The sequence below is a fragment of the Haliotis rubra genome, unplaced genomic scaffold (assembly GCF_003918875.1).
Source record: "Haliotis rubra isolate DU_JTF1 unplaced genomic scaffold, ASM391887v1 Scf20, whole genome shotgun sequence".
Taxonomy (NCBI): Eukaryota; Metazoa; Mollusca; class Gastropoda; order Lepetellida; family Haliotidae; genus Haliotis; species Haliotis rubra.
This window is the reverse complement of record NW_025766003.1, coordinates 799205-871293: the sequence shown is the minus strand read 5'-3', so window position 1 is coordinate 871293 and position 72089 is coordinate 799205. Positions and strand designations below refer to the sequence as shown.

The 72089-nt window shown below is 40.0% G+C and overlaps 2 protein-coding genes across 2 annotated transcripts; both read left to right on the top strand.

Moving 5' to 3' along the window:
* Positions 1-27834: 27834 nt before the first annotated feature.
* Positions 27835-53472, top strand: LOC124275517. The gene is made up of 5 exons (XM_046711096.1): positions 27835-27933; positions 29648-29861; positions 47148-47221; positions 52696-52875; positions 53293-53472. The coding sequence occupies exons 1-5, from the start codon at positions 27877-27879 to the stop codon at positions 53470-53472; spliced, it is 705 nt and encodes a 234-aa protein (XP_046567052.1). The 5' UTR covers positions 27835-27876.
* Positions 53473-54888: 1416 nt separating this feature from the next.
* On the top strand, positions 54889-69026 carry LOC124275516 (neurogenic locus notch homolog protein 1-like). The gene is made up of 14 exons (XM_046711095.1): positions 54889-54913; positions 55417-55533; positions 56043-56153; positions 56987-57205; positions 58130-59000; positions 59417-59853; positions 60314-60430; positions 61086-61202; positions 61342-61385; positions 61984-62152; positions 63035-63169; positions 64062-64172; positions 64842-64976; positions 66258-69026. The coding sequence occupies exons 1-14, from the start codon at positions 54889-54891 to the stop codon at positions 66515-66517; spliced, it is 2868 nt and encodes a 955-aa protein (XP_046567051.1). The 3' UTR covers positions 66518-69026.
* The last annotated feature ends 3063 nt before the right edge of the window (positions 69027-72089 follow it).

Sequence of the window (72089 nt, the reverse complement as noted above, 5' to 3'; positions counted from 1 at the left end):
ATTTGCTGTTTCCAAATGGGACAGTCTTTTGAGAAAGAGGAGTGATTTCCTTGGCAGTTGGTGCATTTTTTTAAATTGCTGTTACAGTCATCCGTCGTGTGAGTTTTCTCACCACAGTGAGCACACGTAACAGATAATTTACATGTATTAAAACCATGGCCGTATCTTTGGCATTTAAAGAATCTTAAAGGATTTGGATGTAAGTATCCACACTGATGTTACAGTAGCCAGCCTTTATTGATTTTGGAGCAGTAGGACGTGAAAAGGAAAACAGGTACGTGTTTGTTTGAAGGGTTTCATTGTTTCTACGAGTTGTGAATCGCTTAACATAAGTGACACCTTGATCCTTCATCTCTGACACAATATCGAATTCTGTCATGTCAGCAAACAGGTGATCACGGTCTCGCACTATTCCTTTACTGGTGTTAAGGGTTCTGTGTGCTGAGACCGACACAGGAATGTTAACAAACGTTCAGTCGCCATCAGGTTCGTGGCTTGTTGTCTTTTACTACATTCAACAAGTAGAGCACCCGAACGCAAGCGTTTGATGTTTTAACTTCGCCCGCAATTCCTTGTATTCCCTTAGATACCGCAAAAGGGTTTAATTTCAATGGCGTCTTATCCAGAGTCTCGATTACGATAAAGCGTGGCCAGTAATCAATTGATTTGGTGGATCTGTGTTCAGTTTCATCAGGATCAATGTCAAGTGGACGTTTTGTTTTTTTTGTTAGGGGTTTGGTAATCCATGGTTATTGTTTATATGGTTCATCATCCGAGCTCCCCACCCACCACGGAGTATCATAAAGACAGTGCTAATAGCAAGTGGATCTCCGACTTGCAGCACCAGGGATACCCGGATGATATACTCCAGCAGAAAAATTAAAAATTAATAATTCTACCAGATTGGCCCATGAGCCACCGCCTTCTGGGCATAGGACTCTAGGCAAATGACAAAATATAAAGAGTATATTTCTAAATTCAAGTGAAATATTATTTGGCCAAGACCATTGACAAAATATTTAGAGCAACAAAATAATGCTCAGGGCTTGGCGTGACCAGCGGATTGATAGAACCGGGCCAGTTCTACCACTCGTCTAGGTGAAGTAAGGTGCGAAGTGGTGTGTTGGGCAAAGGCATCAAGCATCTATATGTTTTAACATGTGCGGGATGTGGTGAGCATTATATTGGAGAAACTGGAATGAAATTAAAGGACCGAGTCACTGTACACAGACAACAAATTCGAGATCCTAATGTGCGATGTATAAATGTAAGCAAGCACATTGATGAATGCGGGAATGGCCAGATTACTATCTTTCTGTTTTATCAATTGTTTAACAATGATAAACAATTACGGATGGAAGAAGAACAAATGTTCATAAGGCTGTTTAAACCTAAGCTTAATTCCAAAGTATAATTTTGTAACTTTCTCAATGTAACTTAGTAATGAATTTGTGCGCTGAAACCATAATGCATACACGTCCACCACTATTGTTTCTAACTATGACGTCAAAATCACGATGACGTGACAAACGTAACCTGACTGTCACCCATGACTTCTTCTTATATATATATATGGATGGCAAAAGCTTTCGAGTTTGTCATATTTTCAAACTCGCATGGGTCTTTGCCAAATTATTCAGTCACAGGAATGTTTGGTCCACACATGAAAACCTACTGCTGCCAGGATGACTGCAGCCATAAGAAACATACTTTATAACTCGATCAATTTCCAGAGCCATCAGTGTAACGTTTCGTGGCCCTTTTTAAATAGAAACCTGTATAGCTGTCTGCCCAGGACACTCAAAGGTAGCATATAGACATATTGTGGTTCCGAAAAGATCCACGCTGTTGCCTGTGGTGTCCCGGGAGCTTATACATCAAAGGTGAAGTTTAGAAACTTCTTAGTCCAAATAACAGGGATTGAGAAAGGTCAAGAGGAAATACCAGACCATACGCTGAAATTGTCCAAATCGTATTTTTCATTTATTATCAAAGGGCTGTCTGTCTGGCATAAGTTGATGAGAGACGCAGGAATCTAATAAGACGGTCTGTGTCACTTCAGTAATACAGTTTGGATGAGATGAGACCAGGTAATGGTCTGTAACGTCCACAGGCCGGCTCGTTTGGAATATAAGGTCAGCTGACAGTCATACATATGTAGGTTGGTTATTTCAGGAACGTATGTTGTTATACTCATTGAAGGACAAATATGTATGGAACAGAGCGCATGCATGCTTAGTGTATCATCTGGTTCACTTGTTTAGTTTAAAGAGCGCTCTTTGATGTTTGAAGAAGAAATTTTTACACATGTACTGTGAACCTGATGTATTTTTTATAACTCAATTAGGTTAATTTTATCTCTTTCGAAATAAAATTGATAAAGGACAAATGCGCACCGCTATAGTTTAAAAGCAGTTTACTAGATCACCCGTGTTGAAGCGCGAACGTATTAGTATAGGTGGTTTCTCTGTAAGTATTTGAAAACATGCCTCTTAATCATCCGTGATTTAGAAAAACTGATACATATAGTCACTGACTGTGAATCCTTGATTTGTCCACAACATCTACTCATGGGAAAAGTCTACCACCTGCATCTTCCTGCTTTTCGTCCAAGCCCAAGCAGACGCCGTGATATACTGATATACTGTACACATCGTGATGTACTGATATACCGTGAAATGCCTGATGTACTGATATACTGAGATGTGAAACACAAGGTAATGTGATGGTTATCACACTTAATTTCGCTAAACCATGAGTTTGTCCGATACGGTCTAGTTACTCATCTGACATTGTCTGTGCTTTATATCATTATTCTAATTGTTTGCATTTTTTATCAGTATATTTGACAGAATTTAGAAGACGCAGTAAATTTAATCAGACGGGTATATGTGAAAAGAAACCAATCCCTAGTCGTCATTTCTGGTCGGTCTCCAGTTCTATGTCAGGTGTCCGTGAAGGTCCGGCTTAGAATATTGGCCTTCAGTAACCCATGCTTGTCGTAAGAGGCGACTAACGGGATCGGGTGGTCAGGCTCGCTGACTTGAGTGACACATGTCATCGGTTCCCAGTTGCGCATATCGATGCTCATGTTGTTGATCACTGTATTGTCTGGTCCAGATTCGATTATTTGCAGACCGCCGCCATATAGCTGGCATATTGCTGAGTGCGGAGTAAAACTAAACTCACTCTTGAATTCGCTAAATAGGATTTGGATCCCAAGTACAGGTGAGTGAGTGAGTTTAGTTTTACGCCGCTTTTAGCAATATTCCAGCAATATCACGGCAGGGGACACCAGAAATGGGCTTAACATGTACCCATGTGGGGAATGGAACCCGGGTCTTTGACGTGACGAGCGAACGCTTTAACCACTAGGCTACCCAACCGCTCCAGTACAGGTGAGAGTCATTGAGTGAGTTAGCGTGATGCCTTTATGAATCATGGAGTTTCAGTTCAGAGCTGGGGTAAGATACAAATAAGTCACAGGACCACTTATATGTTCTCGTCACGATATGGCTGAGATATTGCCGATGTGACGTTAAATATTAACTCACTCACTCACTCACTCACAGGACCACTTTGATTAAGACCACCTTGGACATTGAGCAACTGCCTGGAGAGCATAAAGTCCGTGGTTGGAACCCAGAGAAACGTGATGCTAAACCGAAGTATAATTACTCCCTCACACATGCATAATGTAACGTTGATAAACACGTTTATTTAATGCAAAAGCTTCTAATGGTCCATAAACATAAACCAAACTATCATTGTTTGGCCAAATCATGTCAACACGAATTACATAAAAAGGGACATTGTATATGTTTACTGTAGGGTCGTGATGCTCAGACACTGTGTAGTCGGAACAACATAAAGCTTTCAATGGGATGTTTACGTCTGTCATAACTTTGTGTTGCGTGATGTGTATTCAGACAAACACTTGGTGGATAAAACGTTAAAAGTCGTAAACACTGGCCATTAGCTTATCAGTACATACACTTTGTGCTCATCCAAATGTAAGTATATGTTTCCTATTCAGCATTCTTATGTAAGCAAGGAGAAAGAACGGATGGAAAGGAATTGAGATATGAAACACATCGATCACATGTGTTGCATGGGTGCGGATGCTTAGACTTGAGATTAAAACATTCCATCCCATGTCCAAGAAAGAAGAACTGAGTTCGATTTCCTAAGTGTTATTTTAATTTATGATTTTAATACAATCATAAATTCATTGTTTCACGTCCTTAACATATTTTCACGTTTCTTGCAGCCGAAGAGGTCTCCAACGCAGTTTGTCAAAATACAGTGAATGTCAGGCCTGGAATGAGATAATAAGATCAAACTCTGTTTACAAGATTTGTGCAGAAGCGTTTTAAACGTCCAAATGTATTGTAAACATCTGAATGGGTGGGAAGACATGTTTTCAAGTAATGCAAGACAACATCAAATGTCTTTTCACTGCTTTGTAATGGCAGTTTGCATTTCAATGCGACCAAAAAAAGATATTCCAGAAGAAAAATGTGCTTCATTCGCTCACCGTTTATTCGAAGGCATCAAATGATTTATATAGCATATACACATATATGTTTTTTAAATGCATATTGCAATATCAATAACAATGAAAGTTTCAAAATGTATTAAGAAATTTAGCGACATTCAAGAAATGGCATGGTGGTCTGCAAACCAACCAAGCCAATGCATGTAATCAATTGTTTGTTCTATATTGTGAAGACTTTCCAAAAAATACAATCCTCATTTCAAAAGCACATGCACATAAACACAAGCATTTTAAACTCAATTGTTTACACTGTAGACAGAGATAAGAAACATTGTCATGGAAAGATCCGCATAATTTAAATACTACAACGACTACCACGACTGTTTCTTCAGATAACAAAGCGTAGTTTTTCACAGGGACGCTATTTCCATACAAACAGAATTTTTGGCAGATCATTTTTCACGGACACCCCTGTTATCAACAGGAATGTCTAGACATGGGAAACGTGTATTTCAGATTCATCAAGACCGACATGCGTCAGATGAAACAGATCAGCTATCATCCAGCGATGCTCCTTCAGTACATATCACAACTAGCCCTGACAATGTTTCACGAGAGGCTGTACATAGAAGTGCAGATGAAAGCATGATAACCAGCATCAGGCGGAGGAAGAGGAAAGGAAGATAAGAGGAAATTACGTACTGTTTAGTTTGCCGTCATTTTTTGTTTATCATGCTTACAATTAGCTTCCTTTGTTTACTGCGATGTAAGATGACAATTCAAATAGTGTATTACACAATGGCGTCAGGCAGCTATTGTTGATATCACAGATATATCATCTTCCAATTTTCTGTGATAATGTTCTTTTCTGCGATTACATATGGCAAATGTGGAACTGTCATTTTTCTGTATTTATTATGAATTGTTCTACATCTCAAAGGTAATAGGGTTTCTACATAAACAGGGAAGTATCAGGTTGCCAACCACGCCAAACTGAGTGACCATGAGTATCTTTAGAGAAAACAAAAACGTGACAGATACCAGTGTCATAATCATATGAAATGTTTGCTAACAACTGTGTCCATTATACGATCCATCTATAGCATTTGACAAACTCAAGAAAGCTAATTAATCCTTGTCACTGATTTTGATGAATGTGAATACAGTATCATTCTGTCTTCAAAGGCTCAGGACAACTTAACTAAAAGCAAATAACATCGAGAAAACATTTTTAATACAGGAATTCGTCACTGATAACATTAATTTTGTTGCAAAATTGGGGATGTCACACTCAGACAAGTAGGCATCCCCATGGGTACTTAGATTGTTCTTTACTTCTTGCTGTTACGAAACGGAGATTCAGTAAGGAAGGTGAAGATCAAACAATTTGGCCGAACTGTTTTTCTTGAACACTGAAACTGCCCCAGAAGTGTCATATTTAGATCTATGAAAAAACATTCAGAGTGACAAACCACTCTCCATAAGACTCCTCTCTGTCAAGTCAGTTTTCCTTTTTAGCTGTGCCATATGAGAGTAGTTCCTTCCCAGGATGTCCACATGTCACGAATTTTAACGTACAATCGATCATGCTCTTCCTACGTATATTTGCTGTAGAATGTTGAAGAAATGTGAATCCAAAAACATATTTCGTATAGCAGTCATGAGACAGATTGTGCCTTTATCTGAGCAATGTGAACACGAAAACAACGTTGAATTCATTTATCAAAGTCTAATTGTCTTTCACTTTCATCAGAACACATCTCAGGACGTTGTATGGATTTATACAAGTTTTCGCCATGCCCATGTTATATTGTTCGGTGAAATGATAACAAAGCTTAAAGACAAAATCAGGAAAATCAAACAGGCAGTTTTGGACGGATACTATATATGTTTTATCATATTACTTTTCGTAGAAGATAAGATAATAACCAAACCGCTTGTTCAGGGCGATGTAACCCTCACATTGAAGCGCCACTTGCTTTGAAATGTGGAGATTACCGTAGAAGAATGCGCTAGTGTACGCTTTAACATTGAAGGTTCCATTGCCATTTAGTCTGTAGGAGAGGATATAAAAGTGAGAGGAGAGCCTAACCGTCACTTCCGACTATGTCCTGACTCCAGATTGTCGGCAGTGCCTTGTGGCAGTACCTGGTGGAGCTGGTTCTGAAATAGCACCATTCATGCACGCTATGAAACAAATATAAACACAATGTTTTTCACGATGTGTATAAATTAAGTGTCAGAATGTTTCAGGAATGTTGTTTCCATGTATCTATTGATGAATATGATCTGCACTCCACATGAGGTTATCTGTATATACTCCAAGAAGCAAGGTAGGAAACTGTAAACAAGATCTGTATCTCATGACATCAGGTGGTTCAGAAATTCCGGCCAACGGTAGCTGTTTGATAATGAGACAGGTGGTGCATGGATGCGCCGATGGAGAGGCGGTTGCACAGGTTCTGTTCATCGAAAACAGCTGTGGAGTGTTTATATTCATAACGTTGGCAGAAGAAACATGTAAATATTTGAGGAAATCTTAGTCGTGGATAGATAAGTGACTGTGTATTGAAGTCACCTTCATCCTCGACCGTTATCAAAGATCTGGTGAACACCTACATGTATATTCTGATGCCCCGTAATCCTAGCATTAGATCATAGTTTAGAAATTACAGGATTCTCATACTCTAATTGTAAGAATGGTGCAATTGTAAGAATGGAAACAACAAAAATCAAACTTTGATCTTTCCAATTGGCCAAAAGCTTCCCGTTAAGCATACATCTTCCTTACACAGGGGAGGGTACCCTTCGGAATAACGAAATGACAATGGGGAGAGATAGAACGTCAATGCAATCAGTGTCAGTGAAAGTAGGTATAGTCTGCTGTCATTGCCGCTCATGATTGCTGAATATACATCGTGAAAACATGTCAGATCCTGTGATGTATAAAATGAAACATCACATAGCCGTCACGAAACATGGAACGGCAAAGAAAGACACGTTAATGAATCTGATAGTTCAATGTCCCGTTTAATGACCAGTTTTGATTGCTCATATTCTGAGATTCTACAACACAAAATTTTCTTTCTTAACTCTGATTCACCCTAAAAAAGCAGCAAGTGCGCAAAGATGCCTACAGAAAATTAACACTCCCATGCCAACCTACGTCTTCTTTGATGGAACGGCCTGTGGAACACAACGTGAAACTTCTACTGATCTTTAGACGCCAGTCACCACAGGGTCGTCATAAGAGTACAGCCATATCATTAATCATCTGCTATTAACGTTCCCATCAGGGTATAATTTCTATATCTGGTCATCTTCGAAATGAGAACTTAGGAGCCTGTGGGGACAGGTACTAATCTTTTTTGACTACGTACCTATCAAATCGTTAAATCGCGTCTCTCTAATCGAAATGCCAGCCACATTAAGGAAATACTGTGTTTATCAAGCACCTCGTAAGGAATCGGTTCAGAGAAAATAAAACATTTGGCTGTCAGGTGTAACTGTCTGCGAACTACATCACTGCTCAGAATGTCTTTGAACAGTCAGAAACAACAGACCCGCTACTGCTAACCAGCTCAGATAGATAGGCCCGACCCGCAATCTAAGCCCTATTATGCATTTGCTGGAATTATGTCGATAACCTGGCTCAAGAAGGGGCTTATACCAATAAAAAGGTCTCCCCAATGACTAATCACAAATTAAAAGGTTAAACGACTTCCGAAGCCCAGAGAGAGTATTGTCTTTGCCTAGGTTATTGAATGACCCCCTTCGTGCCAGGTCCCAGATCAAAGACTATATCATTGTACATGTGACGCGAACCCTCTTGACAATAGCCGAACTAATGCTCATCTGTATATCAAAAGACGAGAGTTATCCGATGATTCTATGTGTTCTGGTATAATATTGACTTACCATTACCCCGAACAGCGGGGATAAACAGCATGGACCGGGCGGGCTGAGAGAGAAGGATTGATGACGCCCGATGGTCAACGAGGGACAAGAGAAACGCGCTGGACATGCTCGCGGAGAGCATGGATAAATAGTTCCATGATCAATGAGAACAGACTTAAAAGCAACTTGGAATCAGAAGGAAGTTGTCGCAGTGTCTGTTTTCAAAAAAAGGCAATACTACACAGGGAGATCTTGGAGACATGTAAATGTATAATATTTCCATCTAAGCTTGCTCTTGCTACCTTAAAGATACCCTATTCATGCATGTTAGGAACTCAAAACAATGTGGATTCTCTTAGTATGGTGTATTCCTGAAGACTTGGGTTTGGTTATTCTGGTCGGTGACGTTCTTGCATTCTTGTCTGGGAGACGCAGATTCGGGTTATATTTGGTATTTTACAGATGTCAGACTCGCTAATCAAGCGAACGCTGCCATGTTCGAAATCAACTTGGTTCTACCGTATTTCTTCCGGAAAAGGAATCTCGTGTCCGTGAGACTATGAAATCACTTCATTTAGAGCTTACTCTACGAGACAAAAAGACTTCAGTTAATAAATTGTCTATACAGGCACATTTTCTTTTCTTTTTGAATTGCATTGTAATGTCGGGTGCCCATGTTTTTAATTTATAAAATTCTAGTTCAACGCTGCAACCTGAAATAGAAAAGGTGCAGACCAGACCAAACGGTGGGTAACGACATGAACAACCATAAACGCAATCGTTACCAATGACACCTCAACGAGCCTGACCACACCATCCGCATGGTCACTTCTTAAGTCAAGACAGATCAAACACCGTGACCGACCGATCCACATTGTCTTCATACGTCAAGCCAGATCAATCACTGTGACCAACAGATCCACATTGTCTTCATACGTCAAGAGTGATCACACACTATGACCAACCGATCTACATTGTCTTCATATGTCAAGCCTGATCAAACACCGTGACCAACTGATCCTCGTTAAATGTCTCTCTTTACAACAACGACACAAAGGGGTTCAATTCTTATCAAATTGCCACTGGTGTATATATAGAAAGCACCATTAGCTCATTGACATTACAATTTCGGGTTCCTGGACAAGACAGTCTCATCCGCCGGAACTCCTGCACCACGGTATACAACAACACGACGTCACAAATGTTCAATTGTTTACAATGTTCTGACACAAAACATGCATAATGGGGACGAACGTCCATAGTAACAGCTGATATATTTTACTTCAAAAACAAAACATTATTTTGTCCAAGAGGATGCACATTGTTTTGTGACCGTCAGATGAATGAAAAAGTAATTCTAACATGGATCCCCACGGCTCTTGGTCGAGATTATGTCTACAAATAGCCTCTTCGAAAGGCCGCCCGGCTCGCACCGGACAGTAAATGAGATTTTCCAGTAAATAAAGCATGTCTTAGTGTCAGGATAAAACTCCGTTTCCAAGGAAACTGTCATTAAATAGATATTTGCAATCCATATTTGTAGAAGGACAAAGCAATTGTTGAAAAAAGGGTATCACAGTTTTTGTGCGTATGTACTGTTTTGAAGCAAGATGGTGTTTTGTTTTTTAAAAAAACGTTGATTGGTTTGGGGTTGAGTGACACCTTAGAATTGAGACAAAACACTTCAGTGAGACGCTTGGAGACGGGCGGCGTTGTGTGTGACGTTAGGGTTTGATGAAATAACACAGTTTTGTCTTTCTGTGAGATGCCTTGTGTTGTATATGAGTACCCACATATACGACATGATGAATAATTAATTTACCTCTCACCGTTTACCAAACCACAAATATATAATCAAATTACATTTTACGTAGTCTATGTTTGCGGAATGCATGTATATTCTTTGTACGCACTCTGAGTCACCCCCTCCTACAGTATTGACACACAGTCACACAACTAAAATACTGTTCAAATCAGTGAAAACACAAGCCAATCACCTTTTACAAAAATGGTAGACTGTGTGAATACAACTATACGTTTAGCATATCACGAAGTTGGTATGCTGGATGAAAGGTATATGACATATGCTTGTTTGTTGAATGTTACGCAGTTTCTTTGTCGATTAACACCGCACTCAGGAATATTCCAGCTGTATGGCGGCGGTCTGTAAATAATCAAGCCTGGACCAGACAATCCAGTGATCAACATCATAAGAATCGATCTACGCAATTGGGATACTATGTCATGTGTCAACCAAATCAGCGAGCTTGACCACCCGATCTCGATAATGGCCTCTTACCACGAGCATGGGTTGCTGAAGATCAATTCTGAGATGTAGTGAGTGAGTGAGTTTTGGTTTTACGCCGCTTTAAGCAATATTCCAGCAATATCACGGCGGGGGTCACCAGAAATGGGCTTCCCACACTGTACCCATGTGGGGAATCGAACCCGGGTCTTCGGCGTGACGAGCGTGAGATGTAGTAGTTAAAGGATATTATTGTGTCAACTTTCTCAGACAACGCGTTAAACTACATTGCTGTTTAAGGCTCTAGTTATTTCATTTTGTGTCCCATGATATACTGGAGTGAGTGAGTTTAGTTTAACGCCACTTTGAACTGTTTTCGGTTACAGTATATAATGGTACATGTCTGTCAGTTTCATGTGGGAGGAATGCCCGAAATAATGTTGTTTTCACCATAGCAACTTAACTTCGTGGTAAGCATGGTAAGGAGCTGACAAAAAGCAGGGTAATTTGTGATTATTGAGACATAAATTAATCCTGTTATTTCAGGATTTCATATCATATACCAATACACTAGTGCGGCATAAGTCATTAAGAGTGCGTTCACTAGCTAGATATGATGGTTAATTGATTTAGCAAACATTCTTTCTCCCCTTCAGTTCATCACTATTTACTGTTTCGGATTACGTAAATGTGTTCACAAATAGTAACATATTAACTGTTATTGACTGCGTGAGTTTCTGAGCGTGTGACTTGACGTTGCAGGCACCACCAGGGGCGATAATTCTGTATATCAGCCTGGAATAAACTCCCCGTCTAGGGAGCTTGTGCTATTTCCTTAAATCAACAACACTTTCGCTTCGTCAAACGGATTCGGCAAATATCCGACCACCGTAAGCCATGGTACCAGTATAATCCAAACAGCCATGTTTTCCCAAACTCTCCAAGACTCTGATAATTTTAGGCAATCGGAAGCAGCTATATGAAGAGACATCATGTGGAAAATAGCTTGTCTGGGAAGGGACGGCACCGAGATGACCTGTCCATTCCCTAATCACCTTTTTTATTTACAAACCAAAGATTCAGCCTCAAAGAAGACAGGCGGTCTTCTACTCGAGTCGATATACAAAATTGGGTTTTGTTGGTGTGTTTGTGTAGCAGATTTGGAGTGATTGAAAGAAGCACGATGGCATATTGGTACAGTTTTCGGATGGTCTGAATCTTTGAAATTGACACATCTATTAGTTTCTGTCAAAGATGGATTCCTCTTCTGAGGAAATGAGCTTAGGGTTTGTTCTGTGTGTCAATGCATTTGACCCACGGGGATATCAGCCTTGTCAAGACGAAGTATTTTCTATCACTACACTGAAGCATATGGAAGCGCATTACTGCAACAGTCTAAAAAATCATCATCTGTGTATGTAAAACTTACATCTACGTAGGACAAACTATCATTAGCGTAGATGACACTTCAACGTTGAAGTTACTAACATTTACATAGATGGTATATTACTTCAACGTACACAATGCTTCTATCACCATGTGTGCTAGCCAAATCGTGCGTATTGTAACTCAGACCGTGGTGTTGTCTTGTTTAGTGGGATCCTGGTTGGAAATAGTTTATACAAACATATATGTGATATATTTAAATGTTTAGTGCATGATGGTTGATTGTTTTCGTTGGTCCTTTCCGTATTTACATAACAAAGGAAATCGCTTAAAAATTGTCAAACTATCAGCGTTACGATGAAAACAAACTACAAATAGACTTCTTGAACAAAACTTAATTATCTATTACTCAATTGCTATTACATTATTGTGATTACGTTATCGTCTACATAGAAATAAAGTATCATCAACGTGGAAGTAAAGTATCATCAACGTACAAGTAAAGTATCATCAACGTAGAAGTAAAGTATCATCTACGTAGAAGTAAAGTATCATCAACGTGGAGGTAAAGTATCATCTACATACAAGTAAAGTATCATCAACGTAGAAGTAAAGCATCATCTACATACAAGTAAAGTAGCATCTACATACAAGTAAAGTATCATCATACAAGTAAAGTATCATCTACGTACAAGTAAAGTATCATCTACGTAGAAGTAAAGTATCATCTACATACAAGTAAAGTATCATCAACGTAGAAGTAAAGTATCATCTAGTAAAGTACAAGTAAGTATCATCTACAAGTAAGTATCATTAACGTCGTGGAAGTAAAAGTATCATCAACGTAGAACGTAAAGTAAAGTATCATCTACATACAAGTAAAGTAAAAGTATCATCAACGTAGAAGTAAAGTATCATCTACGTAGAAGTAAAGTATCATCTACGTACAAGTAAAGTATCATCTACGTACAAGTAAAGTATCATCTACGTAGAGTATAATCTGTCACAAGTACAGTATCATCTATGTAGAAGTAAAGTATCATCTACATACAAGTAAAGTATCATCAACGTAGAAGTAAAGTATCATCTACATACAAGTAAAATATCATTAACGTGGAGGTAAAGTATCATCAACGTAGAAGTAAAGTTTCATCTACATACAAGTAAAGTATCATCAACGTAGAAGTAAAGTATCATCTACATACAAGTAAAGTATCATCAACGTAGAAGTAAAGTATCATCTACATACAAGTAAAGTATCATCTACATACAAGTAAAGTATCATCTACATACAAGTAAAGTATCATCTACATACAAGTAAAGTATCATCTACGTAGAAGTAAAGTATCATCTACATACAAGTATCATCTACGTACAAGTAAAGTATCATCTACATACAAGTAAAGTATCATCATAAAGTACATACAAGTAAAGTATCATCTACGTATCTAAGTACAAGTGTATCATCTACGTAGAAGTAAAGTATCATCTACATACAAGTAAAAGTATCATCTACATACAAGTAAAGTATCATCAACGTAGAAGTAAAGTATCATCTACATACAAGTAAAGTATCATCTACATACAAGTAAAGTATCATCTACATACAAGTAAAGTATCATCTACGTAGAAGTAAAGTATCATCTACGTACAAGTAAAGTATCATCTACATACAAGTAAAGTATCATCTACATACAAGTAAAGTATCATCTACATACAAGTAAAGTATCATCTACGTAGAAGTAAAGTATCATCTACATACAAGTAAAGTATCATCTACATACAAGTAAAGTATCATCTACATACAAGTAAAGTATCATCTACGTAGAAGTAAAGTATCATCTACATACAAGTAAAGTATCATCTACATACAAGTAAAGTATCATCTACATACAAGTAAAGTATCATCTACATACAAGTAAAGTATCATCTACGTACAAGTAAAGTATCATCTACATACAAGTAAAGTATCATCTACATACAAGTAAAGTATCATCTAAATACAAGTAAAGTATCATCTACGTACAAGTAAAGTATCATCTACATACAAGTAAAGTATCATCTACATACAAGTAAAGTATCATCTACATACAAGTAAAGTATCATCTACATACAAGTAAAGTATCATCTACATACAAGTAAAGTATCATCTACATACAAGTAAAGTATCATCTACGTAGAAGTAAAGTATCATCTACATACAAGTAAAGTATCATCTACATACAAGTAAAGTATCATCTACATACAAGTAAAGTATCATCTACATACAAGTAAAGTATCATCTACATACAAGTAAAGTATCATCAACGTGGAGGTAAAGTATCATTTACATACAAGTAAAGTATCATCTACATACAAGTAAAGTATCATCAACGTAGAAGTAAAGTATCATCTACATACAAGTACAAGTATCATCAAAATACATAAGTAAAGTAAGTATCATCTACATACATGTAAAGTATCATCTACGTAGAAGTAAAGTATCATCTACGTAGAAGTAAAGTATCATCTACATACAAGTAAAGTATCATCTACATACAAGTAAAGTATCATCTACATACAAGTAAAGTATCATCTACGTAGAAGTAAAGTATCATCTACATACAAGTAAAGTATCATCTACATACAAGTAAAGTATCATCTACATACAAGTAAAGTATCATTAACGTAGAAGTAAAGTATCTTCACGTAGATCAAAGTATTTTCACATACATGACAGTATCTTCTACGAAAATGAAATTATCATCTCCAGAAAGTGGTACTAATACGCTTCCATAGAAGCTTTGACGTTTTGAAAGATTACAGAAGCCCTAACTATTGGTAGTAGTTTACTATTGAATGAGTAAATATCGGTAGTATTCTGAATGAGTCACGTCACTGAAGAGTCCATGCTATTTTATAACGTTTGAGTATGTGATTGTTTTCTTTGTAGACAGATGTATTCGTTTTATGTCTCGATGGGCTGTGACGTGATCGAACCAAGTCATCGATACTGTCACATATGCAAATCTGTCATACCACAGCGCAAGTTGTTGAGATTTTGCTGCGTATTTACTGACTCTAAACTTTCAATCTAAATTTCGTGAATGCTTTTCTTCGTTGACAATACAATTTGGCAACATCCGCATTCAACCACGTAATATACATAATATTGCGCATAAGTTTTAATCTTGAAAAGTTGCTTTTCGATATGATAATCACAGACAGTAATAATCGTCCAACATTCTATTCATGCAATACACGGGGGTCGTCTGAGGCACCGCAATTTGCAGAGAAGAGTTGCGTCCCCTAGGCACGCCGAAAACACCTGGCCTCGATTTCTCGAAAGAAACTTAAGTCTGAGTTTTGACTTAAGTTAGAGTTATTACTCAAATTTGAGAAAACGCATTTCCCAGAATGAACTGAAATCGATGTTAAACTCAAACATAGTAGACAATTTGAGTTTGGTGGAAAGATTACTTAAGTTGTTTGGGCAACTATTTTAAAAATGCAGTTGAGTTAAATATTCAGCTGTTTCAAATTGTCAAACTCAGTTTGAAATTTGAGTAAAAACTTAAGTTTGTTTCTAGGAATCGGGGTCTGGTGGAGTTCTGACCCAGGTTCCTCACGAATATCTTCTAAGGTTTTCGCCTGAGATCTGCATCACTTCGGGCCTTCCTATTACATGAAGCTGACGTGCCGTGATGTAGGTGGAATACTGTTCAGTGCGGCGTTAAACTATATTCACTCAGTCATGTAATATACACCATGCAGTTATATATGCATGACCATATATTTCACATTATGGAATCTTGATTTCAATTTGCTTTCCTATGATAAACCTTAACCTACCATTTAACTACCACCCATTTACTTCACCAAGATCTTGTCATCAGCGTGTTGACCCACCTTCCAGAGAACAGATCGATGACAGGGGTCGATGTGGATCCAGTCTAGGTGCAGACTGTCTATATAATGGGTGTACTGTAGCGTAATGTGTGAAATTAGAAGCCTGTCTCCTCGCGGTGACAGTAACCAGTATCGCCAAATTGAGTCGGATTAGCAAACATGACGCTACAGACAAGTGTACCATTGCCTTGATAACTGCAGTCAATCAGATTGTACCTAGATACTGAAGATGGGACACATCACTAAAACCTGTATTTCACCCGTTCGTTTATATATGACAGTATTTGCGTATAACCTCTTTGAGTGGCATTTAGAATGAGTGAGTGAGTGAGTTAAGATTTAAAGTCACATCGGCAATATTTCAGCCATATCGTGACTAAAACTAGTTCTAAATTCACAATACATAATATAATATATACAACCCTGTCAACGAAGGACAGTAAAACCGCTAGATTATCACAGATTGAGTTAAAACTAGCTAGCATATATCTTTAAAAGTAGAAAATTATTTCTGGACAATACAATGTAAAAATGGGCTATAGATCGCCAACAACTGAAGGTAGATCAACATACAATGCCTTTGCTACCTGCATGGACCCTAGCTGGATTTACACCAACCCCTCAGCCACTGGTGATTGTAGGCATTTAGAAGCTGGTGTGAATGCAATGAATGCTTGATAACGGCATTAGCATCGACACCGAAACCATTGCAATAGAGAGGTGGTCTATCCATAACAAATCGTTTCTGTTCAGTATTTGCGTTAATCAATTTATATCAATGTATTTCCTGTCCTCCGACGTGTTAGTGATATGTTGGATAGGTCTAGTTGTGAGTAGGTTGACGTATGCCATCGTATCCCACCTGTGCAGACAGATGCTCATCATGTCAATCACTAGACTGTTTTGTCCAGACTCGAATATCTACAGACCGCCTGCCTATAGCAGGAATAGTTTTTAAACAATAAACACAATTTGTTTCATAATGAACTAATAGTTTAATATGATATAACTTTAAGCAATCAAACAAATTCCAACATTTAAAAGTAATTTGAAACATTGTTCCACAGACGTTTTGAATGAATTCAGAGCACATCAATAATGAACGATAGAAATATTTTTGCAGATTTGCCCACGGACAAAGGCCAGTACGTAAATAGAGGAAGAAATCTGCCCAAATCAGCAGGAGTATCAATTTTCAACTTGACAAACTGAACACATGTCGATTCCTTGTTTCATTGGATTTCAAAGATCCAGATCCCTAAACATCCGTACATGGGAAGATGTGTTGCCGGAGCCAGAAAATGTGAAACCAAGAAGGACTTAAATTCACAAAATAGTTGAGGCAAGTGAAACTGATATCTTTTGGATTCCCTCTAAAGATTTCCCTGATAGCAATCTGAGAAAAGAACTTAATCTGTTATGAATGATATTTGATTTTTCAACATAGTACACCATTCTCCCAAAAGAACTTGAAGTATAACGGCATTCCTTTTATTCCTGTTATTAAATGTCGTGACCATAAATATAGAAACATTTCTCCTTTAGAAGGCAATTTGTGAAAAATATAAGCATTTAACAAACACGCTCATAACGAACTGATATAACGAACTGTTTTAGTCGCAGCCACTTTCTGTGTAGTAATTTAGTCGAAATGCGTTTAACCAACCTTACTAAGAAAATGTTTCCTCGATGATAATGTATCTCTAAGGGAAACCAGTATATGTAATACAAGTTCCATATGTTAATTGTATTCCCCATTTTTCTTATAATAGGCGAGTCAGAAAGCCTACTTGGTTATGTATGTCATTTATTAGATATCATTCAGTGATGGACAAATAACCAAATCCCTTCTATTGATTTACTCCCTGAAGTAGAAATAAAAAGAGCACTGAAACAGGCTCATCTGTGTCATTTCTAGATGTATGCATAAAATTACAGTAACAACACAATACCAGCAAGATTGTATGGCAAAAAGGATGACTTTTAAGTAGTCAACATTCCTTTTATGCCCGGCTCCTGGGTGACTTTATTTTATAGCTCTTAAACTATGGTAAGCATTTGAAGAACAACTCCAAGTTCATTTTCCTATCTTGACTTTGTTCCAATTGATCATGTACGTGTGTTCCCGTGTTGTTTTTCAATTGAACGTTGACTTACAATGTACCTTTGAATGTGTTTGTGATGAAACCCGCCGCTTGTTCACCTTTCCGTGAATACCTCATGTAAAACAAGCTTATAATGTAGGAGGTGTACATTAGACTCAGCTTTTAGCAAAATGTTATGATTATGAAATCTTTTAGGATTTTCTCGCTTTTCCTGAGGCGTGAAACGGCTTCAGTCTAGTGAATATGAATGAGTGAGTGAGTGATTTGTGTTTAATACCTTATCAACAGTATTTCAGTAACATCGTGACGCTTCAGCTTAGACTTAGACTTTCACCACTTTGGTGAAAAATATGAGCACAATATGGTGCCACTACAGAATGGTAGCAGAGAGAGTTGAACTGTGTAAGTGAACGAGGTGTCAAAGAGTGGTGTAGGGGAGGTAATCCTCTGTTGTACCGAAATGAGTAGCGGGAATGTAACATCGAACCTGAGACTTCAGCGTGAGAGTCAACCTTGTAACTAGTATTGGCGCCGTGGTCGCCAAGCGGTTAAAGGGTTTGATTGTCACGCCGGATGCTGTCGTCCACTAAGGAACAATGTGTGAAGCTCATTAATTGTGTCCCGTGCCATGGAAATGACGGAATACTGTTTGCATTACCTTGTTTGATAATAAATACTGTTGCCTCGCATATAAATCGCTGGGCGCAAGATGCAATCGTGTCAAGTAGTTGGAATATTGCTGGGTGTGGCGTCAAACAACAATCTCCGAACAAGCAAATCTACTCGATTGTTCAGATGATTTTACACACGCTTCAAAAATTTACACACTGTGTTTGTAAATATTAATTCAGACTTTTAAATGGTTGCAGTTTATATTATTTATGTAGAAACTTACAACATCCCAAATAAAGACTGATAAAGCTACTACTGAAGGCAATGAGTTGAGTTTTCACACTGAACAGCCGAATGGAACAAGGGACGTTTCATGTTAGAATAGTTACTGTATCAGAGTATTGGATATTGTAACTAGTATACTAATTTATAGGTCTGTGCAATATAACCGGTTTACCGGTATTTACCGGTTCAGACATGAAAACGATACGTATTGCGATCCGCTGATCGAAAACCGGTATATGACTTGCGTTCGGAAAACTTCGGATATTTCCTTATTTCATTTGATGCCAAATATTATTTACTATTTTATTTTGTAATGATTAAAAGTTTTCATTAAAACTTAATTAAGCATAGTGTTTTTGTTGTGTTTTTGCTTTATAAATCAAGCATTAACTCGATTATAATTAGTTTTTTGTTTATAAATACTTCTTGCAATATATTACAATACATATAGAAATATATGCTTTCGCATCGCAATATATCGCAATATGAAAATTCTCTGCAATACCCAGCCCTACTAATTTATGCATACTCTGTATAGATGCACAGTAAACTATGGTTATAACGAATTCAAGGACACCACTAATGTTAATTCGTTATAAACGTAGTTGGTTACGAAAAGTATATAGAAGTGCCCGGGACTACAAAATAGTTCGTTATACCCGTCAGTTCGTTATAACCATAGTTTACTTTACATGATTCAGGTTTCGTCATATACTGAGTCAAAAAAGAAACTTCACATTCTTTCTTCAGGGCACTATAAAAGAACAAGAGATGGCAAGATGGTTAAATTGTTATTATTTCATTGCTGAGATCTGTGTGCTGTACTCGATACACTGACAGTGCCATAATCAGTTCCATTAGGCTACACCGCCGTTCCAAAACATGGGTATACAGAATGTCAAGTCACAAGAATAAAAATGCGAAATTTCTCAGTTCAATATCGTGTATGGCCGCCCCGCGAATTCACCACTGCCAAACACCGTCTCCTCATCGACTGCCTGATGCTTGTGAACACGTGGTTGGGGATTCTGCGCCATTGCTCTTGCAAGGCAGCGCCAAGTTCCTGCAAATTCTGAGGTTGGTTCCTAAGACCACGAAGCCTTCTCCCAAGTGCATCCCAAACGTGCTCTATTGGATTAAGGTCAGGGGACCTCGATGGCCAGTCCATGACGTTGATTCCAGCGTTTTGAAGGAAATTCCGTGTCAACATCGCGGTATGCGGCCGAGCATTATCATGCTGGAACTGTAGACCTGGGCCATGAGCCGCCATGAAAGGAACGAGTTCAGGGGTGAGCACCTGGTCGCGGTAAGCAGCAGCTGTGAGGTTTCCACGGATGACCAGAAGTCGGGAACGGCTGCACCCCACACCATGCAACTTCCGCCCCCGAATGTGTCGACTTCCTGTACACAACATTGGGCATACCGTTCACGACGTCGTCTCCAGACTCTATGCATGCCGTCCGCGAATCTGGATTCATCGCTAAAGACAACTCGATTCCAGTCTCTCTGGGTCCATCGGAGGTGACGTTGGGCCCACAGCAGACGTTGACGTTGATGAAACAGCGTCAATATTGGCCCACGATATGGACGTCGAGAATGGAGATTGGCAGCCCGCAACCGATTTCGAATGGTCTGTGAGGACAGTCGACCTCTAAACATCTCAGCCCTGGTTCGTGTAGCCGGCAGAAATCTGTCACGTAGGTGACGTAGGACGATTTGACGGTCTTCTGCTCGTGACGTCACACGTGGACGACCCGACCTTGGGCGATCAGAAGTGGTGCCAGTTTGTTGTAGACGACCTCGCAAGTCATACACAGTACGACGGCTGCATCCCATTGCTCTTGCGACGTCAATAACTGATCTTCCCGCTTGCAACATGCCAACGGCACTTTCACGTTGCACATTTGACAACCGTGGCATTTCAAGTACCGTTAGAACTGTGGTTTCAAAGTGTTTTTTCAATTCTTGAGGCCAATGCAAACACGTGCATATGAAGAAAACTTCGATGCGAAGATAACGTGATCGACTGCACGTGCAAAACCTGATTTGGCACTAACGTCATTGGCACGCCGAATGGATGGGTTTGAGTGGGTTTTGCTAACGTTTTTCTAGAGTCCGAAGATAGGGATCCCATTTCGGATACACAGGTGTATCATCAGAGAAAAATTATTCATTATTTTTCAAATTACATTTTGTGAAGTTTCTTTTTTGACTCAGTATATATAAGTAAGAAATAATGACAAGATCCGCTCGTAAAATCTACACTAGACCTTGCAGTGGGCAAATAATGTGGTAGTCGTGTGTAGCTGAATGCTGCTCCTGTCAGTTAATACCCAGGCTCGCGAAATCACAGGTCGACTTTGATTTCCAACTTCGAATCTCAACACTACATTCCGACTTCGACTTGAGATTTGGACCTGGTTTCCGACTGACTACCAGCACCAGCTCCTGATTTTCGGGCCTCCAATGCCATAGACCAGTTTGGATGACCGGCTCTCCAGGGACTAATTCCGAAATCGGATCCCATTCCAGGGACACCCGAGATTACACACCGACTTGGATTTACGTCTGCTATTCCGGATACGAGTTTTTACATTGTGTGCGACACTCCCAATCCAGACACAGCCTGCCGACTCTCGAGTCCAACTCCCGATTTGATCGTCCGACCGCGAGTGGACTCTTCACGTGGAACTGACTCGTGTTTTACTTGACGTTGTACTCCAGACTCCCAAGTATATATCGTCTCACATCGTCTCTCGTTCCGACATCCGACGTGTAACCGTTTCTCTGGACTCCCGACTAAGATGAAGTGACTGTGCACGAAATAGATTACATCAACAACATAATATGAAAAATGAATATCCGCAGACATATTCAAAGAATAAATAGTCTGAGGTGTGATTCCAGATGAAATGAGATGTAGTGGTAGATTATTGCACTTACATGGCGACATGCATGCACGTGCACGTGTGGCTATTTGCACTAGTCGGGATATATGCCAGTTTTATAGTGCTAGTCATTATACTGACTCTCATCCTCGATAATCTCCAGGGTATACATTACGATCACGACTGACTGAGTTTTGGTTTTACGCCGCTTTTAGCAATATTCCAGCAACATCACGGCTGGGGACTCCGGAAAAGGGCTTCACACAATGTACCCATGTGGGGATTCGAACCCGGGTCTAGTGGAGAGTGATCGTACACCCTTGAGATTATCGAGGATGACTGACTCTATTCGTAGCTCTATTCCCGTCAACTGGCGCGCCAGGCAGAGTAACAACAATTATCATCTTTTGGTATAACGCTCATGGGTATTGATCCTCGGACCTTCGGCTGAAAAAATGTAACATCCAGTTACGGACTTGAAATGTTAAAAATTAAAAAATCATTCAATAACCAAAGTCATTTAACCGGACATATGACGTTGTGCATATTCTACACACATTAAGTGTCCTTGTATTTCTCTGTATTTATTCAGGCTAAAAGAAATATTTTCACGACATGGCATATATAAATTCTCCGAAGATTAATCATCATCAGTTTGGGTCATATTGGGAGGTGGTTTTAGTCTCACTGTAATCACATGCATGATAACAATGTTTGAAGCCATTTCGTTTGTTTGATGCCGCTGAATTCGATCTAACTGCTCAGACCACCGGATTCATTAACCATTCCGCTCCCCAGCATCGTTAGATTCATCGTATAGCCTCTCAAAACCCTAATCACACACTATAAACTAGCCATAATTACAGTTTTTACGTATTATTACTACTTGTATAAGTTTCAACTTGCTTCCTCCATTGGGATCGTAACCTCGTGGTTAAAGCTTCCACTCGTCACGTCGATACCCCACATGCGTACGGTGTGTGAAGCCCGTTCTGGTATCACCCGCCCTGGCAGTACTCGAATATTGCTAAAAACGGCATAAGCTATTCTCACTCACTCTCTGCACTGGGGTCAATATTTAGACAAGTACACTTATAAGTGCGTGTTCCATGATCCATTCATTAGAAACATACGTTGGATTTCTGAAGAAATTATGCAGATTATTTGAACAAAAGTTGGAAGTTCATTATCTTGTTTGATAACGTCTTTTAAATGTTACCTGTATATCCGTGAGAGGGAAGAAAGGACAAAGAGGTTTGATACCAATTTCACGCTCAATATTAAATCACACCTTTTTCATCATAAACAGGTTGATAGTAATAAGTACAAATGTTCGGTGTCTAATAATACCACTGCAGAACACAGTTTGGCGCTTGATACATTTAAAGTAACATTTTACATATAGAAATATCCCTTTTGGCCAACCCCATCTTTGTATAAACACATAGCCTTTGTTTTGTCACCTTGCCACACGAGTGATAATCTCGGTGTTCATCACGCAGAGACGCATCTAGAACACGCCAGCGCCGATATAGTTCAAGAGGGATTAAATTCTTCGTTGTGTTTGAAGAATTCATATTCCTGCTTAGGCGTGTTATTTTCAGATAATGATCAAGGTTAGGAATTATTTGCCAAAGTGTTTAGAACAACGGATTTGGCTGCGACTAAGTGTTTGAAGACAATGGGGAAAGTGTTACCCGGACGATTTGCTAACATTGCTTCCGATAAAAAAAACTAACCTTTGTCGCATATTTGTGGGATATACAGTTCGAGATATCCGCAATTCGAAACAAGCGGAGGACTGATATCAGTACTTAGATGACGGTGATGTCTATAGAATGTATATGGTATAAATGTCTATATCACACCGCAAATGTTACTTGGCAAAATTACAGGTGAGACAAATACACGTCCTACGCTCACCTTATACTTTGAGCCTGCAGTGTGTTGTCTTAAAATGGTGGAAACAATATAAAACAAAGCAAAAGTACCGAACATTCAAATGATATGACATGAGACATATATATCGGAGACATAACTATGTATGATCTCTGCACACTTGCTTAATTTGATTACCCTTTCCTCAATGCATTGAACGGACCGATGTTTTTTCATATCAACCAAGCGAGACCTAATATTAAGCGGTAAATGCAATGAGTTGTATTGACAGTCAGTGGATGCCCACCTTTGCCAAGAGGATCTGAAGCGACATGATAGCGTGGATCGATCTTTCTCCATTCTTGTGGTTTTGACTTAGAAGCCCATCCATTGTACGACCCAGAAGATGTAGAGGGAGTTTTGGAATAATTATAAAATTCTCTGGTACAGCCTCGTTTACATCCTCAGACGCATCAAGGCCAACAAACTTGACCTTGTTATTTGAAACTCGTATATCTAGTGAAAACATTTGAATCACTGACATCTGTGAACTTGGGACACAAACAGGATTAAGAAGAAAATGGCATATATGCGGTCCTGGTTTTGAAATTCTGTAATGTTAAGATTGCAGACTCGCCAGTTTTATTGGTGCCTTGGTTTTGGTGTCATATGTGTTAAATGACTTTGGGACTTCTAACACTATGGAGTAATGCAGCAGGCCGCACTGTTGGAAGTCAATACATTTTCCGAAAAGTTTTTGGTGGGTTCAACGACTAGACACAGCCCTTGCTGGAACTAGTCCCAGTCGTTGTCTGGGCTTCTTGAAGGGAGGGCGGAGCTGATAAAGAGCCAAGATCATCCGAAGTCTCTGCGTATAATTTAATCTCAAATATTTATACAATAATTTTTATAAATATATTTCGGCACTCGAAGGTTCTGAGATCAGGGGATATCGGGTTAAACTTGAATATTGAAACTTAAACGGTTAAACCTGTAAAACGTTGAAATCTATGAATATGTTCTTTATTTTGAGTGTGCCCCTCGTGTACTCAACGTACATTTAGTTTATGAAACTAGCAGCTTCACAACTACGGTTCTAATAGCCAGTTATTGTCAAAAACTGTCTTAGAAGCAGAAGATCTTCTGCGTTTACGTGAAATTACAGGAAAAGAGACAATGCCAATGAAAGTAAGCGATTTCCCAAGAAATACACAACATTATAACAGTCATGAAGCACCATACCTTGGACAGCATGCAATATTTACATAGTAATTTACATTGTATTGATTTACGTTCACTTCAAACCAAATGACCAAAGACACTATATTTAACACATTTAATCATTATATAAGTAACAGTATTGCCCCTGCGACGTTTGCAACGTGCTGAGTCATTTACTTGTCATGTGCATGTTTACGGTGGGCTCACTTCGTAATATTGTTGCCAAAACGCTGCATATTTCTTAAGCTGTCATCAGCCGATTGTCGGCCAGAAACCAACAAACACATAACGTCGATCATCAAAGCCAAGTCCGAGGACAAGAAGATGGCAGATAAGTCCCGACGATGGCGTTAAGAAAAAGGATGCAAACTGCCACTTAGTTGCAGCAGGCCACCAGTTAGCCTTGCTCCAAGGCTGTACTGAATGCTAAGCCCATGGGTGTATAGTAATTCTATCCTTTAAAGAGGCAAGTCTAGTCTGTTTGAAGGACAGTGTGTTCTTTTTGTTTATATGTTTTAGAAATTATCATTTAATATAATATTAATTAGAGACCTGGTTAGTCTAGCAAACGTGTCAGAGTACATAACCTGACAGTGCGACATCGTCATCACAGATGACATTTGCTTTGCGACATCCATGTGTCAGCTTACTGTACATCATCTGAATGAGAGGCGTATCTAATACCACCCATCAAGTGTAATCATATCATTTCCATTGGACCAATATCGGACCACCTCTTCTTTCATTTCAGCAATATTTGTCAGATTTTTCTTATATACTATTTCCTACATAAGTCCCCAAACATTTCTATTGGATTTAGGTCAGGGCTATAGCTTGGACCATCTAATAATGTCATATTTTGGGTCCGAAACCAGGCCTGTGAATGCTTTGGGTCGTTGTCCTGCTGGAAAATCCACAAATTTCTATAGAACACGTGAGCAGATGGAAGTAAATGTCCCTTGAGAATATCTGTGTACCGCTCACGTTCATATTCCCTTCAAATACACAGAGGGGCGTTGCCCCTAACACAGATATGCCACCCCACGCGTTAAATTTCGGACTGTACTTTGGGCGCTGATACAAAGGTTTTTCAGTTTGTTTGGTCCAGAATTTCAGTGTATTAGGAAACAGCCACACAGAACTTTCATCTGAGAAAGTCACATTGTCCCAGTTAAAATTTCTATGCTGTAAGCACCAGTTCAACCTTCGCTCCTTCTGTTCAGGTTTCATGATCGGTGATGGAATTCCTCGACTTTTCTGCCAACCCATTGCATGCAGCTCAGTTCTAATTGTCTCCTTACAGACAGCCACAGTTCCTCTATCAATCATATCCAGCCTTAAGTTTTCTAAACTCCTTCGTTTGTTTTTAGAAACAAGAATACCAAGCCGCCTCCTGTCACCGACAGTCAATTTTCTGGGGCTACCTGCGCCTCCCTGGTGCTGAATGCCATATCCATTGGCAATATTTTTCAAAACACGATAAACAGTGGACAAAGGGATGCCTGTTCTCCTTGAAATCACTTCAGCTGATCTGATGTCCTTGCTATAATACTCTAAAATCAACTTCCTTTTCTCTAAATCATCCATACTGAGGATCACTGAAAATGTCGTCTGCTAGCAAGTAAACAAAGGGGGATAACTCTTCACAAACTAATGGAAAATGATCAACGGAGTTGTCTCTCTTGAATGAAACCAAGCACTTGATAGCTGGTCACGGTTGTTTATACTAGAAATCCAATTAAACATATTCCTAAATTTCTCAATAATTTCTGGTCATACTATATAGATGATTTTGTTCTGGATGAACGCCTGTAATACAACAGAATATATAGCAGGTAGACACAGTGTGCGTCTGAAACATCCAGTACGTATTTACATTACAAACAGAACAATATCGCGACCGTCTAATACTTGTTCATAGCAGCTACTGTAACAACTTAATATTCCAGCAATATCACAGAAGGGGACACCAGAAATGGGCTTCACACATTGTACCCATGGTGTAATCGAACCAGCGTCTTCGGCGTGACGAACGAACGCTTTAACCACTAGGCTACCCCACCGCCCCAGTTTTCTTAATGATTTTAAAGCACTGATGCAGATGGACATCAGTACTATTCATAAAAACATTCTATTAAAAGATGATTTTATATTCCAATATATAATTTCCTTGGATATATGAATATATAACCGACATTCTAATGCATAATGTTACTCAAAACTGACCATTAAAACATAAAAAACAAATTCATTTGGAAGCAGTTCCCCTATACTACAATGATGTCATCGGTTTAAACAAACACATATACCTCCCAAATTCAGCATCCTTCTTGGACAACAAAATCTGAAACTTTTAGTTACTTCAAATAAATTCAACACCCTCACAACACCTACTTTGCAGTATTAGACATAAATTTTAAGATGTTTCTTTCCTCGTTTAGGTAACGTCACCTGGTGTCTAGCGGTTGAAATGTCGCACGTAGTCTTACGTACCGACTTCATTAGCTTTCCTTAAAGGTCTTTGAAATGAATTCGTGAGTGTGTTATTTACTCGCCAAAGTCCGTGAGAGTTTTCACATCGCTATGTGTTTACGTCGTAGGAACTACTGGGAGTCGCGGAAGGTCACGAATTTCGTTAAGTATTCCTACGCAGTCCTCGTCCGTCTCCTCTGAAAGCGTCGCATCCCTAACGCTAACTATTGTCTACAAAGAAGTCGAAGCTGACGCATACAGTTCACTGCTGCGGGCCTGGTGCTGTTAATTTTGATTCTGTTTGCATTGAGGGAGGCTTGGTTTGGGAGCAATCCCTGAGTAAGCAGCTGCCAAATACCAGCAGAAATTACACAGTCGTTTGACAGACTTTGTGAAACCAAGTTCTCTAATGGTGGGATAGACATGATGAGAAGACGGGTCAGCTTGTGAAAATAATTTTGGAACTTTATTGGAATTTACAGCGCTTTTAAAAATCTCAAAATGAAACGAGTGTGGAGGAATGTAACTTTCATATTACTTGTGATCAGCATACTGAAGGTGAGTGTTTTAATTAATTAATTTTACTGACGTTTCATATTTTTATATTTTCACTGAAATGAATTTTTTTTAAACTGAAAATATACGTACTGAAATGAATTTATTTAAAACTGAAAATGTACATACTGAATTAAATTTTACAATAACGCTGAAGAAACTTATAAGCTCCACATTCCATAATAATATTACATTGTGCTGTTGCACTCTAAACCTGCTCTTTACTCCTTAATAAAATTACAACCCTATTCTTATATATTATAATAGTTAATGCCACGCAACTAACAGTAGGAATATGAGGGAATCGAATGGACCCTATCATTTCAGTAGAATAATTGCATAATATCGAAACAACTATACATAGCCGGTAGTACTCGTTGTTAATTTTCTTCAGTATTCACTATTTATTTTAAATGAAATGTAAGATACCTATACGAATATAAGCTTCTCGGAATAGGTATATTAGTGGAGGAGGTCTGTACTGGCCATGTCAACCATAACACATTTCCCTGAACAAATGGCCGAATGATGTACAGCGGCGTCAACTTTACTGTAAAGTATTGCTTCACTCTATATATAGCTGCTCATGTACTGTAATGTATCATGTAAACACAAATAACATTTATACTTCGATTATATGACTATTCACAATTTATGAATAGTCATGCATTGAAGATTAGCAATACATGTCGTTTTTAGTAATTTGTTTCCCAAAATCAGGGTATTTCTAAATTTTCATTCTTTTAAACTTTTATGAATATATTTGCGTATACTGTATGTATATTTAGTGCCACAATACCTATCTTAATTTAATCCAGCGACAGATAACGCTAGAAATAGATCAATATATACATGTGTATCGACAATTCCGAAGTTGCACTTTTATCAAGAAATATACAAACGAAATACACATCATAATTAGTATACCAGTTTTGCTATGTACATGTCAGTTTACCACCAAATGTAACGTGCTTGTTCATATACACAATATATTCTGCAGGGCAAAAGAAACACTTTAAGGACACTATTTTAAATTGAATGTGACCAAACCGTCACAAACATTAAGCTTAAAACGTCATCGAAACAAAGTAGCGTTACGATCCTAAACACACTTGTGATACCCGTATAATACAAACCATCATCGAATAATCATTTCCTGTTTGTGTCATTTTAGCCAGTATCTAACGTCGGTGTGTACATACTTTTGTCCGGCAGTTTATGTATAACTTGAAGGCAAAAAATGTTTCTGTAAACATCGTCTTTTCCCTAATCCTCGTACCTGTATAGCCAGCTATTCTTTTGCCTTGTTCCCAATTTAGAACCCTTCTACTTTCTCCAGGGGCGGTGGGGTAGCCTAGTGGTTAAAGCGTTGGCTCGTCACGCCGAAGACCCGGGTTCGATTCCCCACATGGGCACAATGTGTTAAGCCCTTTTCTGGTGTCCCCCCGCCGTGATATTGCTGGAATATTGCTAAAAGCGGCGTAAAACTAAACTCAGTCAGTCTACTTTCTCCAACAGTAGTGGTACGCATTGTGTTTCGGGTATAGCAATTTATTATTTCCTTGTCATCAGCCCTGCTCACAACTTCTTATAAAGATGGACAAGTAAAGCGAAGCCCCTAATCTCTTTCATGGATAAGCAATTTCTATATTAGTTTTCCCTGGTGTGTTTTCGTGTATTTTTCCGTATTTTTAACTCATTTTGTATTTTATCACAGCTGAGTGTGGTACACTCCGACTTTATTCTGGGACTTGATTTGTCGAAGTATGTGCACCACCAGTCGACAGATCTCCACAAGTCCCAGTGTTCTGGCGGACACGGCAGGCAATGTGTGGGCTTGTTGTTTCTGTGTGTAGAAGAATATACCGAGCATAATATGGACCTGAGTGAACAGTTCTGTTCCCTTACTTCTGATACCCTTACCTTCACAGGTGAGATCATTTTTTGCAGATAATTTTGTTTAATTAATGTTTTATGATTCCATTTAAAACAGTTTAGTATCAGTTCTAAACCAACTAACCATCCGCCCATCCATCTATCATGTATCCGTCTACCCATGTGGCAGTATTATTAATAATAATAATTTAGATTCCGACTGGATTCTGTATTAGATTCAGATGGCATAGATTCACGTTTGTGGCTGGAGATAAGGTACATGCTGGTACCCCACTTCCTTACAGAAGATGTCCTGAGACGAACACATATTGCTAGTTTACTCACACCCTTTTATTAAATGTTCGAATGTGTGTATGCTTGCATAATGAGGATTCTTATGTTCACAGAGCACAGTTTGTCATGGCATAGGTCCATGACATGTAAACAATGCAAGACGCAATACATGTCCCCGTGCCATGTTAACATGACCATATGCATAAACAATCTGATGTTTGTTCCATGTCAAAGTTATGCAAACAAATACGTAAACAGCTCAACGTATGCACATACAGCTGTGCATGTGTGCATAAAACCATCACTCATCCCAATGCACATCCAGCCAGAGAGACTGCAATTGGTGTTTGTTGTCTCTCAAGTCTTTAAGTGTCTTCGTTAACCGCTTACACACTGATTGTATCTTCCGTCTATCAGACAATAATGAACGACATTGTGCCGCAGGTACAAACGTGAATGATCCTTGGTCAAAGAGGATCTGCTTTCAGTGATTTTCGCTCACGTTCTTTATACTGAAACATTGATTTTAGATAAGAATACTGTATACTGTATACAGACACATATCTGCCTTATCAGTGGACAAAGTAATGTATAAGCTACTTGACTCCAATTTGCCCGATAGCTGAATGCCCCTTCTACCTTTTGCGACTGGCAGTATCTTGTCGCTGCCAAAGTCTACCATAACAGCTTCTGAAAGCTTTACTGAGGCCTTGAAACGCTCTTTGAAATCTTCGCACAAAGAGCATACTAGATAGTCCCTCTAAATTTGTGAAATGAAGCACCAAAGACCGGAGCTGCTGGAATATCTGTTTTGCAGAAGTTTTACAGTTTTACAAAGGTAAAGATATGAACGCGCCTTTTCCCATGGTGTATTGACTTTCCTCATACAGGTTGAATGCAGTGAGAATGTTGTTTCAGTGAATATATCTCATACATTAACCGTGTGCTACTGAAAGAAATTATGTTTTCTAATTCACAATGAGATTCATGTAATCTCGCCCTTTCCTTTGTTTGTTGCTAAAATATTATTGTCTCATCTCATCTCTTGATGATAATCAAATGTGTCAAATAAGAACAATATTTAGGGCACAAGGTGCACATATTTAATACCCTACACCTACCAATTTCAGATAACCATAAACGTTTCCAGGAGGAAATACCGTTACATTATGCAAACAAAACTGCCCGTGTAGTTCAACATAGACGCTAAAGAGTGGACGTGTGAAGTCACCACATGCTATTTTTGACCGCTGGTACGCCCGATCTCTGCCTGTCCAACCCGCTTTCGGACAATACTGGACAAGACGGTCACACCAATACGTCCGTCCTTAGCATACAGTGTCATTTTCGGTCTTCTTCCCGCAAAGCTTAAACAATGTCGTGTGCCTTTTGCTTAGCCCGGCCAATGTTTGGAATTTGAAATTGTCTTCTTTTGTTTGTTTTTTATGGGAGGCCCTACGGCGGCAATCATGTCTATGGGATGATGGGCATAGCATGATGGGGTTCAATATTTGTTAACAATATCTTATCACCGTAAATAGCTGACTTTGTCGGGCGTAACGCGAAAAGAGCGAATGTGATCGTGTTCATTATGCCAAACTGTATTTGGAATTGGTTTACGTTTTGTTTAATAATGATTTTTAAGCCAATGTATTGGTGTGTTCTTTGGATAAAGCTACAACACTGGAGACTTTGTATTGCTGTTCGATAACAACATGTTTGGTGTGCATCCGCCCTGACATGAAGGTACACATATGTTTTATGACTTATAATCATCACACATTTGCCTATGTAAATTTGAATTGAGCCATGTAATTTATCCTAGTTTAATAATGAAACACATGGTTTATTTTACAATTGTATCATGTTCTAACATTAAAAACACACGTGGATGAAGAGTTTGTTGTTTGAGTGGTGGGCTAGTTTGCTGAAATAGGGATGTAGGCAAACACCACCCCACCCCTCACATCTATACTTCATCCTTCCATTTTGGAACATACGAACCATTAGGACTGTTGAAGTGATTGGTATCCCACAGATTAATGTTGGTATCCGAATAACATATAATCTTTGTCATTTCATGACTATACATGTGATAAAATGAATATAGTCAAACGTTCACATTTCTGTCCGATTCTAAACGTATGTTACAATCAGCTCGGCTTGTATTTTGTCTGTGGTGCCATGAAAGAGGTGGGCAAATAATGAACAGTGAATTCATGTTGAGGTCTTGGATCTTGATGTCCACTCGAATGTCAAGGTCGTTGTATTGGTCACGTTCTGAGTCTTTGAATTTATCCAGATTCGTGACCTATTAAATGACGGCTTCTTCTTGACTTTAACTTTCAGTCAGTTTACATCGTTGTATTGGTCACTTTCAGAGTCTTTGCATTTATCCAGAAAGGTCACCTATTAAATGATGGCTTCTTCTTGACTTTAACTTTCAGTCAGTTTACATCGTTGTATTGGTCACTTTCAGAGTCTTTGCATTTATCCAGAAAGGTCACCTATTAAATGATGGCTTCTTCTTGACTTTAAATTTCAGTCAGTTTACATCGTTGTATTAGTCACTTTCAGAGTCTTTGAATTTATCCAGATTGGTCACCTATTAAATGACGGCTTCTTCTTGACTTTAAATTTCAGTCAGTTTACATCGTTGTATTGGTCACTTTCAGAGTCTTTGCATTTATCCAGAAAGGTCACCTATTAAATGACGGCTTCTTCTTGACTTTAAATTGCAGTCACTTTACATCGAGACTGTGTATAAATATCAAATGGTAATGATATTTTACTATGGCAAGAAATAGAGACATTAACCTGATGAAATTATCCATTATCAGATGTTTGCATTCGTAGCAAATTCATTACAATCAGCTATTACACAAAGCAAATGAAATCAACCATTTTATGAAAGATAGAATACAACACACCGAAATACCCATAACTAGGCCTTGCATAACATCGCATTGTCTTCAGGTAAACCTTTCACATGAATTAGGTCCTAACGTGTAATATAGACAAAAGCGGTCTTTCAAACTACTTCTTTCCGGCATTTGTTGATTCCAGAAAACAAAACAAACCAATGTAAATGAAAGCAAATCCTCGAAACGTCCCCCGAATTCCTTAAATAATAGCAGAAAGTATTTTAACGGTGAAAGTCCGCAAAACGTGAAAAGAACTTCAGTAATGGGGAATTTTATACATTTAAGACAAAAAAATCTATTAAATGCAAAAACAATTATTTTACAAAGTACACAGATGAAATCCCCCTAACTATTTAAATGTTTGATGCACACATCTTAAATTGATTTCAGTGGTTGCCATGTTGGCTGTAGAGTCTCGATTCGACAAAGAAATTTGTTTACAAACAGGCTACAGATTCTGATTTTCCACACCTTTCGAAGGTCAAATGTAGGTCACTCCTTAAGCAATGGTCAAATTTGGGCGACAACACCGTCCTAGGTGCTGAATGTCAATGCTGTAATGAACACAGACAATTTCCTCTGAAAACATTGCAATTTACACACGAGTTAAGGATTTAAATGTCACGTTGGCATTGACTTTAAAGCAAAAACAACATTCACAGACACGTCATTTGAATCCCTACAGAAAATAACACATGATGTTTTTTGTATCGTTTAAAAAAGTTACTTGAAGAAGTGCAGATATTCTAACGCGACCGCATGTCTTGTAGAATCAGAGGTTTCTTATGAATGTGGAAAGGGTTTTGTCGCTATTATTTGAAGACATTTAGAGGATGTGCTTCATTTGCTTGACATGGTGCTTGTTCCAACAGTAAGACAGACAGGCAGGTAAAAGATTTCGGCTCAAAAATGCATACTAAAGCATCATCATGTATGTGAGGTTCTTTGAACAAGGGATCTACCATTGGATATTTCTTTGCTTATTTACATTCCTGATTATATCCGTGTATTCTACATGGTAGAAATAGAATGATCAACTGTAGGATTTGTATTATTGTTTTACAATGAATCTGTTCCCCAGTTCAGAAACGTTCCATACACAGAAGATGTCCGATTCATCTTCAGTTGCTAAATAGTTTTCATTTAGCGACACAATGAAAACTACACACACCCAAAACCCGTTTGATGCATGATACATACTGAAAACAATATAGCTATTGAACACAAAGCTATTAAAATGGATAGAGAATTTATGAATGTCATCATCTTTTGCTAAAGACCACAACGTTTCGATGTATATGCTCTCACCTTCATCAGGTAATGTCAAATTCTCTATTGTTAGGAATTCAGCGCTCGATGTTTATGGTTTGTGGTTCCTCATGTGATGACATCTTCTTTATAATAAGAACATGACGTGTCGGTGTATATGACTAGTCCTTCCTCAAATGATGTCAACTTCTCTATCATAAGCAACACAGCGTTTCGGTGTATATGATAAGCCCCTCATTAGATGATGTCAACTTCTCTATCATAAGCAACACAACGTCTCGGTGTATATGACTAGTCCTTCACCAGATGATGTCAACTTCTCTATCATAAGCAACACAGCGCTTCGGTGTATATGATTAGCCCCTTATCAGATGATGTCAACTTCTCTATCATAAGCAACACAACGTCTCGGTGCATATGACTAGTAGTCCTTCCTTAGGTCATGTCAACTTATTTATCATATTTCGGTGTGTATGATTTATCGTTCATCATGAGATGTCAACATCTCTATTATGAGCACACAACGTCTCTGTGTATATGATTAGCCCTTCATCGGGTGATGTCAACTTCTCTATCATACGGAAGACAAATATTCGGTGTATATGATTAGCCCTTCCAAATGATGTCAATTTCCCTATTATAAGGAAGACAAATATTCGGTGAAGATGATTAGCCCTTCATCAGTTGATGTCACCTTCACTATAATAAGGAACACAACGTCTCTGTGTATATGATTAGCCCCTCATCGGTTGATGTCATCTTTTCTATTATAGGGGAACACAACGTCTCAGTGTAAATGGTTAGTCCTTCGCCAGATGATGTCCATTTCTTTATTACAATGAGCACAGCGTTACGGTGCATATGGTTAGTTTCTCATCATGTGATGAAGGAGGAAGAATATATCCTGAAATATACATCGGAACGTTGTGTTGCTCATAACAGAAAAGAAGACATCAATACTTTCCCCCCATATGTGTATTTCTTCTAAATGTCATTCCAACATATGGGAAGGTCGTGGTTTTTGTTACTGGTATGAATCAAGCAGCGTTTCTCTGTTTTGCTAATGCGTGTGGGGATCGACAAGGTGTGCGTTCTCACGCGTGTCATGCATGCATAATATACACGTTGAACGCATGAAACTGTTTCTGTATGTAACTTGTTATTGGATTTTATAACAAACCTGTTCGTGGTATTCAAATTATTGTGTAACATACTCTATTCATAGATGGATTTGGATACATTGGACAAGTCTGAACACCACAATATGTCGACTACAGTACATACATGTAGTTGTATATTGCTAACGTTACACGTCCCTATAGAAGGAATAATGGTAACATGGAACTACCGTATTCAGCTGAACTATTCTATTTTGTCCAAATTATATTCCTGTAACTATGTAGTCGCGAAACCAAATGTTATGCTAAAGAAATATTCAGCTAAATCGTTTGAGTGAGTGAATGAGTTGGGTTTTACGCCGCTTTAGCAATATTCCAGCAACATCACGGCGGGGGACACCAGAAATGGGCTTCACACATTGTACCCATGTGGGGTCTCGAACCCGGGTCTTCGGCGTGACGAGCGAACGCTTTAACCACTAGGCTACCCCACCGCCCCTAAATCGTTTGAAGTAAGTTGTCAAATTGAATGCCTTTCTTTATGTCACATGTTGTATGTATACACACACCATCTCGTGTCAAATGTTACGTTTAGTGAAGTTAGTCTCTTTCTGATACTGCCGTTACTGTCACCATTGGAAAAGTACAACAACAGTGTCTTGCATTAGCATTTTGACATTAGACCTCTGAAGCATTCAATATGACTACATGGGCATATGACTGGCTGTGTTAAAAATACAGCGTGCAAGGTCATCTTTCATATTTTTTTTAAATAAACAAAGAAACAAAATTCTTCTGCATCAGAAGACCTTGGAATTGACTTCTACAATTTTAGAAATTACGTGATATTTGGAACTGCAAATATTCATCCAACGAGTTTAAAACTATAAATAATGACGTTCTTATACCTGCTTACCACTTTATCGTGCGTTTACAGTATTAAAATCCCCTTCGAAATATAAAAAATGACTGTGGTCCTCATTCGTTTCATGAAACTTTCACAGCCAGCAACAGATTAAAATGCATTAGCCAGCGTCAATTTCGTGACCAGAAAGGTGTGAATAGTCTCGCCTGCCGTCAAGTGCATAATCTGTACGTGTTCCAGCGATTGCCATCCGTTTTACCTTTCATGCTTACATCCGTGTTTCTTTGGGTTTCACAATTTAAGCCTTAGAGTGATCATGAAACTACTGTTACATCTAAGCTTAATTACTGAGAACACAGGATTATAATTATAGCCATGACATGATGCCCATACAACTAAATTATCCTGGAATGATTAACAACTTCACAACAGCGGTTGTGAATGACACTTGATGACGTGCTTGTTGTTGCTGGTTAATCATTAAACTGTTGGTAAAAGGCGGGTCGTTGTGATATATGCACACTGTACTCCTACAAATAGATGTAATGCAGGCAAGAAGGCTTTATATATAATTCTGGCAGCAAAAGTTTTAAAATATATAATTAAATTGAATTTATATCTACGTACCTAATTTATTGTCAACGGTTATAAGGTCCAGGCATTACCTTGAAGGAATATATTTCTATCTGGGGTAATTCTAGGTTAAGGTGTAATGGATTATTCTTCTGCAGATTGGCTTCTCACGTTGTTAAGTGATTTCTTGTCTTGTTTTGATTCAAAATGAAACTAATGGCACATTTAGATGAATCCTCCTTAACAACAGCAGCCCATCAAAGACTGGGATGACCATAGACGTAGAAAGACATCTTTCTTCAGAGTGACCATAGATGTAGAAGGACATCTTTCTTCAGAGGTTGGGGGCAATTTGGTAGAAATGAGAAGACAGTTCGTGAGAAGTTGGACTTCCTCATTGATAACGCCTATACATTGTTTGATGTTTTAAACATTGAAGCTAGAAGTCAACATCAATATGAATGCCTTCTTGGTGATGTTGATGACCTGTACCTTCATTGCATATAAATAGGGGTTTCAGAAGGAACTGGCAAAGGCAAAACAAAGGAATGTGGGACGCATTTTAAGTAAATTTTCGGGTCTATCGATGATCTGATATGGTTCATTAACCGTTTAGTATCATATTCCCTTTCACTGATTTTGACCTTTTGAACTAGAAGCAAATGATACCAGTGAAACCTCAGTTAGATACGTGCACGGAGATTAAGACAGACAAATACATTTTCCACAAAAATATATGACAACATGGATGACTTGTAACATTCCAACAGCAGCAATGGGAAATGTAGAATTGTACCCCATGATTCCGTCTCCTTTCAGATACCACAACTGACCTGCCTGTTGCGTGTGTTTGTGAGGGGTGCTCAACTGGTATCACCAATTGATGGTGATGCATAAATATGTTGGAGTGGTACGCTGGACTCTTTACCAGACATTACTTATGAGTAGGGTTCGTGTTGCTGTATTTTGATTCTGATCATATGGCCATATAGAAAGTCGTACTGTTTTCACAGAGTAAAATCTGTGGTAAAATGGACCATGTGTCATCGCTCCCCACCCATCCCCTTTCCATTAAGCAATACTCCAAATGAACACAAGTTGACATTGACAGTGTTTTGCTAGTGAGTCATGCGCACTTGGCTGGAGTTGTGGCTTAACCCTGTAACCTTGGTGTCCACGTAGATCCAATCATGTACATAGAGTTGCCATATTTACACACATGGTAATGATATGTTCGGAACATTACCATACAGACGAACCCCTTTACCCTCAGGTATAATCTACATTCTTTTTGCCGTACGAGGATGGTACCGGATAATTACTCAATAAATACAGCCATGTCAGATTGTATTGTATTGTGGAACACCTGTTTTTCTGCTTACATAACACGAACAACGTTGTTACCCAATGATTCTCAACCTGCATATATTTCCTCCCCCGTAATCCCAATATATGAAAAGCCTTAGTCTCTTTAATTACATAATGCTATAAGATCAAGGCACCCTGCACCGTTACGCCGATAGCACTGAGCTTAAAACAAATGTACATGTTAGCACATGCATGTGAATGTTGATTATTCTAATGAATGGCATCAATGGCAGTTACATATATCAATACATGCAGACAGTAACAGTAACATTCACCTATCCCGAACCACCATCCAACATATTCATCCATCTATTAATTTCCATCCATTGATCTCCATCCCTCCGCTTCAACCCTCCATTTCCATCCGCCTGTCTCGACCGATAAACTCATCTCAGCTTGCACATATCAATCCCTTCAACTCCCTCCTTGCATCTCCAACTCTCAACCTCAACCCCCAATCTCCATCCGCCTGTCTCCACCCATCAACTCATCTCAGCCTGCTCATATCCATCCGTCCAACTCCCTCCTTGCATCTCCAACTCTCAACCTCAACCCCCAATCTCCACCCGCCTGTCTCCATCCATCTCTGCCTGTACATATCCATTCGTCCAGCTCCCTCCTTGCATCTCCAACTCTTAACCTCAACCCTCAATCTCCATCCGCCTGTCTCCACCCATCCAGACATCTCTGCCTGCACATATCCATCCGTCCAACTCCCTCCTTGCATCTCCAACTCTCAACCTCAACCCTCAATGTCCACCCGCCTCTCTTTACCCATCAACACATCTCTGCCTGTACATATCCATCCATCCAACTCCCTCCTTGCATATACAACTCTTAACCTCAACTCGTCATATGAGCGAAATATTCTCAAGCACGACGTTAAACCCAATTCCTCACCTCACCTCACCTCACCTCTTAACCTCAACCCTCAATCTCCATCCGCCTGTCTCCACCTATCAACACATCTCTGCCTGTACATATCCATCCGTCCATCTCCCTCCTTGCATCTCCAACTCTGAATCTCCACCCGCCTGTCTCCACCCATCCAGACATCTTTGCCTGTACATATCCATCCGTCCATCCCCTCCTTGCATCTCCAACTCTCAACCTCAACCCCCAATCTCCACCCGCCTGTCTCCACCCATCCAGACATCTCTGCCTGTACATATCCATCCGTCCAACTCCCTCCTTGCATCTCCAACTCTTAACCTCAACCCTCAATCTCCACCCGCCTGTCTCCAACCATCCAGACATCTCTGCCTGTACATATCCATCCGTCCATCTCCCTCCTTGCATCTACAACTCTTAACCTCAACCCTCAATCTCCATCCGCCTGTCTCCACCCATCAACTCATCTCTGCCTGTACATATCCATCCGTCCAGCTCCCTCCTTGCATCTACAACTCTTAACCTCAACCCTCAATCTCCATCCGCCTGTCTCCACCCATCAACACATCTCTGCCTGTACATATCTATCCGTCCATCTCCCTCCTTGCATCTCCAACTCTCAACCTCAACCCCCAATCTCCACCCGCCTGTCTCCATCCATCAACACATCTCTGCCTGTACATATCTATCCGTCCAGTTCCCTCCTTGCATCTCCAACTCTTAACCTCAACCCTCAATCTCCATTCGCCTGTCTCCACCCATCGACACATCTCTGCCTGTACATATCCATCCGCCCAACTCCCTCCTTGCATCTCCAACTCTTAACCTCAACCCTCAATCTCCACCCGCCTGTCTCCACCCATCCAGACATCTCTGCCTGTACATATCCATCCGTCCAACTCCCTCCTTGCATCTCCAACTCTTAACCTCAACCCTCAATCTCCACCCGCCTGTCTCCACCCATCAACACATCTCTGTCTACACATATCCATTCGTCCATCTCCCTCCTTGCATCTCCAACCGTCAACCTCAATCTCCACCCATAAACTCATATATATGCATATATCCATAAGTCCACGTCTCTCCTTGCATCTCCAGCCCTCCACCTCAACCCTCAATCTCCATTCGCCTGTCTCCATCCATCAATGCATCTCTGCCCCGCATTCCATCCATCGCCATCAAGCACTTGTGCTCTGTATTGTATATTATTGTTGATGACGGAGTTTAACAGCACTCAAGCACTCACTTAAAATCCTTAACTTCGGATTTTCACTTAACCGAATATATACTTCGGATCTTCACTAAACCGAATATATACTTAGCAAACTTAGATCACGAATTCAGAATATGCACCCCAAATCTTTGTTTGTTCTGCGTTTAACACATGAGGTCTTGACCATGTGGTTATTCTCTAACAAATTCAGATTCTATTAGTGAGTGGATATTGTGTTTCGCCATGACATACGGTTGCAGAATTTCAGACAGACTACATCATGAGTTTTCGTCATACAAGACACTTACACGTACATTGTTCACTGTGGTTTGCGTATGGACGTGGGGAGGACTAGTATCACTGTCGCCATTGTCAACTGTAGGTTTTGGGAACAAAGCCTTGAGCAGGGTTGGAAATGATACGTGACGTTTTAGTCGATGACAGAAGGGAATGTGCTCTCAAGGCCCATATCCTGCTTTCTGATGACATAGCATCTTTTCAGCATATTCCGACAGAATCTTTACATAAAAACAGGACATTAAACTCTAGATACCTCATTTGTTACACATTGATGTTAACCTTGCCATGTTCTCATTAGCATTTTCGCAATGACCATGCAGTGTCATGTAGGTGGCTCTCACGACCTGACATACAGGTGTACAAGGTGTGCCGTGCACAGGTGTTTCCCGATGTGACGTGAGTCACTACCTAGCTCGTCACTGCTGGAACGGTGTGAATCAGATGCTTTACAGGAGCATTAGATCAGAGACAGTTTCTATCACCATGAGCCATGATCTGAAATCCTATATTTAGCAAAGACTGATATGCGTGTGTGTGTGCATTTTTCACAGTGTCTTCTCGAAAGCATGAAACGTCCTATGGACATATGTGAATGTGTGTCAAATGGACATGCCACAATCGTCATACCTTTGTTCCCTAGAAACTACTTAGAGTTAATCTCCCAGACGTATATTAGTCGGTGATACTCATTAACATGTAAAACATCGGGACCAAGCGCACACCCTTGCCAGATCCAAATACTCTGTTAAAGCGCGGTCACCTCCAGGTCAGAATGGTCCCATGGCGTACCAGGCCTGTTTCGGGCCATGCTGTAGAGCCTTGTTTGTTGGTTTGAGAAGTCACACAGATGAGACAACGCATTTCAGACAGGTTTCGTAATTTCCCTGCATCATATAGGAAGCAGATGCTACATTTTCAAGTCGACTCTCGCCTAGTCTTGAGATTTCGTTGGGTGCACGAAACTTCACACTTGGCACTCCGACCAGGACAAACATAGAATTCGGGGAATAAGGTTAATGTGTTTCCGTTAATGTCACGTAGATAGTTCGGTTTGTCAAACACAGTTCTGCTATTTTCTACACTCTACGCATAGCATACCATATGAAAATGGAGTTGTGTGTTTCAACATGCATATAATTATGCATATATATACTATACAACGTACCTCTAATATATCATCGGATGTTCGGGAGTACAAATCATTTGATGTCAGTATAAAAAAAACCGATTTTCCTTAAAAAATTACTCGAACCTTAAAATGTTGACAAATGCTTACGGTTAAATTTCACATTGAAGAAATGTTCAGACACGAGCTTAAGGGGCATTCAATTTTCTTCATTTAAAGTATGCGTCCTTGACATTGACCTCATTATGACTTCTGAACTGAACGTTCCTCGTTGACCCCACTCACGTACCACAATGTCTAGGGGACATGCTTTGTGTGACATTTAATCCAAATCCCCGAGCTCCTTTCTCTTTGTTAGATAATCCAAGGATTAGGCGCACCATGCGTCTGCACATTTCCTATATAAACGCTATCAGAAACCCACAGCACAACGAGTTCCCCCGTTCAGTGAGTTCCATTGAGGAATGTTGTTAGCTTATAGATAATGCACAGTTTGTAATTGATTTATTGAGTTCATATATTAATCCGCATCCCTTGTTCCGTAAACATCCCTTGTTCCCTTGTTCCGTAAATACAGCTCGTCAATACTGCACGTCAAAGACGACACTGGATACTTTATCCATTTAATTGATATAAAACTATTCAATGCACAACATTTAGGAAAGGACTGATAATTTCCATAATGATTTTCATAATGCTCCCCTCAGAAAAGAAATTATGAAAAAAGTATTTATGCTTCAGATTGTAATAAAAATGAAAATTGTGTGAGGCTGAAACAAATTGTTGAAAGGTGTTTTCTAAGCAATATAGGTAGGCTCGTTGCTAATATACAAAATAACTGGGGTTTTTTATTTGTAGCTGAAAGATATCGCCACCCCAAACCCCCGCTGCCCACATGTGCCTCTTGTATCTGGGGCGGGTGGGGTAGCCTAGTGGTTAAAGCGTTCTCTCGTCATACTGAAGACCTGGGTTCGATTCCCCACATGGGTACAATGTGTGAAGCCCATTTCTGGTGACCCCAGCCGTGATATTGCTGGAATATTGCTAAAGGCGGGGTAAAACTAAACTCACTCACTAATTCACTCACTCTTGTACCTGCTGTGTTAGATCTTGAGTAACATATTTCATCATTTAGGAATCATCCACGTAGATCATACTTTCCATTTCCATATTTGGTATTATGATCATGCATGTGGGAACTCAGACACTGGTATTTTCATATGCCCCTATTTGGATTTAAGTTCATACAAACGCAGGATATAGTACATACACGTATATATGACTTAATCGCAGATGTAAGTATCACTTACGTGGATGCAAGTATCTTCTACGTAGACGGAAATATCATCTACATAACAACGTATGGTATGGATTTACAACTTCTTTAATATTTACAACACGACGTTTTGGGGCTACTTCTTGCCCCTTCATCAGGTGAATGATAGTATCATCTACGTTGATGCGAGTATCTTCTATGTAGACGAAAGTATCATCTACGAAAATGATATAAAAATGTATACTATGGAACTATTACACTTCAATACACAGTACCTTAATTTATCGGTCATGGCATGACAGATTAACTTCAGTTATATGAAAGAAGCGTGTTCTCTTCTTCCTTTGGGTAGTATATGTAATAATAAATGCTGCATTGGTGTGATCGATTGGTGTAACATCGACGGTTACTGAATACCAATAACTGCTGATACCATCTCTTTCCTGAATCTGACATGGCGTTCCTCTGTGGCACCCCCCGGGCGCTGGTTAATCTTATCTTCATGCCCCTTGTGTAAATGCGTGTGCATGTTTTTATTGCTCGACGAGGCGCTCCTGTGAACACTACCTGGTACCACACACACTATTTGCCCAGGATTTTACTGAAGGCTTGCACGCCGGATAAACAGCGCAAGGAACACCTTTCCTAATCACAAACATTTCCTTTACATGAAAAAATGATTAAAGCAGTGTGGATCATGTCCTCTGTTGAATTATTCATCAAACAAAAACCAGGCTGATCTTTCAACAGACACATGTTCGTATCTACGAATGTATTAATAGTCTATTTGTCTCGATTAAAAAAATCTTATGTTCGTTTTTCGTGGGCTATGTGATGCTGAAACGTTTTTAACTGCTGGTATACACCATTGTTTATAGGTGGAAAATTAAGAAGTGAAAACACAATGATTGGTTATTTGTTTGTTCGTCTGTTTGTTGTTTGTTTGTTTGTTTGTTGTTTGTTCGTCTGTTTGTTGTTTGTTTGTTCGTCTGTTTGTTGTTTGTTTGTTTGTTGTTAGTTCGTCTGTTTGTTGTTTAACGCCGCACTCACCAATATTTCAACTACATGGCGGCGATCTGTAAATAATCGATCCTGAAATAGACCATCCAATGATGAACAGCATGAGCACCGATATACGTAATTGGGATACGGTGACACGTTGATCAACCAAGTCAACGAGCCTCACCACCCGATCTCGTTAGTCGCCTCTTACGACAAGCATGGGTCACTGAAGATCACTTCTAACCCGGTTCTTCACGGGTTATTATTATTCGATGGTGATGTAGTTGTGTCACAGTGATTGTTTGGATATTAAGCCACTAATTTCACCTTAGTAACGTCTTGATAATGTTTTGTTTGTTTTTTCTCAAATGTATTTTTTCTGTAGTTCATGTCACGAAACGTAATTTGCAGGTTCACAATGGTATCCGGGAACACGATTTCTACAGCACACTATGCTTGTTTTAATACTATTAAGTGAATCGGGTGGCTGCAATGTGATTATGTTGCATACACAAACGGTGGGATAGTTACTCACTGGTTTTATTATTCAAACTCGCATATAGAGCCCTTAATATACTTGGAATAACGTTGTTTATTGCGACAAATATCATTCATCAAAACGCTTACTTGCAGTTGGGTGATTTGCCTTACGTGAAGTCGATATATATGGACAAGTTAACAAATAACATTTTTTATACGAGCCTGTTTGCGACCGTAACATATGTCTATTATTCTCTACATGTGATATTTACCTTCAGATAATGTGATGTATAAAATATTTTAATTTGAATTGCTTACATACATCGATAGAGTCGGTGAACCATCCCATTATAAAATTGAGTCAGTGACACATCCGGCCCCATTGCAATGCTAAATAAGTTGCATGTTGTTGACGTACATATTGACGTATATTAAATCGTTATTTATAGTTCTATTTGTCAAGGACGTATTACATCAATGTATATCAATAGCTTATTAAAGGGGTTATTGTCTCTTTGTCGTCATTTGCGTATTATCAGATCGTGATACCAAGTTTATCGAACTGGTTTAGCGCATCCATAACGCTCTCCGTAATATGACGGAGTTGTTCTCTCAGTTGAACTATAGCAACCAAGAGCGTGGCTTGTTGGTGCCCGTATCCCCTTTACTTCAAGGGGTACCACTTCTAGCGGTGTCGCAATTGTGACAGGTTTACCACCAAACAACTAAAGCACCAGAGTTAATTTACTTTGTCCGTCTCTATATACACCTAGCCTTCTAACCAATCCCACTCAATGTGTTTGTGGGCTCGGCCCGAGTTTGTGTTTCCGTGCAGCCGGAGAGTTCTCGTCAAGTCCCTTTACAAATCTCTATACAAAAACACACAAGAGACGCCTTGAAGCTGGAACTGACTTGAAACTTAGTTGTAAATGTTTTATTTAGCACCTGGAACACGTGGGTGTTATGGCGTGGTTCTGGTGTGACTTCATTGTGCAATGTAACATGCTACAAGTAATTGTATTTGAAAAATTTATAATGGTTACTCTAAAAACTGTTTACTTTTACATTGAACGTTTCCCTAATGTTTTCTAAATTTTCCTGTTCCTAGTTATGTTTCTATTAATCTATGACTTGTCCATATTGAAGGCAGCAACAAGCGGTCCTGCCAAGTATGAATCAAGTCATTGTATTCAATTTGCAGTTAATTACACAGACACAGTGCCACAGTTTAAAACAATGCTGTAATTACAGTTTGCCTTGCAAGGACACATACTAAGGATTATTGAGCAGCTTGAATCTGTATACTGCAAATTGTCTAGTCAGATGATTGACATTTTGATATTTTAGGTTGTTTGAATCCTAAAAATGGACACGACAGATTCAATGAAATTACAATTGCCATTTAAAGCCGATGCATTGTTGACATGTGACCTAATGACTCGACTCATACAGGATAATTTATTCATGCGAGTGTGAGCCAATACTAATATGCTAAAAATACCGAGGACAAATATTAATGCCTGGTTTGTTAAAGTGACTGGGTGCGTTTCTTTTACTTGTTTATCCTGCTTAAAATCATTGCATGAAAACTACGAATTTAATACTCGGGTAAAAAACTTGCCCTTAATGATTATAATGATTCTTTTCAGGTAAACACTTTACCTGTGTTCGCGCATATCATCAAAGTGGTAAACATTTACAGCTTGAGTGACTTGATTCGGGCTTACCTCCCACTTAAGCAGACACGCCATGGTATAACGGAAATACTTGTTGGTGTTAAACCAATTCAGTGCATTGTGTGTCCTTCAAGATCGTTAAAGAGGCCGGTGGCTTGATCTGTATGTGTGTGTGTGTGTGTTGTGGGGAGGGACTAGAGGGTAGGGCGAGGTGGTCGTGGTGGGATTTGTTTGAAAATAAACCCAGTTTGGATAAAGCCATCTACCTTCACCGGCTGGTTCGTCCTGATTGTTGTTGGGGCTGGAGTTGATGATGATCAAGCTGACACAGTGTTTGACATTTAACGTTGTTTGTTATTTTATCCCGATGATTTTCCTCACTGCTCATGCTATGTTCTACTGATTCATCTTGATAAAATTCACGATCACGTTTAAGGCGTTGACAAATCAAGTATCGTAATAACGGAGGATCGGTATCGAGCTACAATCACGGATCCTGACTCGTCCAAACGAGTTAACGCTGTACATTGATTTCCCTTTATTTGCAGACTGCTCTTATGAAGAATTCTGAGGACTGCATTATCATCATTTACAAAATGATTCAGATTTATTAAAGATCATGGTTTCTGTCAAGAAAATAGTTGCATTTATGCGTTTTATACCCTCACGCTATCAAGACATGTATTTTTTCGAATTATAACAGGTCCCAAGGAATCCATTCTTAACATTCCAGGTGACTAAATGAAACGGGCGGTCAGGCTTGATTGCTTGGGGTAAGGGGTCGTGGCTTATGTCATAAGTCACCGGTTTGTCTGGCCCGTATATTACAGAAATTATAACAACACACATAACTATTTTGTCAATGACCGTGTCATTATGGTGTTTGATCACTGATCATGGAACCAAACGGAAACCCTCATCTTATCCCTATTATTCACATTGTCAGGTTGTTATTTATGTGTTTCAGGGGACGAGGATTCCCTGACAGATGTACAGGATAAAGTTGCCAGCAGGGAATACAACATCAAGGGGCCGTTGAGGGTATGTAACAGTATAATGAAATTATATGTTTCTGTGGGAGTGACTGAGTGTGATTTTACGCCGTTTTAATAGCAATATCCATTTAATACCACGAGAAATGGCTTCACACATTGTACCCATATGGGGAATCGAAAAAAGGTCTTTGGCCTGACGAGCGAACGCTTTGACCACAAGGCTACCCCACCGCTCTTATACAGAACAAATAAGTAAGGCATCCGACTATTATAATTTCTAACATTCGGAAATGTCGATCTCTCGGTTTCGAAATACAGGGATCACATATGCTCCTGTCAATGTTTTTCCAGCTAGTATCGAGGCGGACTGGGTCAGTACAGAATATACCTGTCTTGGCCTCCTGCAGAGGCCATCCGATCATCAGGCAGAGAGGTATCGCATTGGAGTAAAAGATTTCATTTTAATGAGAATGAGATCATCATCACGTTTTCATAACATTTCGACTTTTAATAAGTGGATCCGGACATATCTAAGAGACGTAACTCAACACAGAACATTCGCCTTAGATCACTTGATCACCTATTGTACAACGTTAATGAAGCCTAAAACACGAGTTTGGAGTTGGCAAACATAAGATCATAATTACACCGAATATGGGATTCGAACCAACAATGACACGACGCAAGTAAGACTAATTACATCCGTTAACCAACGGGATCCCACTATGAGCATAATGAACATGAATGAAATAAGCAGAACCTGAAAAAAACATTGTCATTGGGTCTTGAACCTCGACTTTTCATGTTTGCTGACGAACACATAGCCAACTGAACCACCCGTCGCGCCTTAACTATCGCATTTCTTATCCATTTCTTTGCCAACAACAGTAACACGTTCGTCAATGGGAATGACCTCATCTGAGGAACCTCTAGTGCTGTTGTCACCTACACCTAACCCCACCGAGGACATCTAGCATCCACACTGTCAAGACAACCTCCAAACACAACGTTTATTCTTGGTTTGACGGAGCAGCGAGACGGAACTTGACCTTTCACGCTAATCTGTTTTTCAATTAGTCACAGCCAGTATTATTTCAAGAGCTTGGGGACAGTTTGATCTGTTTCAGTAGCAAAATCCAAAACTCAGGTTAAACCAAATATTAGTTTTTCCCAAACGGTTCCGGTAGATTCTTCAGTACTTTTATTATCCCATGTGCTTAGATATATCACAGGAAAGGTTTGTTTACGTCACAATTATATAATCGTCTCCTGAAATTTGTGCCTGAAACATCTCCACCACACGTAGAATGGAAACACTGTGCCTGAAATTGAGAACTCTTTGGAAAAACTTAAACAACGTCTTGAAAGTTGTCATTCATGTTCTTCAACAAGTCAATTTTCTTTTTGACGTGTTTATTCATTTTAAAATTTCCAGACATAAATTGAACTATAAGCAAATCCGTCTCAACATATCTTTGTACTAATATAAGGTTGAGCCAAATTTAAGAACAGAAACACATTTTCTTCATTTGGTGTTGATTTAATTCCACAGCATGCTTTTACAGAAAAGAAAGTAATGTATTTCAATACATATCCAAACACCTTCCCATCCATTATGATTTTTCAAATAATTTTCTTTAGACTATAGAATAATATCATACTTCGTCGTGTAGTATTTACAACTAAAGAAGCATTGCTTAACGTAATTTACACAGCATCGTTTCAAGCGCCATTTACAAAAATGATCGACAAATTACATTTCCGAGGAGTCAAAGCCTTGTAAATACCGTTCATCCTACAGAAAACCTTGTGTAAGACCCTCATTATCTCTAAAACCAGCTCCGGTTATTCTTAAGGTCAATGGACGCAGTTGACGATCCCCCAACCCTCGTCCCCGTCACGGAGACGCAGGCTTGAGTCCTCCCGACCCCCGACCACCAACCTCCACACCTTGACGGGACAGGTAGAACAAACACGAACCAACCACGGCTCGGAACGCTCGCCTCGGTAGGCGACATGCCGAGAGCTCTTTCTGTGACTTCATGTACATTGGGTTCGTCGCGTGTCGAGTCATATATACATGCTTGTCACTGTATTTTTCAAAGTTATTTGGGGCACTAGGGTAGACTTTGGTTAAAGAGCTCGCTCGTCACGCCACAGACCCGTGATTGCCATCATCGGTACAACGTGTTATGCCCGTTTTCTAGTGTTTCTAACATTGGTACTGTAGACAGATTGATAAAGGGTGGTGCGAAATATAATTAACTCACTCAAGATCTGAAGATCTCACTCCAGTATCATTTTTGTATAAGTTCTTGTTATCCCAAAACTGATGAACATGGTCAGTGAAATAGTCAAGTAGTTCAAGAGTGTAATACAATAGTTGGAGCTTGAACGGACATAGTAGTTAACCTTGCTTTGTATAATTTCCACACAAAACAGTATTCATAGATGTGTCGGGTGTTTCACAAAAAATTATCTGATTAAACGGGGTTGAACATATCGTGATGTGGGTTGAAAATTGCTGCCTACGGCAACAAAAAATATTTAAAAACTTCTCGTGGAACACACCCTCTCTAAGTGAATTGTAATATTCCTTTTATTAAGTGGATGGTAGGATGATCTACAGGTTGAAGCGTTCACGTAGAATGCCTGAGTTTGATTCTTATATGGGTACATTCTGCTCATATCTCTGTGTCCCCCACCCGTCCTACCATTTCCAGTCCGGTGATCTATCTGGATTATTCGATTTGAGAAAAGAAGCTTAAACCCTTATTCAACAATAGATCAAGTGCGGTTACTGACTACGTGGTAAGAGAGTGGATATCGTAGCATGAGTGATCAGCTGGGCACACAAGATTTGCGTGAACACAGGTTATCAAGCGTGAACAAGCCGACTTAAGGATGTCACTGGTCCTAGAAGGTCAATCAATGTTCAGAAACCCCCTTCATTACACCACACAATCTTCATACCACAGACTCTACCTTCTCATTCACCGCCTCCGTGGTGTAGTGGTTAGAGCGTCCGCCCGGAGAGCGGAAGGTCGCGGGTTCGATCCCCGACAGCGTCATACCAAAAAACGTTAAAATATGGTACTTGTTGGTCCTTGCCTGGCGCTCGGCATTAATGGGTACAAGGACTGTTCGGCTCGGAGTCAGTATAATTTGTCTGAGTGGGGTATTCATGCTTCACTGCGGCATGGTATCTCAGTGGGCTAGCACTATAAAACCTGGGCTAGTACAAGCAGCCGCACATACACATACACACGTATGCACGTCGTCATATGAGCGAAATATTCTCAAGCACGACGTTAAACCCAATTTCACCCCACCTCACCTACCTTCTCATTCACATGCGAGACGATAATTATGTTATTTGCAGGGGAATGTGTAACCAAACATCCGTCTCTATAAATACAGAAGTAACATTTTGAAGTTACCAGCCCTGATGTCTGGCTGTATTTTTGGCTTATTTCATACACTGCCTGAACATGTCCTTCATTTGACACATACACACATTTGTTGAGTGGTGGTCAGATTTCCCCGTTCCATGAGAAGTGGACAGATTCAGCCAGCCAGCCCGTGGTCAGCACATGGGCCATGTGTTTGTGACGTTCAAACAAATGCACGAGACAATTGTTTGGAACCACTGCTATGGCAACACTGGAATGCTAGTTGAAAGCACGGATTGTCAACTCCCACCTTCAGTCGTTATAGGGTTTCAATTAAGACGTTGTCGTGGTGACGTGTGTTGGCGCTCATGGCGTACCTTTCACAACTCAATTACGAACGGTGACAAACTGTAGCGTATGACTGGAGTGAGCGCCATGATTGTCCGTATAGAGTTGTGTCCCTTGGAAATGGACTCCGTGTGCCAGAACCCGATGATCGTGTATGGAATCCAAGATGTGCACTGATTATTATCCTCTGCACTTTGATAGGTGTGAACCAAACTTTTCCTCTTACCAAAAGAGTTGAAATGCTTCAGGTGAAATGCTTCAGAACAACATCGTATACATACATACATACATAACATACACAGACATACAGACACACATACACACATACATACACACATACACATACATACATAACATACACAGACATACAGACACACATACATACATACATGCATTGAGACAGACATACACACACGTACAGTCATACAGACACACACACACACATACATGCTTACATTCAGACAGACATACACACATACAGACATACATAAATACATACACACACATACAGACACATATACATACATGCATACAGACATACACACACAGACAGACATACACACACGTACAGACATACATACACACACGTACAGACAGACAGACAGACATACACACATACAGACATACATACACACATGCATATATGTACAGACATACAGACACCCACAAACACAGACAGACACACATACAGACAGACAGACAGACATACGCGTGAAGAGAACACATAGTAGTTCATCATAACCAGGACTACTGAGATCAAAGATAGGATTAGTTTTCATGATGATGTATAAGGTGCGGAGAAATGTATGTACATTGATCCTTGTAACAGGATAATGAATACGATTGTTAATTTTTGTAGATTTGCACAATGCGTGTCTTTAAATAATGATAAGACGGTGGTATATGTAGTAGTAACCGTAGTGGTAGTAGTATGTTCATCAGTGTTTTCGCAAATCACTATTACTTTGCCTCTAGCGTCCAGTTGAATGTATTTCGGCTGATGGGCGTGGTTATTGTCTGGATATTAAAATGTACAAAGGTCACAACAAGGGGCTCGGCATTCTGTGAGGTGAATGAGGCATTAAGCAGTATAGCGGACATTTGATATAGGGATCCAGGAAGGACCTATAACGACCTCAAACAGGCAGAATGTACATCCATACCCTGTGGTCAAGAGGCTGCTGATATGGAGATCGGATGACCATTCTGTGTCATTCTGTGCTTCTTCGTGCCTCAAGTGATCACCCACATTTTAATTAACTGCAGCCATGTTTCAAGATGGCTGAAATTGTAATAGACAAGGAATGGTATTTTGATTGTATTTACGTTTTTGACCTTAAGACTGCCGTTTTTCGGCAACTATTTTTAACCTACTACCGTTGTGATGTTTGAAATTATCTTTTCAAATACAATGTTCAAGTGTATGCTTTCTTTTGGGAGGCGGCTTAGCTCAACTACGAATTGGAACCGACAATTTGATAAATTCATGTTCGGGAACAGTTCTGGGAGTAGCTTTTATTTGATGGAAATGTTCAATATAGTGGACAATGTCCTGAATCAGTGACGAAAGATGTATTTTGACCAACATAAATCCTAGCACTTGACTCCCCTATCCCCCACCCAAACCCGAATCTTTATTAATCGCGTACTTGCTGTAAACTCCCAACAAAATACTCACGCCTGTATGTTCATTTAAACATTACACCATGGACACGTTATCATGTGTCTTGTAAAACATCGTGCTACAGAATTCTGACCATCATGTATTTATTCCGCTCAGCCCATGGAACTCATACTGAGATTAGAGTACAAGACCGGTACCGACCTTCCATGGCCAGTGGCGCAACACAGTGTCGTCCTCCCTGGTCAAAGAGCAGCCTGGACCTCCTACCGACCACGGACAACGTGGGTGGAAAAAGGGAAGGTGAACGACGTTAACGATGCCTTCGTGAAAGTCGAGGTAGGTCTTTCAGACTGAGCTAGCTCCAATGGGAAATCAAGCACCCATACATGTTTTGGGTTGGTCCGAAATCATTTGTTCACCGAACATGTTGGATGTCTTAAAAATATTGTCTGCAAATATGTTTTTCTGCCCCAAAATAACCATATGTAACAAAGTATTAGTTAACTCTCCCCACTCCATTTTGGTCTCTTTTAAATCTCATTTACCATAACAATTGATACATTTAAAGACACATATGTTTCGTTATGCTTAAGCAGAAGCCTAACACGAGTGATTAGACTCTGATATTTGCGTGAGGGAAATCTGGGGTATTTGGTACAACAGGTTACGTATGGCCCATTGTCAGTCTCTGGGAAACAGTGTTTTTGCAAAACGTGTTGATGTTTGCTTGTAACCTAATTTGTTCATGGTGAGGCAAATGTAGAGAAAACACACGCATGGTGTATAGCAAGAACAGCCATTGTGTTGGCCGCCCAGGAACAGTGTGGCACCTTTCCTGACTTGGAAGGAAACGGGTCATTAGGAGTAGGTTTCCCCAACGACTGCCTGACACAAAGTAAATATCTCAATGGCAAGAAAGTCCCAGGTCGTTGACTTGCCAAAACATTCGAAAGAACATGGTTGTGGTTGGCAGTTGTGATTATCATCAAACGCAGGAACATTTGCCTAGCCCAGTGTTTAGATGCACAAGGTGTTGAGTGAACTGTATTCAGAATAATCGTGTGTATTAAAAGAAATATCCAGAAAAATGAACTACAGAACAAATATTTTTTTTAAAAGTTGAAATAAATGTTGTGTGATGGCCGATGGGTCTTGCCTGCATCCTTTCGCCAATTTGTACATCGTGTATTGCTGGGCTGAAACTCTCAAAAGGCATGATGATGATGACTATCTACAGTTTGTTTGGAACACACAATACAATGACCACATGATTTATGGCAGATCCAGTGTGCAGACACCTTTATGGACCCGGATGTGACATGTACTGTGATGAAGAATCAGGTCAAGGTCGCTTTACGTGCCTGGAGGACGGAAGTAGGAAATGTAATGATGGCTGGACGGGCATGTTTTGTGATACAGGTACATTTTCGTGTGTAGTGATTTTGATTTTATGCCCTTTGAAACAAATAGTAGTCCCTAATCACGTCCTGTCATCGAGTTTTGTGTATCTCGTGATAACTATGAGCACAGGAATGTGCTGTCAAAATGAAACAAAAGCATATCGAACTTTGTATTCTGCCACACCCAAGGGACGCAACTCGGCACAGCGACGGTGGTGCTATATATGTTAATTAATATTAGTTCATATACAATGTATAGATATTAGTTATAATATTGCATGTATTTCCCCTGTTAGGATAATAATATTTCTCCAGCAGTTCGGAGACTCGGGTGATCAGATTCGGAAATTTATAGCTGATACCGTCATCGTGACCTGTGATTGAAACATATTTAGATTATTGCCAAATACTTCGTTAAAACAAACAAGTGAACGAACGTATATGACATATTGTTTCAGCGTTATCGGACAATGGGTGCATGACTTGTTCTAAGATTACGGTATGTGCAGAAATACATAGAATTTGGCATCAAATTCGAGTGTAATTCATTGCCAATAATGTCGTGTCACCGGGTATAGTCATAGACATTTTAGACTGAATAGATTTCAGAACAAAATCTTCGTTTAAAACAGTAATTTACAAATAAAACATATTTTTCAGCTATGCCATTGCACGAGACAGGCACCGTCGAGAAGAAGCCCTATTTATACTCTGACCAGAGCGATGTCACCAACGACGTAGTGGGTCTCTCAAGACAGAAGCGGCAGATAGTGGATTCAAGTGAGTACGAGACACTGCCACTGTCCTGGACCAAGCGTTCATATGTGTTGTGGAAAAACATCATCATCTGCTCCTCAATTTTAGAAACGCATATCATTTTCTTATGCAACATGTCCTGACCAATGAGTGATAAATATTCTCCTACAAGATGAATTATGGTGTCTAGAAGATGGTAACAAATCGTCCCCGTACGGGTAGGGTGTCCCTTTCTTACAGTTTGGTAGATGTTTAACGGTTAATTGAATAAGCATAGAACTTGATCACATTTTTTGTCCTTCATTTCACAGGTGACTTACTATGAATCTCCTGGGTTTACACTACTGTAAATAATGTAACTGGCCCCGATTTCGCGAAACAAACTTAAGTTTTTACTCAAATTTCAAACTGAGTTTGACAATTTGAAACAGCTGAATTTTTAACAAGACTGCATTTTTTAAATAAAAATATCCCAAACAACTTAAGTAATCTATCCACCAAACTCAAATTGTCTACTAAGTTTGAGTTTAATATTGATTTCAGTTTATTCTGGGAAATGCATTTTCCTGTTTTCTCAAATTTGAGTAAAAAACTCTGACTTAAGTCAAAACTCAGACTTAAGTTTGTTTCGAGAAATCGGGGCCTGTTTACTTTACAAGCGCAAAACTTGATCAAATTTTGATTCTGCCCCAGTATATTACTGACTGTGAACTCCTTACAGATCCCTGTCGACAAGCTCCGTGCAAGAATGGAGCAACCTGTCAGCAGCTCCGGACAGAGCTGGGCAACTTCACCTGCATCTGTAACCCTGGTTACACTGGTACTCTGTGTGAAAGAGGTCAGGGTCACAGCTTCATTCTGGCAAATCATTAACTGATCTATCATATCCCAGTTATCTATTTACGCATTCGACCCTGATAAAGTTATTGCCCTGTTGCTAGCGAACTGTTCCGTCTGCATCCTCAGAGTCTCAAGTAGACTGTACTCTTAACACATTGGATATCAAACGCTAGTGGGTTCACACAAATTGGGACTTGAGGCTGAATTTACAGATATTTTAATAACGGAGACAACATTATTGACGTTCTTGTTTACGAAGCTTGTAAATATCATGCAAATGACGATGTCTAATTTGTTTTAAAACAAAGCACGTCGTGTAGCCTTATAAAAAGAGGAGAATCATATTTCGTTTTGGGCTTAGCAATGCCTGGTTTGCAATGTTCCCGTACACAATAATGATATTTATAATCACCAGGCATCAGACTTTCACTCAGTGATAAATTAACCAATATTGACTGTACAACTTTCAATGAGCTGGACCTACATCGTTGTATTTCCACATTCCAGGTATAGATGAATGCGCCAGCAATCCTTGTCTCAATGGCTTCTGCATCGACGAGATCAACTTCTTCAGATGTTCCTGCAACATTGGGTTCAGAGGGCGATTCTGCGAAGAAGGTGTTATATAGTGTTATATACAAGTATTCATTCAGTGCAAAACCTAAATTATTGCGATAATCGAGTTTTACCACTTAAGCAATATTCCGGCAACAGTAAGGCTGATGTAGACTATTCTCTTAACACATTGGCTACAACAATATAGCTAGTTACTCCAGTAACAACAGTAGGTCTGATGTAGACTATTCTCTTAACACATTGGCTACAACAATAAAGCTAGTTACTCCAGTAACAACAGTAGGTCTGATGTAGACTATTCTCTTAACACATTGGCTACAGCTACAATAGAACAGCTAATTTAAATTAACATAAAGTACAATTTTGGCGGAATACAACCAGACATGCAGGCACGGCGAGCTAATGCCAATATGCTACCGCACAAGAAGAACCGATGAATCTGATGCGTCGCGGGTGGCCTAACCTAGGCACGGAATTAGCTGTACACAGACACGTCCGCGGGATCCGGTAATAATGGATTAGAATCCTTGATTCGAACTGATTATGTTTCGAGGTCTAGGAGCACCATGAAGACTAGGGTCAGAATTGGTCTTCAGCAACCCATTCTTGTCGTAAGAGGCTACTAACGAGTTCGGGTGGTCAGACTCGCTGACTTGGTTGACACATGTCATCATACCCATGGCGTATATCGATGCTCATGCTGTCCATCACTGGACTGTCTATTCCAGGCTCGATTATTTACAGACCGCCACCATATAGCTGGAATATTGCTGAGTGTGACATTAAACAACAAACGAAACAACCAACTCAAATGTCACTTAACGATCAAATAAAGTAAACTTTCATGTAACATTTCACGTGTTTTCAATCCTCAGATATCGACGAGTGTGCAACCTTCCCCTGCGAGAACGGGGCCACCTGCAGACAAGACAGACCAGGGAAGTACCAGTGTATATGTCCGAGCGGGTTCACCGGACGCCGATGTGAGGTGGACATCAACGAGTGCGCCGTGCTCAGCCCGTGTTGGAATGAAGGAACCTGCAGACAAGGTCCTCCTGGAACATACATATGTGACTGCCCTGTGGGATTCACGGGTACGTGTCGTTCTCCAGAAATACCTGACGGTCGGAGATGTGTTTTTCGTATGTAATGCTCCTTTTATTTCAAGCAGAAAAGACGAGAATGGATGTCCATGTATGCACTCTGGAAATATTCAACTCTAAACATATTTTAGATTCTGTGGGTCAAAAGGTCATTTTCAAATCATTTTAATAAACTGCAAATTAAAGGTAAACAAAGTATAAACAAGGCAATGAAACAAACAAACAATACTTATTAGATGTCGTTCTATTTAATGCAATTATCATAGTTGTGTTTCGGACGTTAATTGGCATTTCGGGGACTGTTTTCAGCCAAGTAGCGTTTTGATAACTTCTTTGATAATTTCAGGTCCAGCAGTTTGAATTCTCTGAAAGAGATCTTGTTCACATATACGGCATATATATTGGTTTCGATAATCTCGCATATCGTGATATCATACATATCAGGCTGTTAGACTGACTGACTGACTGAGTTTGGTTTTACGCCGCTTTTAGCAACATCACGGCGGGGTACACCAGAAATGGGCTTCACACATTGTACCCATGTGGGGATTCGAACCCAAGTCTTCGGCGTGACGAGCCACCACTTTAACCACTTGGCTACCCCACCGCCCTCAGACTGTTAGAGATTCGGTATACCCAATGTGAACATCGATGCTCATGATGACAGTCACTAGACTGCCTGGTCCAGACTCGTTTATGTACAGACCACCGCTGGAATATTGCTGAGAGCTTCCTTGTACAGCAAACAAACAAATAAATGAAACTCCACCAAATTTGTACGGATTCATTCAAAACATCTTTGTATAATGCATAAGGTTGTTCGTCTATTATGCTCAGTCAAAAACGAATGTGGCGTTAAACAACAAACAGATAACCGTATTGGAACTGAATTCATGTCTAGTGTTTCTTTTCAAGGTGTTGACTGTAAAGATGACATCGACGAGTGCGCCTCAGGTCCTTGCTTGAACGGCGGATCATGTCGACAAGGCACTGCTGGAACCTACGAGTGTGAGTGTCCGCTTGGTCTGGTTGGCGACAACTGTCAAGACGACATCGACGAATGCGGCCTCATCAACCCCTGCAGGAGAGGTACCTGTATCAACAGTCCAGTATTCGGCCAGTGGCTGTGCCAATGTCCAAGAGGTTGGGAGGGGGAAAGGTGTGAGAATCGGATCAACCAGTGCGCCTCAAGCCCCTGTCTCAACAATGGCGACTGTAATGAAGGCGAACCAGGAGACTTCATCTGTGACTGCCCTCGTGGATTTGAAGGCGACCGTTGTCAGACGAACATCAACGAATGTGACAGCGGACCTTGTTTGAATGGCGGGACATGCGCAGAAGGGGCGGCTGGAGAGTACACCTGTACATGCCCTTTAGGTTTCACGGGAACCACGTGTGAGACAGACATTAATGAATGTGACGACCGACCCTGCAAAAATGGCGGCACTTGCACCGAAGGACGTGTTCCCGGGACATGGGTGTGCGCATGCCCGACCAACTTCAACGGATCTACGTGTGAGGGTCAGATCGACTACTGTGCCGGGAGGCCGTGTCAGAACAATGGGGAGTGCCGCCAGGGGTTGGGGCAATACTTCTGTACCTGTCCCCGTGGATTCCGAGGTCGAGATTGCGAGGTTGATATTCAGGAATGTGCTTCCAGGCCTTGTCAGAATGGCGGGACTTGCAGCGAGCCTGATTTCGGAATGTTCTTGTGTGGCTGTCGAACGGGATTTGAGGGAGATGTCTGTCAGATTGACATTGACGAGTGTCGCACTAGGCCATGCAGGTATGATATGTTGCCGTCAAATAGAGAGGAATCTGTAAAAGTAAGTCAGCAGTAGGTGAGTGAAGAGATTTAACAGCTTTTCATAATTATATCGTGCATCGTGTTAACTTGTAATGGAAGGAAAATTCCAGGCGATGTCGAAGATAAGGTCTTGAAAAACCTAGAAACATAATCACGGCGACACCTGGATTTGGAATCATGATCACAGGTACAGCGAACTCAGGTAGTTGGCGAGTGTTTTATAAGTCAGGGAACGTGTCTTATTTAACTGAAAACAGTCGAACAGCTGCGTCTTAGAAACCCGAGCCACTCGTGAACCCTTTAGTGTTACATTATTTTTATGTCTCCAAGAACATCTGTTTGTTTCTTATGTTTTTAGAATCATCCTCAAAACAAAACAAATTTCCTTCTTTCAGGAATGGTGGACTGTGTTTCCAAGGGTCCCCTGGAACATACGAATGTCGATGTCAACCGGGCTGGACTGGTTCGACATGTGAGCGCGACATTGACGAGTGCAGCTCGAACCCATGCTCCAACTCAGGCACATGTATACAGCCGAACATCGGGTCCTACTCGTGTCAATGTCCTCCCGGCTTTCGAGGCCTGCGCTGTGACATTGAGGTCAACCCATGTGACTCCAGCCCTTGTCGTAATACGGGCACTTGCAACTCCCTGGGTAGAGGAAGCTACAGCTGCTCATGCCCTGCAGGGACTTCCGGTCTCAACTGTGAAGAGGATTTGAACGAGTGCGATAGTTCACCTTGCACAAATGGCGGGACTTGTTCCCAGCCAATCATTGGCAGTTTTCAGTGCGCGTGTACAACCGGATATAGGGGAGATCGTTGTGAAATTGGTAAAGTATTTTTGTGATTATAAAATGGCCAAATAGAGTGTACATGTACAGACCCAAAATGTTACATGCATATGTTTATTATATCTGCTCCATATTTTGCGTGCACTTTATCCCTTAAATGTGTTTTTTATACTCACCGCAAATTTATTTATTTTTTCACCGTGTTCTAATTTTGCCCATTAATTGTTTCCTTTCCAGTTCCTATGTTCTAACTGATTTCTCTCTCGCCTTTACCACTTCATCATTTATGAATCATGTGTTCATCCCCATTACATAACTGATGCTTTAAAAACATACAATACACATAGACTTTATACCCAACCAATACACTAATTATCACATTCTCATGTTAATTAATGCATGAAAATAATTGCCAAAGAAACATATTAGTTGAACGTAACGAATGATTTTGAATACACATCTATAATGGTGTATCAACGCCATGTCCTTCTGATTGCAGATATCGACGAGTGTGAGAACAACCCCTGTCGGAACAATGGTACCTGTAGCCAGGGCGACGCCGGAACCTACAACTGTGCATGTGATGTGGGATACACTGGCGTCAACTGTACTCAAGGTAGGGAAGGTCAACTGTGTTTGAGTCAAGGCCGCTTTAAGTAGTAGTTCAGTTATACCAAGACGCGGCAGCTAGAATGTAAGAGGAACACCTGAAGTCATGCAGGGTGCCGTTGTACATAGCGATTTTAGCGCTAAGGTGACCGTAATTCCCAAACCTTTACATAGGCTTAAGGTCGTCTTAGCGCTAAGGTTTTTTTGTACAACAGCATCCAGGTTTTAGAGGCTTACGATGATTACGGGTATGGAAGCCATGATATAAGGTTTCAGGCACGTTCTCTGCACATCGCAGTGATTCATTCGGCAGGGCCCCTTTCTCCGTTAAGATTGCCTTGGGTATCAGTTCTCGTAACAAGTATATATTTTCAGTTGGATTGAAAATTATGTAACCTCTTTAACTTCGTTAAACTAAATGTACTCATCTACCACGATGTAAGTTAATAATCACGGCAATAACTAAATGGGTAAGTATTGTCAGTTTATCAAACCATGAAAGACTTTGATCTTTTGTAGGTAGTATGATTTTCAAGACGTCGAGATAACAGGCTTATACTTAGTATTCCTCTGCTGGTTTGATGACATAGTCATAAGTCAAAAACATAATGTGTCTGGTTTTCGGATGATAGATGTGTGTAATGGTCTACTGATTGTTGTAGATGTGAACGAGTGTCTGACAGACAACTGTCAGAATGGCGCCACATGTGTACAAGGGCCACCAGGAACATACAACTGCACATGCGCAAACGGCTACTTTGGCCTGCTCTGTGAACAAGGTACAGTATACCTGTATTCTGAAATATCGGAGTAAACACTTATGAAGTGGAGTTACAGTGGATTTAGGCAACAGGTGTATTAGTAAATGTGTATACCACTGATAACGGACAAATTGCAAACTTTTGGTTTTGTTTTCAGAGGAGATATGTCACAACAGATGTCAAAACGACGGCACTTGTCAAGTGAGTGTATATGTTTTAAGCTAATGGTCAACAACAGTTATAATTCTGTCTAAATGTTCCCGTGCCGAACCGGTCCTCTGTGCCTCGGTCGTGCCATAGATAGAAATTAATGAGAATTAAAAGGAGTGTCCTTGCTGTTGGTATGTTGCTGATTGATGTTCATGCTGTTAACCTTAGGTTTACCTTGCGCTTATTAAATGATACAGACATCGTGATATAGCTGGAATAGTGCCATCTAGGGTTTGAAACAGAACTCACTGTCCTTGGACATTCCACAAGTCCTTGGACATTTCACAATTCCAACAAATTATTAATGCGTAATATCTTTACAAGAGTGAGTGAGTGAGTTTAGATTTACGCCGCTTTAAGCAATATTCCAGCAACGAAGGGGGACACCAGAAATGGGCTTCACACATTGTACCCATGATCTTTCAGCGTGAGGAGCGAACGCTTTTACCACTAGGCTATTCCACCGCCCCACTTTAGAAGAATTTGGTCATGATAACCATATGCAAACAAGGGTTTCTAACCCTTACAAAGCAACGACCATGTAGTTTAAGTATACAAATGGGGTGTTACTGCATGCACATTGTTTCAGGAACTGTTCAACGGCACCGCCATAGCAAACGACTATGTGTGTGAGTGTGTAACGGGATTCTCGGGCCGGATGTGTGAGATTAACATCGACGAGTGCAACAGTAACCCATGCAGGCAGATGGGTGTGTGTGTGGACATGGTCAACCAGTACCGCTGTGAATGCATGAAAGGTAAGGTGAAACTGTCAACCAGTACCGCTGTGAATGCATGAAAGGTAAGGTGAAACTGTCAACCAGTACCGCTGTGAATGCATGAAAGGTAAGGTGAAACTGTCAACCAGTAGCGCTGTGAATGCATGAAAGGTTAGGTGAAACTGTCAACCAGTAGCGCTGTGAATGCATGAAAGGTAAGGTGAAACTGTCAACCAGTACCCCTGCGAATGCATGAAAGGTTAGGTGAAACTGTCAACCAGTAGCGCTGTGAATGCATGAAAAGTAAGGTATAACTGCCAGCCGTATATTGTTGTGAATATATGCCTAGAAAGGTGACACTGTCAACCAATATTGCTATGAAAGGTAAGGTGTCACTGTCAACGGTGAAAGGTTTTTATCCAAGACAGAATTACTATTTCCTATGGTGAAAAAGATGGTAAACACCTTTATCTTACCTCACACATAAATGTCGCTTTCTGATTGGCTGAGCTCTCTTCTATTATTTTCAATGTACCTCGCTAACAAGCGAGTAACATTTCAATGTACCCCGCTGTCAATGGCAACTCATTTGGTACTTCATAGTAGTAATTCTTATCTCGAATAACATTGAATCATGTATGATGTACGGAACTTACCGATATTTTGCGAATGCAAATCGACGGAAGGGAGATAACTCTAAATCTGTTTTTTCTTGTCAGCAAAATCTAGCGATGGCTACAAACAGATTTGTACCCGTGCTTCAAACAATTCAAAATTAACATTAAGGTGTTCGGTAAGATAAATACGTTGTTCACTGGTCCCTGGGGGCCAATGGGTTGATGTACCCTCGATGTTTGTTTATGTTCCCTGTACCAATGACCCCCTCGTGACCAGTGAACAACTTATAATGTTCTGTTACAGGCACGACTGGAGCCCTGTGCGAGGTGGACATCAACGACTGCGAGCCCAACCCCTGTCTCCGGGGTGCGGGTTGTGTGGACTGGATAGATGACTTCTACTGTGTGTGCCCTGATGGTATCGCCGGCAAGATATGCAGTATGTCACGCTTACGTTATTGTTACTGATTACCTATGAGGATAGACCCGTGACGATCCGGGGGTGGAATCGGGCTTTAGCAACAACTGATTGTTGCATGAGGCGAGGGTGGTCAGGGTCCCCTGCTTGATGCATGTCAAGGTATCCCAATTGCGCGAAAATCGATGCTCTTGATGCCAATCAGCGTCTTGTTCAGACTCGGTTATTTACAGATCGCAGTCATATAGCTGGAAAACTGCTGACTGCAGGGCTAAACAAACAAACAAAAAAACGTATGAAGGATTCAGGTGCAGGTGAGACTCTTATTGATACAGCTACAAATTAAGGAATTTAGAACATACTGGCTTTCAATGAACATTTTACGACCATTTCAGTCACGTTTTTTCACACATGAATTCTGGAACAACATCAATTCTACTTTTGTTACTTTTAATTATGCAGACATGTGACAGGTTAAGAACCAATCAGAATCGAGTATTTTTCCGAATTCACGTATTTGCTTGAAGGTTAAGGCTATGAGTTTAATATATCATCTAGGCCACGTGTTTGAGTCTTAGTTAGAACAAAGCAACACCTTTATAAGGAAGGTCACATGTAGGTCTGTAAATAATCGAGTCTGGGCCAGACAATCCAGTGATCAACAGCATGAGCTTCGATCTGCGCAATTGGTATACGATGGCGCGTGCAATTGTGTTGTGACTATCACGGTTTAATCAGTATGAGTGGAGCACACAGTGTGTCCTTACAAGTTCATCACAAACAGTAATGCATGTAGCAACAACATAAACGGGTGGATATTTTGCCATCATGATGAACTTATTTTTGTTTCATTGTGTATTTGCTGTCCAGTCTGACTATGAAAGGGGTTGAGCAATAAGTCAATGTATTTCAGATGAGTCCTCCCCTGGGACTGTCTATCGTCCATGCCAGACAAACCAGTGTCTGAATGAGGGTTTCTGTTGGCTAAACGCTGACAACACTTTCAGGTGTGAATGCCCAAAAGGTAAGAATATGTAACTGTCCATTGTAACAAACCAGATATATACTACCAAAATCTCATCAGTGGAGGGGACAAACTAAATGATTTTTCCTTGTTGTATACCCTAAGCATGAGCTTGGAAGTCCAAAAATGTATCTGTAAACGTTAAATATGAATGAATTCCAAGATGGTCTGTATGAGTCTCGACCGCCTCCGTGGTGTAGTGGTTAGAGCGTCCGCCCGGAGAGCGGAAGGTCGCGGGTTCGATCCCCGACCGCGTCATACCAAAAGACGTTAAAATATGGTACTTGTTTGTCCCTGCCTGGCGCTTGGCATTAATGGGTACAACAAGGACAGGTCGGCTCGGAGTCAGTAAAATGTGTCTGAGTGGGGTATTCATGCTTCACTGCGGCGTGGTATCTCAGTGGGCTAGCACTATAAAACCAGCTTAAGCCTGGGCTAGTACAAGCAGCCGCACATACACATACACACGCATGCATGTCGTCATATGAGCAAAATATTCTTCAGCACGACGTTAAACCCAATTTCACCTCACCTGTATGAGTCCCATGTATACAACTCCACGTACTGGTGGTGATGATGGCATAGCATGAGATTGGATGAATATTCATTCACTGAAAGAAGGTCTGTTTGAGTGGAAGTAACTCCATTTAATCGTGTTACTTATTGCAGGTTTCACTGGTACGAAATGTGAAACCAACCTAGAGAACTGCATCCCCTCACCATGCTTGTCTGGAGCCATGTGCACCGACTGGATAGATGACTTCTACTGCCACTGCCCCACGTGGACCTACGGGAAAGTTTGTGGTGGGTAGCTTACCAGAAATAGCTAACTATGAATAGAATATGCGATCAAAGGTTACGAATGTTATATATGTGATTACCATTTCTTGGTAGAGTATAAATCCTAATATTTTGGGGTTGTCTCCCCGACCCAGTCTCTCAGAATGAGAGAATTAATCGCCAGCACACGTCAGCGGTCTACCCCCCTCAGATTACTACCTCACGTCCTTCCAGCAATCAGACACAGGTAGCTCTTTTTTTTTTATTGATCCGTCGTGAAGCAATGGTGTCTGTTGAGATTTCTTGTCATCTTTACTGACCTTTGGTTGTCCCAACTTTTATTGTTTACAGGCCACGACGGCTAAGGTGGAACATTGCTTACTACTTCTATAGAGAATCGGTTTTAGCATATCATCGATCGATCACTATTATAGAATATTGCTGACAGTGTAAATGATCTCAACACACTCTAATGTAGATATAGAACCTTGTCATTTTATGATATGTACAAACAATGTGACATAGACGGAACCTTAAACAAAGACATACAGTTGTCATTCATGTATACAGTATACTATAGTTGTAACGACGTCAAATGACCTATACGTCTAGCTCGTCAATCAATCTCTATTCAGTACTTAAAAGGCTACAGGCCTGTAGTACATTTAAACTTTACATGAGTAATTGAAGTCATTTACAAATTCTTTTCTATAACAATCTTTCATTTCCTTAAACTCATAGCGAAATATACGTACATTGCCAGATTCTGTAATAATGATGTATTAGTATCTGCTGACAATGAAATGAATTTTCTTACACTTGGATGGCTTTAGGTATTTCGTTCGTTGAATCGTATAAACAGGACAGATTAGAAGGAAGTGTAATTCATCCTCTACAGTATTAATGTTACATAATTGACATATTCTGTTTTCTCTTGGTATACCTGCATACCTGCCAGTTTCAGTAAATAATTCATGGTAAGAGCAATACAAACGAGAGAGGTATACGAAACTTGTTTACGTCAAGTTTTGCTAAATACTCTTTAAAACGCATACCAGATTTCCATTGACTGTAATATAAACATTTTGTTGATAGAAGTAATGATTCCAGCCAAGATTGGAAATACATATCTTTCATTCTTTGTGTAAATTATATGATAAAATTCTACTCCGTCATAACCGTAATTCGTCATACACATTTTGATTAAAATCTAAAAAAAAAGGTTCGTTACATCCGTCATTTCGTTGTGGTTTACTGTATGTCTCTGATGTAACGTTCACCTGACACAACGTCCCTCCTCCACAGATAACATCACATCATACGTGGAGCCAGTGACGCCTGTTGGAGTCAAAAGAGGTCGATACGGCATCAACCCCATCACCCTCGCCATCCTCCTCGGCATCATCTTCCTCATCGCCTTCATCGTCGTCATCATTGGCCTCATCTGGCTCTGTGTGAGTCAAAGGAAAGGGCCTAGGGACTTCTGTTTCGCCTTGCCTTCGTCCATGTACAGGCAGTTGTTTGACAATTGGCACGAGAGTACCTTCAGTTCCGAGCGCTATTAACCATGGATATCTCACTGCACAGCTGGAATCGTCCGATGTCCCAGTGGCGGAACTCTTCTACTAAAGGGTTGCAGAATACTCCTAGAATCAATGTTCTACCCAAAGAAAGATGCATTTGCACACACGCAAACAACATTAATACAAATTCAGTCATTGTAGTAAATGAAAATATCATTATACCAAGGAAAATCTGATACACCATGTCCACAGATTAAATGAAATATTAGTTTGAAGTGTCAACCAAATCTGGATATTGCGCTCTCGTATTGTTCCTTGGAATTCTCTCATAAGAGTAACGTATTTCGGTCGTGTTTCGTGGGAAGCATCTTCAATTCATCCAGTGTTCCATTCTTCTACATTCCTTGTCAGTTGGAATGGTATTGTTCAGAAATTGAGTACCAGTGTAGTCAATTACAATACCTTCGCGGTTGCGTTTCCTTGAATCAGAGTCGAATCTTTACACCAGTTCAATTCCTCAATCCATGATACCTCAAACTCCCTAGAAGATCGAATGCGTCGGTCGCTCGTAACATCGATAAATAAAAAGCTCCGAAACTCATTAGCTGAGTATAAGGTTCAACAAATGTGACCGCCAGAGGCTTTGGGTGAGCTTGACTTAGGGAAGAATGAATCGGAATAAATGATATAATGTTAATGTTACAATCTAATGTTAATGTAACAGCACTTCGATCAAAGGTTTATAGATGACAAATACCCGCATTTCAGCTGGATTTATTTTTAAGAAAATGAACATCACAAAGTGCAGTTACAATACCCATGTTGTTTTGTGGCTTAGCTTATCAGTACACTGACATATCGATGTACATACAGCATATATTGTAGATATCAAATGTATATTTATTTTTTTACATATTGCCGATGACTGGGTCTATCTCATGTCAACATTTAACATGACTTCTCTGTAAATACATCAGCATGTAAATATCTTTTCCGTATTTATCAAGGAGATAGCTTTAATGCAGTCTTAATATGAGTCCTATTTCAACACATTGTCTCAATCATTTCCAGTCAGAGATTCGTGTCCATTTCAATAAGTTATTGCCTTCTTTAATAGCATGTATTTCATTTATTGTATGCTGTGTGCTGGAACGTATCATAGTTTATTCATGGGTAATACCAAATATTGCCTTTGGATCTGTATGTATACTATTTGCCTTTGAATTTAATAATGTAACGTAATGCATGTATCTAGACAAATATTCAAGATAAAACTGTTGTCTGGCTTAGGTGAATCTAGATATCCAATGTAAATTGTTTCCAGTTTGAATGGAATACTGTAAAATGCTTCGTTCTTTCTAACTTCTTTGCATTCAGATTAATTATATGGGATAAACAAGCTTAACTGAGTGTCATATATTCATTATGCCGGTGATGTTATCTCACAACGAATTTAACTCAACGGTTTTTTCTTTGATATTCAGTGTCTAATCGCGATGGCATTTCCATACGTGCAACGAAGTTTTTGTCAATCGATTTAATGACAATGTGTTAGAAATACTTTAAGCATAATGCATTTTATTATTTTGTACTGTTTTATACACTTGCTTTCAACTTCACTTTCTGCTTGTACATTCCATTAAATGTAAATACATGTAGTACGAACGCAAGGATCGTGGTTTCCGACAAAAACAAAATGAAACATATGTTATATTTGGGATAACACTTTCTTAGTAGAGTACAGATTCTAGTACTTTTGGGGTTGAGTCCCATCTGGGATTCGAACCCACACCCTCAGAGTCAGGCACCTAATCGCCAGCACACAAAGTCAGACGCCTAGAGCGCTCAGCCACATGGTTAGGCAAATATCAAACGAGGCAATTGGTTTAAAAGGCTACACGATAAAAATTCTACAAAACGGACTAGAGACATGCCAACAATTGTGATCTTGGATTCGAAACTGGAGTCGATCTATGTTTCTTGGATTGTCAGCACCATAAAGGTTCTTGTAGGTTTCATCGAAATGGTAAGGGTCTTAGACATGCATCAGTTTGGAATCTCATCCCGCGTCAACAGGCGCGTAGCAAGCCATTTGTTTTCGTGTAAGCCCGATAGGTAGCAAAGCTTTATATTTCCATAGTATTGGGAGCTTGCCCAACCTTTTTAGCAACAATCATATGTAAGCCCGGCCTTTTTTTGATAATGGTAGCTACGCCCCTGGTCAAGTTAACACGCCTCAACTGAAAAGCGGCATTAAATTACCTTCACTCATCTGACGTCACAGCTTTCTTCCGACAATGTACATGTAGGCATAAAATATTCGGGCATGAAGTACTGAGTACTAACTTCAAGTGTATTATTCTTCAGGATCTTTGAAGTTGTGAAGCGTTGCTTTGTGGTCCTTTCAATGCTTTGGACACTACAACAGTGCAAATATGCAGATTTTCAAATTTACGATTGGCCTTTTGAGAACCAGTGGTAACTCTGTAAAGGAATGCTTGTGCTTTTCTACCATTTGTATTTCATTTTTGTAATAAATGTATCAAAATGACTCTTGATTACCTTTCTTAATCAACCACAGTATGACATCTTGAAGTCAAGTTGACATGCCAGAGATCCGTGCAGATCCGTGAAGAATAGACCGCCTCCGTGGTGTAGTGGTTAGAGCGTCCGCCCGGAGAACGGAAGGTCGCGGGTTCGATCCCCAACCGCGTCATACCAAAAGACGTTAAAATATGGTACTTGTTGGTACAACAAGGACTGGCCGGCTCGGAGTCAGTATAATGTGTCTGAGTGGGGTATTCATGCTTCACTGCGGCATTGTGTCTCAGTGGGCTAGCACTATAAAACCAGCTAAAGTCTGGGCTAGTACTAGCAGCCGCACATACACATACACACGCATGCACATCGTCATATGAGCGAAATATTCTCAAGCACGACGTTAAACCCAATTTCACCTCACCTTCCGTGAAGATCTGGTGTGTAGCAATACAATAGTGAGACCAGGCTTACTCGGGAGATGCACACGCCATCGTATCCCAATGATAATGTTGTAAATCACTCGATTTTCTGGTTCAGATTCCAATATTTACACTAATATAGCCGAGATAGTGTTATGTCTCGAATTTAACAACAACCATTTGTTTGTTTGATTGTTTGACGCCACACTCTATGACGGAGGCCTGTAAATAATCGAATCTGGACCAAGACGCAATTCGGATACGATGTCGTGTTGACCAAATCAGCGAGTCGGACCACCCCATCCTATTATTCGCCTTTTACGACAAGCACGGGTTGCTTAAGACCAATTCTAACCCGGATCTTAAAATGGCGTATACAACAACCAATCCATGACATATCTCACATACGTGTGCTGGGCGTATTGTCATTGCATCAGTGCAGTCTTGTACCATGTGGTGAAGTCTACATCATTTAAACAAATGATCCACTGTGTGACCACTTGTGTCCCATTCTGCTTCACTGACTCAATCGGCTCAAACTACAAGATCTGTGAGTGGAAGTTGAAACTATCGTGTCAACAAATACAGCATCGACAAGCAGCTTTCAATTTATGTTATTCTTCCCCAGCTACTTTCAATTTCTTTTATTCTTCACCAGCTTCTTTCAATTTCTGTTATTCTTCCCCAGCTTCTTTCAATTTCTGTTATTCTTCCCCAGCTTCTTTCAATTTCTGTTATTCTTCCCCAGCTTCTTTCAGTTTCTGTTATTCTTCACCAGCTTCTTTCAATTTCTGTTATTCTTCACCAGCTTCTTTCAATTTCTGTTATTCTTCCCCAGTCATAAGCACCGGGGAGGTATTTTGTAGAGATTCAAATTAGGCGATATTAAGGGTGTGCGACTGGTAGGCTTGTATCCTGAGATAAAGTGATCTGCTTCATGATCACTGGATTTAGAAAGCCACCCGCATGGGCGTGACTGGCCACTTGCACTAACCGTTCATCAGTTTCTCTAGTGCAAGCCCAAGAAATAGCAGTTTGACATGGATACGCCACAGAAACACTCCGTACTATTAAACCACAATTTCGTGTTTATGCCAAGCCCTAGACAGGGTAAAAATATATTAACGTGTTTTTGTATAACGCGACCTGGAATTCGAACCATGTACCCTCGGCTCTCCTATCAGACGCACTAACCGCTAGACCACGGAGGCAGTCTAACTTCATGTCACTAGAACGTTAGCCCCCTAACACTGAAACATGCAGTGACCCTTAAATATATGTGATGTTCGAAATTTGCCTCTGTTAGCAATGAATGGGTACCAGACAGGATGCTATGGATATGTGAGTGGAACCTTCAAGCGCTTTATTAGCAGTTTTGGTTGAATACTCCTCGGGGAGCTGAGAATTAAATCGTACTACTAGCCCATTGAACAGAGTATGTCGTGCCATTTGAACTCAGTGTAGAAGCTTCAGCTATTAAGGTAGCTTATAACTGTTGCCATACTAGGCAGCACCAAGAGTCCACTTGATCATCTCGTACAGGTTTGGGGGCACGGTGTCCGGATGTGCCATAAAATCTGCTTTGAGGAATCACAAACTGGTGTCAAGACACAGAACAGAAAAAAGTCCCACTGTTTTAAAAGTTTACAAATTTGTGCTAACCAGGAAGCTTGGGTTGGTCAAAATATATGTGTCATCACTGATTGTCAGTTGTCCTTTCATACGATTTTCACATCTATTGAGTCCTTTACACCAAGTAAAATCTCTTTCTGAGGATATTCAAAACTGGGTATTCTTTTGCACTGCTGTGTAATAGTTAAAGTACGGGAGTTAGAATCGTCTTATCGCTACGATCACTTCGAGGAACGGATCACTTCGAGGAAGGGGACTCAGGAAGTGGTACAGGTTGGTTTTGTTGGAAAAAATATACATGCTGATACAGTACATTTGATCAATCATTATCTAAACATGCAATAGTTCCTTTATGTTTGGAACTAATGAAGTTATATGAATGGGTTTCTTTGTCTTTTCTACATCAAAGATGGAGAGGTACCAACACCTTATGCTTTCTGGGTGTCAGTTTAATATAAGGAACGTGGTGTTTCTGAGTATGCTCCATTTTCAAGTACATGACAACTAGGAAGCAGATAGCCATATATATGTACATCCATCCGGCTCCTTCCCTGTGTTCATTCACCTCAAGAACAACCAAGAACATGCTGCGGCTTAGATTACAGAAGTTGTCATCCATAAATTTCCCCATTTCTGTGTATCACTTCGAAATGCCATGCACAGACTTTTATTGTTAATTTGTGACTTTGGCTGTTCTTGACAAAGCCATAAAACATAAAATATAGAACGATCTGGCGTTTTCTCTTATTTTTCATGTGAGAAATGTTTTAAATTCTTTCCCTTAACCATGTTGTGCTTAACCTCACTTAGATTGTACTCAAGCACAAGACGTATTTCAATTGGTGCCATTGTCTATTGTATGTTTGTTCCCTTTAATGTGTCACACACAGCAATATTCCAGCTATATGTCTGTAAAGACTAAATTTTTGACCAGTAACTGACGTATTCATTGGCGGATCCAGTGTGTGTGTGTGTGTGTGTGTGTGTGTGTGTGTGTGTGTGTGTGTGTCTCAGTGTGTGTG

Excerpts from the sequence above, each read along its gene's own strand:
- LOC124275517 (XM_046711096.1), top strand. The coding sequence starts at position 27,877 with ATGAAACGAGTGTGGAGGAATGTAACTTTCATATTACTTGTGATCAGC. Across the intron at positions 29,862-47,147 it reads TGATACCCTTACCTTCACAG|GGGACGAGGATTCCCTGACA; the intron begins GTGAGATCATTT and ends TATGTGTTTCAG. Across the intron at positions 52,876-53,292 it reads ATGCCTTCGTGAAAGTCGAG|GCAAATGTAGAGAAAACACA; the intron begins GTAGGTCTTTCA and ends GTTCATGGTGAG.
- LOC124275516 (XM_046711095.1), top strand. The coding sequence starts at position 54,889 with ATGGTAACAAATCGTCCCCGTACGG. Across the intron at positions 56,154-56,986 it reads AGGGCGATTCTGCGAAGAAG|ATATCGACGAGTGTGCAACC; the intron begins GTGTTATATAGT and ends TTCAATCCTCAG. Across the intron at positions 64,173-64,841 it reads CAGGTGTGAATGCCCAAAAG|GTTTCACTGGTACGAAATGT; the intron begins GTAAGAATATGT and ends TACTTATTGCAG.